The 71,307-nt window shown below is 37.5% G+C and overlaps 5 protein-coding genes and 1 long non-coding RNA gene across 15 annotated transcripts in view; 4 read left to right on the top strand and 2 right to left on the bottom strand.

Annotated features, from left to right (window-relative positions):
* Nucleotides 1-7,596, top strand: part of LOC117281662 (uncharacterized) — an 11,950-nt gene extending 4,354 nt beyond the window's left edge. Inside the window, exons 3-4 of the mRNA XM_070194032.1 lie at nt 7,017-7,327; nt 7,466-7,596. Coding sequence (XP_070050133.1) covers nt 7,017-7,327; nt 7,466-7,596 — 442 coding nt within the window. The remainder of the gene's footprint in view (nt 1-7,016; nt 7,328-7,465) is intronic.
* A 12,479-nt stretch (nt 7,597-20,075) lies between these two features.
* Nucleotides 20,076-25,718, top strand: LOC104116991 (probable inactive leucine-rich repeat receptor-like protein kinase At3g03770). Of its 2 annotated transcripts, XR_004512285.2 has the most exons (8): nt 20,076-21,896; nt 21,972-22,105; nt 22,649-22,892; nt 23,932-24,143; nt 24,230-24,255; nt 24,486-24,597; nt 24,930-25,308; nt 25,519-25,718. XR_004512285.2 is itself a non-coding variant. In XM_009627962.4 (7 exons), the coding sequence occupies exons 1-7, from the start codon at nt 20,543-20,545 to the stop codon at nt 25,152-25,154; spliced, it is 2,307 nt and encodes a 768-aa protein (XP_009626257.1). In that variant the 5' UTR covers nt 20,076-20,542; the 3' UTR covers nt 25,155-25,718. The 2 variants fall into 2 exon arrangements, 1 of the variants encoding a protein (XP_009626257.1); XM_009627962.4 differs by having other exon boundaries at nt 24,930-25,718.
* Nucleotides 25,719-26,171: 453 nt separating this feature from the next.
* On the top strand, nt 26,172-33,078 carry LOC104092216 (triacylglycerol lipase 2-like). Of its 3 annotated transcripts, XM_070196037.1 has the most exons (10): nt 26,172-26,579; nt 26,672-26,782; nt 26,945-26,959; nt 30,887-31,027; nt 31,507-31,617; nt 31,699-31,842; nt 31,953-31,993; nt 32,109-32,188; nt 32,293-32,388; nt 32,574-33,078. In XM_070196037.1, exons 1-10 carry the CDS (start codon nt 26,391-26,393, stop codon nt 32,894-32,896), a joined length of 1,251 nt encoding a protein of 416 aa, XP_070052138.1. In that variant the 5' UTR covers nt 26,172-26,390; the 3' UTR covers nt 32,897-33,078. The 3 variants fall into 3 exon arrangements, with proteins under 3 accessions (XP_070052138.1, XP_070052139.1, XP_009596048.1); XM_070196038.1 differs by lacking the exon at nt 26,945-26,959 and having other exon boundaries at nt 26,175-26,579; XM_009597753.4 differs by lacking the exons at nt 26,172-26,579; nt 26,672-26,782; nt 26,945-26,959 and adding an exon at nt 30,611-30,699.
* A 370-nt stretch (nt 33,079-33,448) lies between these two features.
* On the top strand, nt 33,449-41,551 carry LOC104092214 (uncharacterized). Of its 7 annotated transcripts, none has more exons than XR_011414186.1 (3): nt 33,460-34,593; nt 35,359-35,444; nt 35,538-41,551. It is a non-coding gene; the product is annotated as an uncharacterized lncRNA (long non-coding RNA). The 7 variants fall into 7 exon arrangements; XR_011414184.1 differs by having other exon boundaries at nt 33,462-34,593; nt 35,350-35,444; XR_011414181.1 differs by having other exon boundaries at nt 33,927-34,593; nt 35,230-35,444.
* LOC104092215 (chloride channel protein CLC-b) lies at nt 36,994-40,992 on the bottom strand. The gene is made up of 6 exons (XM_009597751.4): nt 40,802-40,992; nt 40,501-40,701; nt 40,162-40,339; nt 38,898-39,430; nt 37,478-38,627; nt 36,994-37,319 (listed from the first exon to the last, which is right to left on the bottom strand). The coding sequence occupies exons 1-6, from the start codon at nt 40,990-40,992 to the stop codon at nt 37,212-37,214; spliced, it is 2,361 nt and encodes a 786-aa protein (XP_009596046.1). The 3' UTR covers nt 36,994-37,211.
* A 16,773-nt stretch (nt 41,552-58,324) lies between the features above and the next one.
* LOC104092213 (small ribosomal subunit protein bS21c) lies at nt 58,325-60,697 on the bottom strand. The gene is made up of 2 exons (XM_009597750.4): nt 60,233-60,697; nt 58,325-58,650 (listed from the first exon to the last, which is right to left on the bottom strand). The coding sequence occupies exons 1-2, from the start codon at nt 60,640-60,642 to the stop codon at nt 58,539-58,541; spliced, it is 522 nt and encodes a 173-aa protein (XP_009596045.1). The 5' UTR covers nt 60,643-60,697; the 3' UTR covers nt 58,325-58,538.
* Between the last annotated feature and the right edge of the window lie 10,610 nt (nt 60,698-71,307).

The following is a 71,307-nucleotide window of genomic DNA, read 5'->3' as shown; positions in this document are numbered from 1 at the left end:
CAGAGATCTAGGTTCATAGGTTCTATGAGTCACGAACGAGTCTAGTAGAGTCTTGCGGATCGGTACGTAGACGTCTTTACTTATCTTTGAGAGGCTACAGAACTGTTAGGAAATTTCCACTTCTTCCATTCCTGTCATGCGTAATTTGTTGATTTTAGAATTTGAGCCTTTGTATCTCTATTCTCTCACAAATGGTGAGGACACGTGCTACCAGGTTAGCTGAGCAAACAACTGCGCATACTGCTAGAGCCGCAAGAGGTCGGGGCCGAGGAAGGGCACGTGTCGCAGCTAGAGCACCTGTCAGAGTAACAATTAAGTAGTTGCCAATAGCTCCGGTTGGGGGACAGGTACCGGAAGCACCTGTTGTTACCCCAGGATTTCAGGAGACTTTAGTACAGTTCCTGAACATGTTTGGTATATTAACTCAAGCAGGGTTGATCTCCGTTGCACCAAATATTTCACAGATTGGGGGAGGAGCTCAGACTCCTACCGCCCGTACTCCAAAGCAACATGTCTACCTTGGTCAGGTTCTGGTGTGGTGCCAGTACAACATGTTATTCCGGTCATGTTTGAGGTCAGGCCAGAGGCATTAGAAGAACAAAATGGGGCCTGGGAGGTTTAAGAGATATAGTCAACTTACTTTAGTAGCACACCTACCGAGAATGTCCAGGGATTTCTAGGAAAGTGTCACCGTATTCTCCGCACCATGGGTATTGTAGAAGTGAGCGAAGTTTCCTTTACTACATTTCAGTTGTCAGGAGCAGCGTATCAATGGTGGCAAGTTTATGATGAGGATAGACTAGTCGATGCAACACCACCAACTTGGACTTAATTTTCAGAGATGTTTTGAAAGAGTTTGTTCCCTAGACTCCCCGGGATGCATGGCACACATAGTTTGAAGGGTTGCGTCAGGGCACCATGACAGTGTCAGAATATGCCTTCAGGTTCAGTTAGTTAGCCCGTCATACACCTATCTTGGTTTGTACAGTTAGAGAGCGAGTCCGCATATTCATTGAAGGGATCGATTATGATTTTAAAATATGTATGGCTAGAGAGTTGTAGATTAACATTCCATTTCAGCAAGTAGTAGAGATTGCTAGGATGCTAGAACGTGTTCGAAGTGAGGAGAAGGAGGCTAAGGAGGCCAAAAGGTCTCGAAACTCTAGAGGATTTAGTAGATTCTACTATGCAGCTATGACTCATCATTGCGGAGGCTCAGGCAGTCGATCAGCCTAGTCCGCAATTCAGAATACTCGTAGTGCTTCAGTTAATACTTTTAGTGCACCACCAGCACGGGTTCTTACAGTGGTTATTCCAGTTATCCGGCAGAGATTCAGTATGAGAAGCCGCGCCCGCAGAGGGGTTGTTATGAGAATGGTGATACTAGACGCATCAAGAGAAATTGTCCCAGACTTGGGAGGGGTGGATGTCATCAGAACACTCAGGCTACAAGCTTTATTCCAGTTAATATTCCACGTGCATAGCTAGTTAAGGGTGGAGGACAGGCGGGTAGAGGGCGCCTAAGAGGTGGAGGCCCGACCCGTTGATATAATTGCTATGAATTGTCTGAGGCTGATACACCAGATGGTGTAGTTACATGTATGATTTAATTTATAATAAAAGGAGCACCATTTTTATTTTGATTCGATTCCGATTATCGAGGTGAGAACTCCTTTTATGCTCCTTATATATGGTGGATTAGTGAATTTGTACTCCACTCCCTTGTTTATCCTTGTTGGAAGATTTTACGGTGTTAGCCCGTGTGTATCATTTTTGTTTTGTACATTATTGTGGTCTATGAGTCCAAAGGTGACTTTCTATTACTCTCTACAGTTGGTTTCGATGTGATTTCGGATTAATTGAATTCAATTTTATGAATTATATGCCCTACCAGTATGAGGTTCATTATGTGTTGAGAAAAATTATTTACGAAATTTATTGAAAAGAAGAAAGAAAGGAAATTGAAAATTTCAATTGGCACAATGTGCAAAATACTTGTGATTCGGAGTTGAGGACGAGATCCTCGCATTTTATATATGATGTAAAATATTTAAATTGGGCTACAAGCCGCGATGAAAGTTATATAAGGACAAGATCCTTGTGATGAAATTTTATGTGTTTAAATTTTCCCTTTGTGAAATTAATACTTGTACTATAATATTAATAAGGAGTCATGCCTGTTAGGCTTATTTGATAATTCTTTTATATATTTTTGTGCATATTTAGCCATATTTGTGCTGTAAATATTGAGTTTTAGCCTATAAGGTGAGTGCCCAGGTGGTGTTAAATGCAACTCGTTAATTCGGATAAATAATTATGAGGTCTTCATGCCTCGCGTGTTACTGTCAGTGTTGTGAAAAATTTGAAAATAGATTTTGGTTAATATAAGATTAATTGAGGATGCTGGAATTAATTATGAACAGTTATTATGACCAGAGATGTGATTATGGGCATACGTATAATGTGTGTGTAGGCACGAAATTGCTACCGCCGGTTGAGACTAACGCAGTGTGCTAATATGAAAAATCAGGCCTTTTGAAATTAGTTGGAGTGTAAGGAATTGTCTTTAATGTTTATAAAGGAGGGCAAAAAGGAATAATCTTGCCTGAGATAGTGTTGTCGGACCCGTATTAAATTGCGAGAACGTAGAATCACCCGCGAGTATGTGTGTAAGAATACAGTCAGTAATTTAATGTCCTCAAAAAGATTCTCGGCATGTTCGAGGACGAACATATGTTTAAGAGGTGGAGAATGTAATGACCCGACTTATCGTTTTAAGAATTTACGTCCCGTTTAGTGACTTAAGGTCTCGAGCAGCTTCATAATATGTATTATGACCCGCGGGTGTGGTCGAGTTTGATTTTCGGAAGATTCGGGATTAAATTGAAAGAACAATTCTTATTTTTGAAACTTAAATGAAAAGAGTTGACCAGAGTTGGACTTTTAATTAAACGACCCCGGAATAGAGTTTTGATTATTCTAATAGTTTCGTATGGTGATTTTGGACTTAGGAGTGTGTCCGAAAAATTATTTAGAAGCTCGTAGTTAAATTAGGCTTGAAATGGTGAAAATATGAAGTTTAAGTTGGAAGTTTGACCGAGAAGTTGACTTTTTGATATCGGGGTCAGAATTCACTTTTGAAAATTTTTATAGGTCCGTTATGTCATTTATGACTTGTGTGCAAAATTTGAGGTCAATCGGACTTGATTTGGTAGGTTTCAGCGTCGAATGTAGAAGTTGAAATTTCTTAGTTTAATTAAACTTGAATTGGGGTATGGTTCGTGGTTTTAGCGTTGTTTGATGTGATTTGAGGTCTCGACTAAGTCCGTAATATATTTTGAGATTTGTTGGTATGTTCGGACGGGGTCCCGAGTGGCTCGGGTGAGTTTCAGGGTGATTTCAGACCATTTCTAGGCCATTTTTAGTTGCTGGATTTTGGCCACAGAGGTATGCATCGTGATCGCGGACAAACGGTCGCTATCGCGCATAGCAATTTTGCTGTTTGGACACTGTGAATCGCAATCGCGGAAGCCTTTTCGCGATCGCATAGAGGAAAATCCTGCTGCACTGACCCGACTTTGGAAGCTTATATCTCGTAATCTATAAGGAATTTGGAGATGATCAAAAATAAAAGTTGTAGCCCTTGGTGTCTAGTTTTCAGAAAGTTAAACCATTTGCAATTTGGAGTTTGCTACGAAACGTTATGACCATTATACTAGAGGTTGTCTGGAAGAGTTGGGCACTTATTCTTCGCGATCGCAAAAGGCAAATTTTGGGCTAAGAAAAGTTTTGCTTCGCAATCGCGAAGCATTTTCCGCGATCGCGAAGAGTAAATACCTGGGCAGTAGCTATATTTCGAAGTTTCAGCCATTTTTAACATATTTGGAGCTATGGAGCTCGGATTGAAGCGATGTTTGAGGCGATTTTCACCATATAGATTGGTGTAAGTGTTATATATCCGAAAGTGATTATACTTCATGATTCTATGGTTATATTCATCATTTATTTCGGATTTAAATGGAAGAAATCAAGATTTTTGTAAAATGTTTCAAAAACGGAAATTCAAGATTTTGGAGGACGATTTGTTATTGGAATTCGATAAAAATGATATGGTTGAACTCGTATCGGAATGGGTATTCGAATTTCGTGAAAATTATGTCGGGTTCCGAGAGTCGAGCCCCGCATTGACTTTTGTTGACTTTTTAGAATAATTTTTTAAGTCGACGTTTTATTATCCGGAATTATTTCCGATGAATGTTAATGAAGTTGTACAATTAATTTGGATAGATTTGAGCGGTCCGGAGGTCAATTCAAGCAAGAAGGCAATTTTGGAATATCGGCATAACTTCAAAAAGATAAGTATCTTGCCTAACCTTGAGTGGGGGAATTACCCCTTAGGCATCGAGTCTTATGTGCCATTTGTTAAATGTGAAAAGCCGTGAACGCAGGGTGACGAGTACGTACTCGGGCTTATATGTGCAAAGTATATTGGGTTAAGGTCTTAGGCATATTGTGTAGTAAATCGGATAATTGTTGGCATTTATTAAATCATCTATTTTGTCATGCCTCAATTCGTGTTTGTTGAATTTATTTTTATATGACAATTTGATGTGATTATTACTTGTATATTTATGTGGATTCCGTGAATTGATGATTTGATATTTCTTGGAAATTAATTTCATTATAGATTTTTCATCTGCAAATAATTAATTAAATAAGCTTAAGAAGAGGTGCTTATATAATTATTAAGAATTTAGATTAATGAAGGCGTTGCCCTATACTGGGTATTTTCCACCTCTGCTGATTGTTTTGAGGTTTTATATATGTTGCGTGGAGCCTTGGGCTATTTATTGAGAAATTTATTGATTCTGCTACATATTTGGAATTTGGTTGCGGTTAGTGGCAAATTGTGATATGAATTATTGTATTATGTTGTGGTTTAAACACTCTCCTTGATGTTATTTATGCTTCCTACCTTGCTTGTTAATGATATACATGTGCTTGGTAAGGAAGTATGTAAAGCACGAAAGGTGATGCCGTGCCATTTCATTTATATTATCATGTGAGGGAGAGTGTAAAGCACGAAGGGTGATGATGTGCCATTTGAGAGTGTAAAGCACGAAGGGTGATGTCGTGTCATTAAGAGTGTAAAAGCACAAAGGGCGAAGCCGTGCCATTTCATTTATATTATCAGGTGAGGATGAGAGTAATAGCACGAAGGGTGATGTCGTGCCATTATTTTTATATTATCATATATTCATGGCACGAAGGTTGTTTTCGTGCAGGCGAGGACGAGAGACATACATTATATTGTGATTTCGTTTTGTTGTGTATACGTTCATGACTTTATCTTGAGATGTTATTGTGCACCTATGTTTTCTATGTGTCTTGTAGTCGTTGTTGCTTACTGTGTGCCTCCCACTTTATTTCTTTTATTGTTATTGACTTTTCTCCTACCTAGTTGGTATTGTTATATGTATGCATGGGTGTTGCTGTGCCAATTGATTTGGTCTACATATATATATATAGATATATATATATATATATATTGGGTGAGAATGAGACAAGTGCACGAAGGTATTGTCGTGCCATTTGATGTGATATGTTGAATATATTTCTCATACCAGTGAAGTTAAATGAGGTGTCACATGGTGACTTTTATTTAAAAGAATTATATTTGCAAGATATTTACTTGAAAGAATCATATTTGAAAGATATTTATTTGAAAGAATTATATTTGAAAAATATTTACTTGAAAGAATTATATTTGAAATATATTTACTTGAAAGAATTATATTCGAAAGATATTTACTTGAAAGAATTATAATGGAAAGATATTTATTTGGAGGAAGTATATTCGAAATATATTTATTGAAAAAGATTATATTCTAGAGAGTTTTATTGAATAACTTATAGATAAAAGGTGTATATTTTGAAGGACTTGATTAATTTATTGTACCTGTGTTTATTATTCGTTTGAACAATATTTATGGTGTTCCTGTTACCTTGCTGTTTAAATCACTAGTTGATTGGTGTTGCTATCACTGCTATTTATTTTCTATTATTTTTGTATGTTATATTGCACATATTATTTGACTAGTGAGTGTCTTGACTGTACCTCGTTACTACTCCACTGAGGTTAGTCTTGATATTTATTGAGTACCGACTGTGGTGTACTCATACTATACTCCTACATATTTTTGTGCAAAGCCGGGTATTTGAGATATTGGATTCGGACAGGGATTAGAGTATGATCGCAAGGATTCAAGGCGGGATTGCTTGGTCGTCGCAGTCCCTTGGAGTCTTTCCATTTTATTGTACTGTTAATTTCTTATTCGAACAATATTGTATATTAGACCATCGAGACAATTCCATGTGTTCAGTTAGAGTTCGTGACTCAGTATTACCAGTCTTGGGAGGTTGTATTAAATTATAAAAAAAAATAGCTTGAATTATGATTATAATCGGCTTACTTAGTCTTAGAGAGTAAGTGCCATCACGACGCGTGTGGTGGGATTTTTTGGGTCGTGACAAGATAGTACCACCAGATGAGAACGAGGATGAAGAAAGAAAGCTCGAGCGTCTGGTAGCCATCATTAAAGCTGAGAAGGTTGATTGGCGACAAACCATGATCAACTACTTATGTTATGGGATACTTTCCGAAGATCCAAGGAGAAAGACCGAAATTCGTTGGCGTGGCCCTCGCTCCCTTTACTACAAAGACACTTTGTATCGAAGATCATTTAAGGGAGTTCTCTTGCGTTGTTTAGGGAAAGATGAAGCAACTCAAGCTATGTAAGAGGCACACTCTGGAGTTTGTGGATCACATCAATCTGGGCCGAAGCTCCACTTCCACATTAAGAGAATGGGTTACTACTGGCCGACAATGGTGAAAGATTGCTCAGATTATGCTCGAAGAAGCAAGGTTTGCCAGCTTCACGCAAACTTTATACACCAACCACCTGAAATGTTACACCCTACTGTTGCATTTTGGCCATTTGACGCTTGGGGATTAGATGTCGTTGGACCACTTTCAAAATCTTCTGGAAGACATATATACATCTTGGCTGCACTGATTACTTCTCGAAATGGGCCGAGGCCGTCGCTCTTAAGGAAGTGAAGAAGGAGAATATTGCAAAATTCATTCGAGTGAACATCATCTATCGTTTCGGCATTCCTATTTATATAATAACAGATAATGGCAAGTCGTTCGATAACAAATTGATGCGCAAAATCTGTGACCTTTTTGGCTTCAAGCAACGTAATTTGTCAATGTATTATACTGCTGCAAATAGACTAGCCGAAGCATTTAACAAGACACTTTGCAGTTTGTTAAAAAAGGTCGTCTCCAAGTCTATAAGAGATTGTCACGACAAAATAGAAGAAGCTTTGTGGGCATATCGGATGACTCATCATATGTCGACACGAGCAACTCCTTAAACTCTTATTTATGGAGTTGAAACAGTTCTTCCTCTTGAGCGTCAAATACCATCCTTGCGACTCGCTGTCCAAGAACGTCTTATTGAAGAAGAAAATGCTCGTCTGCGCCTTGAAGGACTAGAGTCCCTTGATGAAAAAAGGCTAGAAGCTCAATAAAGTCTTGAATGTTATCAAGCTCGTCTTTCTCGTGCTTTCAACAAAAAAGATTCGCTTGAGGTCCTTCCAAGTTGGCGATCAAGTTCTTGCAGTAAGAAGACCTATTATCGCCTCTCGCAAATCCGGGGGCAAATTCACTTCAAAATGGGATGGTCCATATGTTGTGCAAGAAGCCTATTCAAGTGGACCTTACAAGTTAGTTGATGCAGATGGTATGAGAATTGGCCTAAATCAATGGAAAATTTTTGAAAAGGTATTATCCTTGAAGAAGACACGCTCCTTGACGCAAGAGCCTGAACTACATGTCAAAGCACTCCTCATCGCACGAGCCTAAACTACAAGTTATGATACTCCTTAACACACGAGCCACGAAACTTCTCAAATCCGAGTCAAGTCTTAAAGTTTTAAATCTCCATGAATTCGAGCCAAATCTTCAAATTAAAAAGCTCTTCAAATTCAAGCAAAGTTTTTAAGTGAGAAAGCTCTTTAAATTTGAGCAAAATCTTCAAATTGAAAAGCTCACAAAAATCGAGCAAAATCTTCAAATTAAAAATCTCTTCAAATTTGAGCAAAGTCTTCAAGTTGAAAAACTAACCAAAATCGAGCAAAGTCTTCAAAGTTGCAAAGCTCTTCGAATTCAAGCAAAGTCTTCAAGTATAAAGCTCCTCAAATCTGAGCAAAACTCTTCAAGATGTAAAGCCTCCAAAATTGAGCAAAGTCTTCAAATTTCAATGCTCCACAACACATGAGCCTAAACTGCAAGTTGTGAAGCTCCTCAGAACGTGAGCTAAATCTTCAAACTGACGCTCCTGAATATACAAGCTTACATTGCATGTTACCATGCTCTATATCCCACGAGCTTAAGCTGTGTATTACTTCTTGTTTGCACGAGTATAAACTGCATACAAAAAAGATTCACACTTTTCCTGAACTATGTTATGATTTGGTCCTCTTCACCGAGACTAAGCTCAGTCACATAACTTTTTTTAAAAGAAAGAAAGTCGTGGCATGATGTGATCATCAAAATTAAAGTTGGGGCATCACATTGATTCTTTAAAATACAAAGGCGTACAATAGTATTGGTAAAAGGTCTAACACATGAGGAGTATTCTCCCTTGAAATACCTCTAACTACTGTGGAACCGCTTTGATGAGCTTCAAGAATACGAAAAAAAACTAAGTATGTGCCTCTGATGAATGAGCGATTTCCCTACAATGACTGCCTGAATAAAATTCTTTACAACAGATGGATCTTGGTGCATCAATGGTCAGCTTACTCTGGCTGGGGCATCGTCTACTAGCTCTGCATACTTACCAAGCTGCAAAAAAAAGGGATACCTTAATATGTCTCGCAAGTCATAGGGAGGAGGCACTTCAAGTACGTCTCTAAAATGCAAAAGGAAGTTGTTCGATGTCAAATCTTGAAGGTTGAGGCACTCCATGTAACACGCCGCCACAAGCTTGAAGGATAGGACGCTCTATGGACTTATTCGTTAAGTTGCAAGAAGGGGTTGTTCTACGCTGAAGCTTGAAACATAGGACGCTCCATGGACTTTTTCTCCAAATTGCAAGAGGATATGGTTCCACGCCAAAGATTGCAAGATAGCTGCTTCACATACTTGCTCGCAAAAGATGCAAGAGTAGTACTCCAAGTGTCTTGCCAAGCTACAAAAAGGGGAGATACACCACGTACTTACTCACCAAGGTTGGAAAAGGATACTCCAAATGTGAATCTCGCCAAGTCGCAAAGGTGGGATGCGTCACATGCTTTCTCGCCAAAAGATTATTCCGTCAAAGCCGTGAGAAGGATTCTCCATGAACTTCTTCGCTGAGTTGCAAGAAAAAATCATACACGCCAAGGCTCGATGGATGAGAAGTTCCACGCACCTCCTCACCTGCAAAAGGGAGAGTGTTGATCATTTACTTCTTCGCCTGATCTAGGATGGAGGACTCGCCAAGGACTTCTTCACCAAATTGCAAGAAGAGGACTCCATGAAACTCCTTCAAAGACAGGGACGGAATGCGAGCCGTGATACAGACACACTCGAATGATTGTGTGTTTGCCAAAGCTCGACTGAAAAGGTGAATGCACCAAACTGTTGTCCGCCAAACCCTCGGCCGAAAAGGTGGATGCGCCAAAGTTTTTTTCCTCCAATGCAACAAAGATGAGGATGTGCCAAGCTTCCCCTCGCCAAACCTGAAAAGAAAAAAAAAGTATGCTGCCCAAACAAACAAAAACCTCCTGATTTCAGAGCTTGATTCAAAAAACTTATTATGACCGGATCAAAAGAGGTAGTGCTTCACGTTTCATATGTGTTGTAGCTCTCGTATTATTATTTTCACCGGTATAAACGGCTCGTGATTTGGACCCTCTTATCTCGAGATATGAATTTTTCGGCAAGAGTGCACAAAGCTGAAAGAGCCAGCATGTCGGAACTCGTCGTGTAAATTCTGAATAGTATCTGGGACGATGTAGGAGCAATCTGATTGTGATCTTTACAGAAGTCGTAGTTCGGGGACTCTAGTTTTTATAGCTACAAACGGCTCTTAATTTCGATATTCCTGCACCAAGATATGAATCTTTCAGTGAAGGCACGCAAAGCTGAAAAGTCTGAGCGCGGCAGAATATGAAGCGAAGATTTAGAAATACTCCTAAGACAGTACAAAGCGAATTTGGCTTCAAATTTTTGATATGTTGCAGCACTCCGTGTTTAGTGTCAAGGAAATCAAGCGGACTGCAATTCGTACGCTCGTACACCAGGTTATAAACTTTTCTATGAAGGCGCGCCAATCTGAAAGGTCAAACGCGGTAGCACCTGAAAAGAAAACTCAAAATATTACCTGAGATGGTACAGAAGGATTTTTGCTCCAATTCTTGGATATGTTGCAGTTCTTTGTGTCATGTTTTAGGAGGATCGAGTGGCTCGCATTTGCGACGCTCCTATGGCAAGATATGAATGTTTTCTCGCAGATGCACAAAGTTAATAACTCCAGGCACCTTCTGCAACCAAGGAAAAGAAACGTGACTCACTGATTAAAAATAAAATGGAAAAAGAAGAAGCAAAAATCGTGGAGACGAGTTGCTCACGGGTGAAAACAAAGAGCCGGTGGTGCTTTTCCCCTGGCACAAAGAAATTTCCATATAAGAAAACGAAATTGCCATGTCTAATATGGAATTCTGGATTCGTACCGTTTGCACTCCAAGAAAGAATCCATTTAAAAAAAAGGAAAGAGTATTGGTGAAACCTTTGATTCTCGTAATTGATCATCTCAAATAAGGAAAGCTCTAATGTCAAAGATGATATTCAAGGTTGAAGCAAATCAAGAGTTTCCAATACGTCAAATTGAAGGCATATTTGGCTAGTTCAAAACATTAAAGTTTCGACCACTGTGTTTGACTAGTTAACTGCAATTAGCTCTTAAGTGGGCTATATGGTACTTCAAGTCTCGTCTTCAAGTTTCGTCAAACCTGCACCCAACAAGCCTGACAATAAAATTTTATTAAATTTAAATTCATAAGAAATTTGGGTTTAATCTCAAAATTAAACATATATTAATCCAAATAAATATTATGAACTAGTATAATTATGTTAATTATTTAAATCTAATCAAATTGATTTAAATAAAAGCCCTATACTATTGGACTAGCCCATTAGTTGGCCTTCTCTCAAATGTGTCAACCCATGAGCCCCAAGTCTAATGGCCCAGTAGGATTTTCTTGGAGGCTACTCCACCCCACACCTATATAAAGGGGTCAAAGGACAAGGCTAGAGGACCAAAACAAGTAAGCAGAATGAACGGCTAAAGAAGCTCTGAAGAATAGCATCAAGGTCTCCATCCACATCTGCAATCTTCGTCTGTGGTCAAATCCTAAAGGCGGGCTCAAATCATAGACGGACGGCTTCAAATCTCAAGATCAAGCTCTCAAGCTCTTGAACCATCATTCGTGAGGAGAAAAATCAGAAGACTACATCTCTTTGGATTTAAGATAATTTAGAGATTGACACTCCATCACTTGAAATCGAATAAAATATTTGTCACTATATTTCTTGTCGTGACTAACGAAATTTAGTTGTTACAGTTGTCTTTTAGAAACTAACTGTATTTGGACTTTGCATTAGATGTCCATTGCAAATAGTAAATTAAAGTTACAATCGATTATATTGCAAAACTATGTCGCAAACATCCACATGAGTGTTGAGTCTACCTCCATTATGTAGATTTTTTAATAATTGAGTCAAGCGACTAGCTTTAAACTATTGATGGTACTATATTAATAGTAGTAATAAGAAAAAAGAAAGAGAGTACAAGTATAAGGTGGCATTTGTTTAGAAAGCTGAGTTTTAAACCCACATTTAAAATTTTCCAACCAAACGCCACCGAATTTCTGAAAAAAAGAAAAAATATCTAAAAGTTAACTGAATGTAACAAGGGGGAGGAAAAACCAACAAAGGTAAAATCTTTAAAGTAACATGAAAGAGAAAGATCAGTAACATTTTCATTCTAGTTCTACTCTCAGAGTAAGGTTGGATCTGTTTTTAATATTCTAAAATTCTTCTGGTTTTAGCCTTTGAGGGATTAATTTTGCTTTAGAAACAAATTTTACTACATATACTTTTTAGAACCACTTAATTACTTGTCTCGAATTCACATGCTACAAAAATGTATGCCAAAAAAATGAAACAAAAAAGAGACATTTCAACTTTGCGCATAAAGACATATGTTGATCAACAAGGGTTGAGATGGTAAGTATTTTTTTTTATTCTCAATCAGATGTTTTGAGTCCGAATCCTAAGTATGTAATCGTTTTTGTTAGAGAATATTTTACTCAGAAATATAAAAGTTTTGACGCAAATTCAAATTCAGTCAGCCCCAATACGGATACCGAACACCGAATAAAAAACAAATTAAACAAAATAAAAACATATGTTGTCTGTCATACCATGACTAAAGTTTGAAGAAAAAAAGGGTCACTTCCACAATTATCATAATCAAATGAAATTACAAGTTTACAACATTTTTTGCTTGTCGTTTGTTATTTGCGTTGTAGTTTCTTTTTGTTAACATAGTTAATTAGAGGGTGTTTGGCTAAGCTTATAAACTGGTCAAACTAGCTTATAAGTATTTTTCGGCTTATCTACGCGTTTAGTAAAGTTAAAAGTACTTATAAGCCACGTGCTTATAAGTCAAAAATAAGCCAAAAGCCATAAGTTGGTCACCCCCAACTTATGAATTTTTAGCTTATAACCACTTTAAGTTTGACCAAGATTTTTTATTATTTTATCCTTAAAATATTCTTCTTTAGAAAAAAAATACTTGCATCGATACTCACTGCCTCAAGTATTGTTTCAACCTAAACCCCGCCTCTTAAAGTATTGAATTCTCATTGACTATTTAAGATAAGCAAATTCTCTATTACTTTGCATATTTGTATCTTTGTGATTGTGTATTAATCTTTGAACTTTATGTAATAAATGAGGACATATTAAAATTTTTAGTGTATTGCATTCTAAGTGTTGTGGTGATGAAGATAATGTTTGTTTCTCTTCAAATATTTTGTCCTATTTAGATTTATTTTTTACTGAGAAACTTTTGTCAATGTATTAACTATTATAACTTATAATTATATGCTTATCATAAAATAAATTATATTTATCATAAAAACTATCTTATCTAAGCACATTTGTATTTAAAATAAAATGACAAATAGAATATTTTGTATTTGAATCGATTTGGAATCTAAAATTTTGAAGACATTACGCCCTTATTAGTGTAAACAGTTATAAGGTTATTTAAGTCATTTTAACAGAAAAAGATCTTATCAGCATTTTTTTTATCAAATACTACAATAACTTATTATTAATTTCAGCATTTATATCCAAACACGTAACTGCTAATTTATTAAATCAGTTTCAACACTTAAAAATGCTTTTCAGCACCTAATGCTTATCATCTGATTCAAATCAGCTAATCCAAATAAGCTCTTAATGTGAGACAGAACTCGATCACAGCAACTTTCTGCCACTAAGATTCGAATTCTTAGCATAAATGCGTTCTTTTAAAATAATATTTTATATTACCTATCACATACGACCATATCAGAAAATTATTATATTGATAAATTACCTGTAAGGAATATACTTTTTTTATGGCACAGTTAATAGTTTATCCTAGATTATCATTAGACCGCCAACTGATTTGTGAGGAATCTAAGGCATGTGAAACTCGTAAAAAGACACAAGTAGCAATCAAGTAAATTAGGAGAACAAAGGTCCAAATAGCCAACTTAGAAAAAGTTAAATATTTAATAATGGTAATGATATATAATACTCCTTTCATCACTCAACAAGGGAATAATTAGTTGTCAATAAGGAGTGATTATATTCATTTCTTTTGTTTTGGGTTTTGGAGAAATCTTCTCATTTTTATTCACTAAGCCACTGATTGCAAGATTGAGTCTTAAAATTAAAGTACTCATATTAACATCACCAGCTTCACTCCTTCACTTACTATTCTTTGAAATGAATCGATGGTTCTGCACATTATTCTGAAATAAAATGGACAGAAAAAAAAAAATAGGGCATAAAGTCTCAGCACTTAGAAGAAAGAAAAAAAACTTATTTGTATCCGCCAGTGTCACACAAAATCAGTGAATAAGAAACATAAATGCGTCTTATGTGTGTATATATTTTTTTCCAGAATCATATTAAATATCTACTTTCACTATAGTTTGCAACTCTTAATTAAAATTAAATTATTTAATTTCATACAGACATCAAATAGAGATTTTTTGAAAGTAACAATTCCATTCAGTTCGCTTTCGAAAAATTTGCTAGTCGCAAATTAGTTAGTTCTGCACCGCCAGCAGCCTCAACTCAAAGGCGCAGGTTGATCTTTCTGGTTGCGGCTGCATTCATTTGTTCATATTCAACTTGACACGTGAGCTTACTCAGAGGCGGATGTAGCGTAATTACGACGGGTTCAATTGAACTCATAACTTTTGATGCAATGTATAAATTTATATATAAAAATTTACTAAAATTTCAACCACGAGTGGATATAAACTCATAACTTTAAAAGTATAACAAATTAAATATTAAAAATCTTAAAAATTGAACCAGAAAATTTAAATTCTGGATGACTAACTATTTTTCGGGTAACCATGGTCTATGGAGATTGCAACGCATCGTGGCAAATTGGCAATGCCTGACTTTACTATTGTCTATTTGTATGAAACCTTTAATCCAAACAAGTGGTACCCTTGCTATCACAGCAAATGAGTAAAAGAAAGGTGGCTCGTACTTTCATGTGAAATTTGCATGTAATTTTGAACTTTTATAGAGCACTGAGTCTTATGGATTAAGTGAAAGAATAATTAAAAGATGCGGAATTCACAGAAGTGAATAAAAGAATAACATGATAACTATAGTATAATGTATTATAACAATTAAATTAATTTGAGGTTGTGTATTCTTTAAAAGAATACCCTATAAGGCTATAAAAGCGTATACATAAAAATTTAGGACCTGACATAAGATGCCTCGGCGTGGAAAGACCTGATTTTTTTAATTCCTTTATTTTTTGAGTTTGGTGGGATTAATTTTTTTAAGAGCAGTTTTATGGGATTGGGAAAGTGTTTAGGGTATAATATGTTATGTTAGGTGGTCGCTTCCCGAAAGAGGAACACGTGTAAATTAAGATGAGTGATAGCCAAAATTGGAGCCAACGGTCCTGTCTATCACATGAAAGAATAACACTTATAAAGATGTAATAAATAATCTTCGTCCGATAATATTTAATGGAGAATATTCCATAGCATTAAGTACGTTGCCCGTTATAAGGAATTTGACATTTATGTTCACCGTTATATCTTTATCAATAACCTTCATAATTGACATTAAAGAAGGACACGATCCTAGAACCTCCTTTCCTAGACGTATCAATAAATAGTAAGTTATGTTATCATTGCAAGGACACGAGTTTTCTGGCAAACTAATAGTACAATTTACTCAAAGTTCTAATCAATTTTATCTTATTATTTTCTGATCTTGTTGTTATTACTATTGCGCCCGAAGGCATCACTATCAGAGTCTTTATTTCTGTCATTTTGTCTTTTTATCAATGCTAAGTGTTATATATTTCTTCAATTATTTTGTTATTTCAGAATCAAATTAATTTATTTGTCTAAAAATCACGTATAAATTCAACTATACCGTTTTACGGATACACAGAAAGTTGAATTGGATTGTCTGTAACACGTGGCCTCGTAGTCAGAACAGACTGTAGAGTGGTCCTTTTTCAATCAGCTAAAGTTTTCTCTCTTTCTAGAAGAGCACCCGTGTTATACAATCCCTTTGTCAAATTGACTAAAAATATTTATTATATAAATTTAGATATATTTTTTAAGTTTTTCAAAATTAAATTTATATATTTAGAAATTATATAAAAAAAACACTATAAGATACAATAATAATAATTTAAATATTTAAAATTTATTTGCAAACGTTCATTTCTTTTTGAAACTGAGAAAGTAGTATGCAATTTTTTCTTTTTTGGGTATTTTCCTATAAAAAACGCGTATGATTTACACTGCTTTACCAAGCCCCAAAGTAATATCTTTTGCTAATTTTGAACATCTTTTGCTTAACATCTTGAAGGAGTTACAATTATGAGTCAAAAACCTCAAATGACAAGTGACTTAAGATTAGGGGTCGTTTGGTAGAGTATATAAGAATAATGATAAATATGATGTATTAGTAATGCTGGTATTAGTTATGCTGACATATGTTTTATCCATTATTTGGTTTGATGTATTAAAATATTGCACAATTTCTAAAAGAATTGTTTGTTGATAAAAATACCCTCATAACCCCTCTATCACTTTATCTTTTTAAAAGAAACATATGTTGATGAATGTTTTTATATAAAAAAAGTTTTAAAAAATTATTTGATTTGTCTACCTATATTGTAATAGAGAACTTAATATTTATTTATAAAAAAGAAAATATGCTAAGTATTTATTTATTTACCAGGGATATAATTTTATTTCCCACTTTCTTGGATTATTTCAAACTTGCATTAATATAATAATATATTTTAATCAAGCATGAATTTTGAAGGATAATTTTGTCTTAATTAAGTTAATGCATGCATTAAAACCCAATGCATTGTTAATAAATGATTTCTTATGCATTACTTATGCATATGATAATACCAAATAAGGTGTATAACTAATGCTTGCATAACTAATGCATAAGTTCAAAAAATATATCAAATAAAGTATTACTAATGCACAAAGTTTATGCATTTATTATTTTAACTAATGCATCCTACCAAACTAGGTGGGGAGTTCTTGAAGGGAGGGAACCGATGGTCTATCGGAAACAACCTCTCTACCCCAGGGTAGAGGTAAGGTCTACGCACACACTACCCTCCTCAAACCCCACTATTGGGATTATACTGGGTTGTTGTTGTTGCATCCTACCAAACTACCCCTAAATCTCAAGGACAATTAAGACAAGTGAATTACAAAGTTTTTTTCAAAAAAAATATACGGCAAAGGGCCAAATATACCCTTGTATTTTCGAAAATGGTCTAAGAATACCCCTCGTTATACTATTGGGCTATATATACCCTTCCCGACTTCCCGTCATACTTTGGAACAAATATACCCTTATTTTGGATAGAGTGCCACGTGTCAGCACCAGATGAAAACGACACATTTTTTTTACCCGATCAGTTTTAAAAAACCCACCATCCGACTCGTTTTAAAATTCAATTTTTTTAAAGCATATATTTTGTAAAAAATATTTTTTTTTTGTAAAAACTGGAAAAAAAAGAATTTGCAAAATATATATTTTTAAGTCTTTTAAGTTTTTTTAAAGTATTGTTTTTGTAAAAACTGAAAAAAAATTATTTTTTTAAAATGCTTTAAAAACTGAAAAATATATATTCTGTAAACACTGAAAAAAAAGAATTTGTAAAATATATATTTTTAAGTCTTTTCAGTTTTTTTAAAGTATTTTTTTTGTAAAATGAAAAAAATACATATGCATTAGTTTTAAAAAAATAAAAATATTTTGCAAAATCTTTTTTTTTCAATTTTTACAAAAAAATACTTTAAAAAACTGAAAAATATATATTTTGCAAATTCGTTTTTTTTCAGTTTATACAGAATATATATATACAAAATATTTTTATTTTTTTTAAAACTAATGCATATCTAGTCCACTGCTTTAGGAGAGTCTTTTTTTTAGTTTTACAAAAAAAATATTTTTTTTCCAGTTTTTACAAAAAAATACTTTAAAAAAACTGAAAAGACTTAAAAATATATTTTGCAAATTCCTTATTTTTTTTCCAGTTTTTACAAAAATAAAATTTCAGTTTTTATAAAATATATGCTTAAAAAAAACTGAATTTTAAAACGGATCGGGTAAAAAAAAAGAAATAAGTCGTTTTCATCTGGTGCTGACACGTGGCACTCCATCCAAAATAAGGGTATATTTGTTCCAAAGTATGACGCGAAAGGTATATATAGACCAATAGTATAACGAGGGTATTCTTAGATCATTTTTAAAAATACAAAAGTATATTGGACCCTTTTTGACGAAAAATATATTGGATATGAACAAAGCATCAATAGCTGACAAAGAGGGGAAAACACAGAAGTGAGCTCATTAGATTCAATCTCAACAGTAGTAGTCAAATTATACATAGGCACTAATCATTAACCTTAAATTTAAAAATTAAAGATGATAGGGAAAAGCGCCAACTATGTGAGCAAGTGCAACTAAAGTTTTTTTGTTTTGTTTGGAAAAGCAATTATACCATTTGCATGGAAAGTGGTAATCTATAGGAGTAGCTTTTTATTTAGCTTTGCTTCCAAAGGATCAAATTTGAATATATATTATTCTCTCCGGTCTACTTTAACTGATTTTTTAGTTATTTTTTTGTGGTCTATAATTTTTGATTTTTTCAGATATAAAAAAAAATTAACTTTTTCTTTCCAAAGTTATTCTTGGAGTAAATAGCCTATGAGTAATTTGTTATATTTACAACGAACAAATTAAGGTTAATATACAAAAAAATCACTTAGAGTGGAGCAAAGAACTTGTACTCCACTAACCAAAAGTATTGTCATTAGGTTTTGAACTTCGTTGACTAATTTGTCAAAAACCATGTGGTTAGATTAAATAGATTTGAAACACTAAAATAGCTAGTACACCCTTCTTCTCAATTTGCCTGCATTCATTTATTTTTTTGTCCAACAGACTAGCATTTTTCATATTTACAAATTATCTCGGATTTAAATTTCAATTTCAGCATGAAATGACTTGCTTTTTTAAAAATAAAAAATAAAAAATGGCATCTTCTATGGTTCATTCCGCGCAAAAAATACATTGTTTGATACAAAGGTAATTTTGAATTTATACATTTTTAACTTATGTGACAAAAGATCCTGTAAATTCCTAAATTTTATTGTGTTTAGTCAAACAAAATTATGCGATTAGAAAGAAGGGAGGAGTCTACTTTTGGAAATCGTTTTCATTTGTCTGTTTTGAAAAATGAAATTGAATCTAAACCAACCACGTTAGATTTAATATTTAGAAATGTTCCCAGAAAATTATAAAACCAAACACATCAGAGTAGAAGACATCTAAACCAACAACCTTCTAAAAAAAAATTACTAGTAATAGTAACAATTCTCCGACTCTACTTTTCATTTTTAAGTGTGAAATTCGTGGTAGGTTAATTAATACAAATTTTCAATGCTTATACGAGAAGTGGTGGGATAGATGATTCTCAACTCCCGTATGGCCATAATATTTTTTAAAAACTTATTTTCAAAGAAAATTTTAAAATATTGTTTGGTTAGAAAAAGTGATCAATTTTTGAACGAGATGAATTTTTCAAGTTTCAAAAAGTAGTTTAGATTAGATTTTTTAAGTTTTCTACTTACAAAATTTCAACTTCTTTTCAAGTAAAATTTATATCCAAACTCCAAACGTAATTTCAACCAAATATTTTTTAATTTCTTTTTTAAAGTTTCAACTAAATTTATATTACGCTAGCTTAATTATTTTTTTTTTTAATGAATTTAGAATTGGAGGAATTTCTGATAGATAACATTTTTTCTTGTGGCAGGAATTTGAATTAGTCAAGTTGGAATACGATGATTAAACAAAACCCTCCAACCATAATATAATACTGATTCCTTGTAGTAATATATTAGTATTTCAACAGCTAAGGCCAAACAAACCTTCTTTCTGCTAGCTATTTAAAACTGTCACACAGAGTAAACTATATTAAAGACTGTACTGGAGTGAGGAAGAGTTGAAAATAGTATTCGATCCGTTTTAATTTATATGAATATATATTTTTTTAGTTCGTATTTAAAAAAATAACTATTTTTTCTATTTAAAAATAATTTAAAGTATTTTTTATTTTCTTAAATTCCGTAATCAAATGAATTCACATAAATTGAAACGGAGGGACCAGTAATAAGAGCCATTTTCAGAAAGAACCGAACCGGACGGACGGTCACCACTCACCATTAATGGCAGAGACCTCAGGAAACCCGCGATAGACCACTCACTCATTTTCTGAATTGAATGCATGTTGCAATTAGAGCCTTCTTCTGTCGGGTACTCTTATTCCAACTACTTCTCCATTGTATAACCTTTTTTCTTCTTTTAATTCCACCTTTTTAGCCGTACAAATACCCATTTACATTAGTTTTTCATTATAGAGCTCTCTCTTGACTTGACCCCAGAATGGTTTTATTATTCTTTTTGTTTTCTACTATCTTTTTCTCTTCTCCCAATATATCTCTGCCAGGAAAAAGAAAAACATTCCTTTGATGTTCAGTTTAGCTTGTTTTTTTTCTTTTCTTAATGGGTATTTTTCAAGATTTGCATTTCTAGGCTCCATTTGAAGAAGACTGTTAAATGGGGTGGTTAAAGGTATTTGTCACAGTTTTATTCATGTGGGGTTTCTTGTTCCAAAACACTCATCAGTTAAGGTCCTATGAAAATGAAATTCTCCTTCAGTTAAGAAAGCACTTAGAATATCCAGTGCAGCTAGATGTTTTGGAGAATTACAATGATGAATTTTGCAATTTGGGTTCAACGCTGAATATGAGCATTATTTGCCAGGATAACTCTGTTACTGAGCTCAAAATCAAGGGTAATAAGCTAGTTAAAGTCAACGAATTTCATGGAGTTGCAGTTCCAAACAATACCTTATCTGAACATTTCTCCATTGAATCTTTTGTTACCACTTTGACAAGGTTGAGTAGTTTAAAGGTTTTAACTTTGGTTTCATTAGGCATTTGGGGACCCTTACCTGCTAAAATTCATCGGTTATCGTCCCTTGAAGTTTTGGATATGAGTTCAAATTTTCTTTATGGTTCAATTCCATTTGAGATGTCTACATTGGTGAAGCTTCATACTTTGACATTAGATGGAAATTTTTTCGATGATACGCTCCCTGATTGGTTGGATTTGTTGCCAAATATCACTATTTTAAGCATGAAAAATAACAGGCTGAAGGGTCAAATACCTACTTCAATTACTAAAATTACAAGCCTTGCTGATATTGTTCTGTCTCACAATGCACTTTCTGGTGAATTACCTGATTTAAGTGCTTTGTCTAATTTGCATTTGTTGGATTTAAGAGAAAATCATTTGGATTCTCAACTGCCACCCTTGCCACATGGATTGACAACTATTCTGCTTAGCAATAATGCTTTCTCAGGTGAGATTCCGGAAGAATTTTGCAAATTGAATCAACTTCAACACTTGGATTTGTCGAATAATGCTCTTACTGGAATGCCTCCAGCTGATTTGTTCTCTTTGCCAAGTATTAGTTACATGAATTTAGCATTTAATGTTCTGAGCGGTTCGCTTCCTGAAAATCTCAATTGTGGGGGTGAACTTGGTTTTGTTGATATTTCTGATAATAGACTGGTTGGTGTGGTTCCTTCTTGCTTGAACACCAGTTCAGATAAGCGAATTGTTAAGGTTAGTGGAAATTGCTTGTCTGTTGATACCCAATATCAGCATTCAGAGTCGTATTGCAAAGAAGCAAATTTGGCAAAGAAACACAACACAGGAAAAGAGATAGCGATATTGGTAAGTGTTGTTGGGGGAACTGTGATTTTTGTGGTGTTTTTGGCAGCTGTGTTTCTCATCTTCTGTAGAAGACAGCATGCACGTCGCAATGTGGATCAGCACGTGTTTCCCAAAGTTGTGCATGCTAATGCGCAACCTAATATATCTGCTGAGCTCCTGGCAAATGCTAGTAAGTTGTAGTTTGACTTCATTTTAAACTTCAACTCTAAAAAGGCAGATTTTCTTTTAACTTATTTTACCTCAGGAATCATTTCTCAAGCGGCAGCACTAGGATCACAGGGTGCCCCATCTTATCGGGTGTTCTCCATGGAAGAGTTGGAAGAAGTGACAGAAAACTTTAATAAATCAGCATTACTCGGTGAAGGCTCCATCGGAAAAGTACTTCTCTGTAACTATTTATGCTTCCTAACTAATTGTGGGGAGAGGGCATAGGATATTGTTTCCTTGCATGTATCCTTTCAATAGTCATAGTATGTTTTTCCGGAAAAAAATATATTTTTGCTAAAATAAGTTCTCATCCATATGATGCTTACTAACTCGTATCAGACACTGAAATGGATGCACAAGTCACCAAGATAAGCAGTGGATTAAACAGTTTTTTTTCTTTCTTCCATTTATGATGATTATCTATGTGCATAAATGTAGTACTTCTTTATATATGCATCTTGACTCTGCAACTAAGTACTCCCCATATAATGGTGGTCAAGTAAAGAGTAATGCACATTTTGATTTGACACCCACTGAACTTAATGTCAGTTAATATTAATGAGAACGCCCTTGCATCGCTTTCGTAAAGTGCATGTGCAGTTAGTCGATGCTTCTTCAAGCCCTTTTTTTTGTTGTCCCAAGCCATTTCTTTTTGGGTCTTAAAGGTGGACAATTTTGCTTAGTTAATACCATTAACATTTCTCTCCATCTCAGATTTACAAGGGAAAATTAGAGAATGGAACTCATGTTGCTGTAAGGGAATTGAATGTTTATAGAAGATGCACTAGTTGGAACCTCAAACTTCGAATGGATTTGCTATCAAAGTTTCGCCACCCACATTTAGTTGGCCTTCTGGGTCACTGCATTGATGGTGGAGCGCAAGATGACTCAACTGTCCACAGACTTTTTCTGGTTTATGAATTTATTCCTTGTGGAAATTTGCGTGCTCGTCTTTCAGGTCAGTGGTATAAATGTTTTAGTACGAACATTTGCATAGACATATACAGATATACTTGATTGAATATCAAAAGGTACAGGCATATTGCTGGTAGTTTTTGTTGGAGGAGAAACACGTGAATTCATTGCTTTCTTTTGTAGTTTTTTGCCAGTGAGAATAAATGCAGCGTTATTGGTATTTTATAAACATGCGGCACCAAAAGTTTTCTCACCAGAAATCATCAAGTACCATAAGTAGAGGGGTCAAACAAAGAGAACTGCGAGTCTGGTGATTCTGTTTTGTGCATGAGTTCATCTTGGAGCGCTCATGTTTGATAATTCAGAAAGTTTGTTCATGAATCATGCTTCTGCTGTCCAACGTAACTAGAAAATGAGAAGGAGTACTTTTAGATAAGTAGTCAATAGCAAGGAGAAAGTAACTTGATGGAGTACTTGTTGAAATCCAATATATGAAAATTAACACAACTGTTGCAGTTATTGATATTCATGTTCGTGTCACTTTACATTTACTTCATCTAAGAGTGATTAATGATTGTTGATTTGACTCTTTAAGCCAAATACTAGCTGTTCAAGACTCACTGCCTCAAAACACCTTTTAGTAGGAGGAGGCACATTATGCTAGTCGAGTAAAAAGTATTTTTGATTTTCAGGATCGTCTGGATAGTTTCTTTCCCTCTGTTTATCCGAGCTTTAGATCTGAAACTTTACAACGAAGTGAAACGCATTTACTGTAGTTGAAGAAGCAATCTGTGTTAGCATTTCATTTATCTATAGAGATATAAGCAATCTATGTTAGCATTTCATTAATTTATGGAGATATACATGTATTATTTACCTGTTCAAAGAATTATAGATATATATATGATCATATGTTCTTTGCATGGTCTGTTGGCTGACACTTGCACTGCAAAATGCTTTGATACCTATTTTTTTTATTTTTTTTTATTTTTGTTGTTATTCATTTTTATCTATCCTGATATGTCCAATGAACTATAGGGAATACATGTTGAGCTTGTGTAAATCATCATGTTTACTTGCAGAAACTACTCCAGGAAAGGTCCTCAAGTGGTCAGACAGGTTGGCAATTCTGATTGGTGTTGCCAAGTCTGTTCACTTTCTCCACACGGGCGTAATTCCTCCTTCATATGGAAATAGCTTGAAGACAAACAATATACTGCTTGACGAGCATCAGATTGCAAAACTTAGTGATTATGGAATGTCAATCCTTATGGAAGAAAGTGAAAAAGTTGAGGTATGTTAAAATGATATTCAGATGATCAAGGTTATATGTTTTATGGCGACAGTGTAATATCTGATACTGATAATTTCCTTTTTCAGGCAAAAGGAGATGGCTACAACTCCTGGTATGCAACTCTTTCCTCAAATAGAATTGCAGAGTAGTCTGTTTGCTACTTGTATTCCTAGTACAACTGTGATATATATTTTCCTTTATTGCCTCTTCTGATTATGGCATCCCTTAGAGGATAGATGGAGATGCTTCTCAATGACAGTTCAATCATGTCGAGCAGAGGCATCTATTCTCAACTATAGCTGTTGGTAAGATTCAATTTTGCTGCATTTTTTTCTTATGCAGGCACATGACAAAGAAAGAAGATGATGTGTATAACTTTGGTTTCATATTACTGGAGTCGCTGGTGGGTCCTATAGTTAGTGGAAAAGGAGAAACATTTTTGCTTAATGAAATGGTACGTGACTGCTAATTTTGATATGCAACTCCTTTCTCATTGATAGTAGCATATATTGTGAATCACAAACTTTCTTTCCATCTCTTGCAATATGGAGTAATTTACAAACGTAGTTCCTGTTCAAGACTCGGGTTGCTGTGAATTTAAAATAACAGATCCCGAAATTCACTTAACACTCGTAATTCACTCTGTAGCTGACACAAGATTATGTTTGCGAAAAGATTTAAATTTTCACTGGTTCCAGCATGTCAAAAGTTTGTAGTTTTATCGAGTATGTGACACCTACTTTGAGTTGGAAGGTAAGCAGTCAGAATGTTCATTTTGGATGACAGGCATCCTTTGGTAGCCAAGATGGTCGGCACAGAATTGTAGATCCAGCTGTGCTAATCACTAGCTCGCAAGAGTCTTTGTCAATTGTAATATCCATCACCAACAAATGCATAGCTCCTGAGTCACTGAGCCGCCCCTCGTTTGAGGATGTCCTCTGGAACCTGCAGTATGCAGCTCAAGTCCAGGCTACTGCCGATGCAGATCAAAAATCTGATGCAACTACATAGTCATGAGGTATTCAAGAAATTCAACCGCATCTCATCAGGAATATTTGCTCATGGCATGAGCCCCTCATGCTGCTGTCTCGAGTGGTAGTTGAGTTAGCTGACTTCACTATGGTTGTGGGAGCACAAAATGAATGCGACCCTCAGCTTCATTCATGTACAAGCTTCTTCTCCTCGTTACCTTTTCTTTGTATAAAAGTGTAAATTCGTCGATTCTTTGAATTTTAGAATTTAGAAGTAGGTGATGTTCCAAAACAGACCTAGCCTTCACATGAACTTGTATTACCTTCCTTCAGAATGGATAGAAAAGAAACAGATTTAGCTTAATGGCTATCCAACCTCAAAATTGCCCTTCATTCTTCTGCAGGGCGATACATTGCGATATATCGAAGTCCCAAATGGCAAAAGAGGAAAAATCACGGAAGCAAGATACTGTGATTGTACTACTCTAAGATTTCTGTTTCCTCTTATGTTATTTCATGCTTAATTTGTGTATTTAACTCATAAACTGTCGCTGTTATCAATAAAGGAAAAAAAGGCAGTACAAAGATCTTTATCTGTTCATCATGTTGATGAGAGTGGATTCTGAAATCATTAATCTGATACTGTATTTAAGAAAGTCATTACTGATCCAGTTGATTAATCTTCATCTTCCCTTATAATTAGTCTCCAGAGCGACGAAGTCCCCTCCAATTTACAATCCTATCCTGCTTCTCCTCAATCCCTTCCCCTTCGAAAGACAAAAATTAAGTACTGTACTTTTCTCTAACTACCAAAAAGAATGGCACTATTATTACTTAAAGAGCTAAACATGTATTTTTAACTATGAAATTATTATTATTATTTTTAACTACTCCTATAAAAGATGGTAACTTATTTAAAGGATAGTTGCAATTTCCAATTACTAGGTGAATTTTAAAATTGAAGGATTGGTGGTTGAATTACATCAAATTATTCTGAACTCCTCATTTTTGTCTTGTTTTTGGAGGGAGGGACTAGGGACTAGGGAGTAACAAATTCCAGTTAGTTGGAAAGCCCACAGGAAAAGACCAAAATATATTTCCACCTCTCTATTGCACAAATCCAAGAGACTGTGTGACTGTGTGTCTCCATTTTCCTTCTTTGTTTGGATACCGCTCCCTCTGTTCTGTCCATCTATAATTCTATATCTTCTCCAGTGCACACTGCATACATCCCCCCTTCTCCACTACCGACTCAGCTAATTAAATATATATAAGAATGGCGCCCCAAAACTCGCCGAGTCTAGGTATTTTAAGCTTTGTGGCATTAGTTATATTAGTGGTGGAACCATATCGAGCATTTGGCTCCAGCAGGGGAAATCCTTTCCGCTTCATCACCGATGATAATAGCGCTGGCATGTGCGCCTCTGCCGTCATTGTTCATGGTTATAAGTGCCAGGAATTTGAGGTAATTATCAATTGTTTAATTCACCACTGGCCAGTTAAACGAATGGACTTCTATAAAATGTAGTAATGTGTTTCTTTTTTCGCATATCTCAGGTAACAACTGATGACGGCTACATACTTAGCGTGCAAAGAATTCCCAAAGGGCGTGGAGGTGGTGGTGGGGCGAACCGGCCGCCAGTGTTGTTGCAGCACGGAGTTCTTGTGGTAAGCACCTTACAAATTACAAATGGCGGTAGCTCTACCACTATTTCACTACTGTTACACGCGACTATATTGTCCTTTTCTATTTTCTAAAATAATAGTACGTACAATTCGAGCTTAGGGACGAGAGTGAGACTTGCTTAACCTCTAATACTTATTTTGCAGTCTACCGGATCCAAGGTACTACTTAAAAGATAAGTGAAGAATCCGTATTATTAATCATAAAAAATCGAGGTTAATTCCGAAATTGCCTGACTGGTTAGTCCTCTGGCTAGAAAAATTGATTTTTTTAATTACTATTTTTTTTTTTTTTGGTAAGAGGGGAACCCTCAGCCACTACAACCTCTGTCGTAGCCTCTGCCATTCGGGTGAGCACTCTGTGATGAGCACTTTGTGCGCACTGGGTAAACCTCCCCTGTGTAATAGCCTGCAAACCACATAGGGAATGTAAACTGTATTAGGCAAGCCCTGTGCGACAAGCTCAACCCGCAAGATATTGAGGGGATTCAATCCCACCACCCTCCAAACCAACTGGGCAAACTCGAAGGGATAATTACTAATGTTTCACAATGGCTTCAGCAGGGTTTTTCATAGTTCTCTTAGGGGCGTTTGTTTTGCAAATAAAGTTATATCGGAATTATAATGTGCGAATTAAATAACAACAAAATTATCTACTGAATATATTTTTATTATTAACTTCTTGGTTTATTTGATTAGGAATATGATATATGGGATATCATATAATGAAAAGCTAAATTGTAATGTGAAACAGACAATATAGATTATGGTTGCCTAAACATCAATTACTCCATCGGAAAATAATACAAGGACATGTTTGTCCCCAGTATCTTTATCTTTGTTACACATAGGAGGGCATTAATGGTAATTACTCCTGTTGCAAGGTTAACAAGAACATTCGGATTTCAGTCTCTAGTTTTCAACCTGTACATATTCATAAGGGCCCCTGTCGCGACACGGTGTTTGGGAAATGGAATCTTTCTCGTGAAGTTGAATTTATCGTCTTTCGCAGTCATCGTCCCCACTGCTGATCCAAGAAATATAAATTTTACTTTCGACCACAATTGTCCTATGCGCGAATCTTTTGCCAAAGTGGGCATTTTTATTAGACTTGCGTGATTAAACTTACACAATGTATTCAGTGTACTCACTCGATAAATTACACAATATTCGAAAATTTCGATCCTACCTTTATATTTTCATCAATCAGAAAAATAAAACGAGAGAGCGTAAAAGTTTTAGCTTTGAGTAATGAAAGCATGTCAGAGAGTTCAGTTTCTTACTTTCATTTAATATATCTCCTCAATTTGTAGTATAAGTTTCTTATCTCAAGTTATTTTCTTAATTGTGATTTTTGTGTGCTTTTATTTGTGGAATTGTCTAAGCAATTTAATATCCCATCAATCCCATTTTACGTTTGTTTGATTTTGTACAAAGTTTAAAATGTTAATTTAACTTGTATATTACTCCTATAATAGTGATAGAGGGAACAAAATTATCACATATAGACTATTTAATACTGCTAAATTGAGACGGCCAGGAGAAACGCAGTATTAGTTTCCCAAAATTTTGTGGTCTCAGATATAGTTAAATCTTCTCCAAATCTTACTCCCTGAGGGGAATGTAACTATATTTCTACTCTCCCGCCCCAAAGTTGAGGCTCACAGGCACCGCAGTCTAAAATGTGGTGAATGCAAATATGCAATATTTCCCACCCTCTTCAAATTACATTAAAATTCATGTAGCTTTACCACGTAGAAAAGGCAAGATTCCTGATTTTGTCTCGGACCCAATCTTAAAATGTGCCTAAATACCGCAGATTTTTGTCAACCGCATACTCACATGTTGGCTGGGCCAGTATTGTAGGCTATTACTCAGAGGCGGAGCTAGGTATTTAAACATGAGAGTTCTAAATTTTAAAATAAAACATTACTTTTAGGGGGAATCGAACCTCCATCTTTCCCAGCGAACCCACAACCCTTACCGTTGAATCAAGACCCCTTTTGTTAATGGGTTCGGTAGTATATATTTATATAGATTTAGTAAATATTTCAATACAAATACAGGGTTCCGAAAAAAGTCACTGGGTTCGCCCGAACCCGCACCCACTACTGTAACTCCGCCTCTGCTAGTACTTGTATGGGCCAAAAAACACCTTCGATATAAGCAAGCCGCGTCAGCATCATGATAGCCTTCATCGGTTAGGGGTGTTCAAAACCAAATCGAAACCGAAAACCGAACCGAAACCGAAGCTTAATGGCTTATTGGTATCGGATTAACAGTTTAACGGACGGGGAACAGATTCAATTTTTTTTTATTAACGGCTTATCGGTTTGGGGGCGGATTATTCAATTTTCTTAACGGATAATCCGTTAACCCGTTAAGAATATATATATATATATATATATATATATATATATATATATATATATATATATTAAAGATCAAAAACCCTTCCACTTCTTCTAGTACTCTATCTCTAAGTTCTAACGCTTAATTCCTAAATAATCAGAACCCTTACGTACTATGCATCAGAAGATCCCAGGCTTGGCTTAGCTTAGCTTATTCTCCCACCCTACAACAAGATTGTTTAAGTTGATGTCTATGGTTCACCTCTGCTTTTATTTTTTAAAACTAATGCATGTTGTCTATGTTTAATAGAAGAACAACAGTGTTGTGCCACATCTTTTTTCACTCTACAACACATGACACACTACATCATTCTTATGTAGGCGTTAACAGACATGTATGTCTGGACTCAACGTATAATTTTCTATTTTGAATTTGTATGCTAGGCGGTCAGCAAACAATTAATACACGCAATATAAATTGAATTAGGCCGATAAACCGCCCAATAACCGCCCGATAAGAGCTAAACCGATACCAATCGGCCCGATATCTTATCGGGTGGCTAGCGGATTAATACATTTAAAAGCCGATAACCGTTAAGCCAAACCGTTAAGAGTAATTAACCGCCCGATAAGCGGCCCTATCATCGGCTGCCAGGTGTTATTAGTAAGATTTCAACAAAAAACTGTCCAAGGTCGAAGTAGCCTTTAAGAGATGAGGGGTGCGGTCGAAGAGTTAGTGGAGACCAGGGTCGAGGTCGAGCATCTTAGACAAAGTTATAACGGGCTATTAGGGTTTTTAGGTGTATGTTCTCTATAAATAGAAAGAGACACAATGTTAGAAGGGGATTCACTTGTAAGAAAACATATTTACTTTATTAAGAGAATTTGGCCTTATTGCAAACATACAAAAAAGATTCTTCTTTGACTTTTTCACTTGATCCAAGAACAACTTGAGTGTTCGAAGGCTAATCAATTATTTATCATTGTCAGAAGTAATACTCACAGATCTCACCCTTTTTCGGGTGACTCATATGTTCTTATTTACTTAAAAGACATCCATTGCTATTTATTGTTAGTTAATGCTATCTCACTCCTTTTGAGTCATTAAATATTGTTAACGTTGTCCACATTTATTGCCATCCGACCTAACACACACATATTATTTTATTACAAAATCAGTTATCTTGTCTTTTGGATATTAATATTAGCTAAGATTAACTCTACTTTATTTAAATCTAATTGGTTGAACCCAGATCTAAATTTTGGGTCAAACAGTACTCACGAGAAGTAACTTGCCAAACGCAGATTTGTTTGTTTCTTCACATAGTTATATGCAGTGCCCACTATGCTTGTGAATTCGTACAACTGTCAATTTTCTCGTGACAATTAGCCTCACCTTGATGAGGCAAAGCTTATCACTACTAAACAAATATTTTCTTCCATTTAAATTTGTTTGATACAATATGGACATTTTCATATAATTTGAAACAATTCCAATTTTACCTTCTCATTTTACCCCCACCGAATTCGATGCAAATTGTTGATGGGAGGGTACTTTTATTACTCTATACTACTATTACGTTTATGTGTCGAAATTCTTTCTTTCTAGTTCTTCAATCAAAATATGTCAAGCAATTAAGGTGGAAGAAGTACAACCCATAACAAATTGAAGAATATTTCAATTTTAATTCACTGCAACTGTAGATGAAGGAAGCAAAATTTGGTCACTGTTTTTCAGGATGGAGTAACATGGCTGCAGAATTCACCAGAACAATCACCGGCGATGATCTTGGCGGATAATGGCTTCGATGTTTGGATTTCCAACGTCAGGGGAACCAGATACAGCCGTCGCCATGTAACTCTTGATCCTAACAGCCCGGTATCTCCTTCGATTCTACCTCAATGAACATACATTCTCTTAGTGCTTGCAAAACTGATAAAAAGGAAAGAGGAAAAATGGACAACAAAACAAACAAAAAGAGGAAAAAGGTGTTGTTTGATTAAGTTACTAGTCCGGAATTATAATGCATGACTTATTTATGCGGTAATGAAGGGATTGTCATACATGAATTACTTCCTTTAAAAGAATACATAGTTTAATCGCCACATTGCTAATGCACGTACTTTTATTCCACATTCTACCTCTCATAAAATAATACTGCATAGGTTCCCACATAACTTAATATTGATATTATCTGTTATCGCCAACCAGATGCTACATTAGTCATGCCGTGATTGTTTTTTTTCTTATGCACTAGTCAACCAAACATCGTATTATATGCAGGATGTTAAGAAGGGATTAATTGCTCCAATACCTCAACGAAACACACCCTAAGGTTTTTTCATTCTGGTTTACAGGACTACTGGAACTGGACATGGGATGATCTTGTCGTCCATGACTTACCTACTGTCATTGATCTTGTTGTCCATCAAACTGGGCAGAAAATTCACTATATTGGCCATTCAATGGTAAATTTTGAATATGACACAACAGTAGTTCGATCATAGTGTAATAACTGATCTGATCTGGCTAATATATATAATTAACAGGGAACTTTGATAGCTTTGGCATCTTTCTCAGAAGGGAGAAACCTAGACAAGGTAAAATCAGCAGCCTTGCTCAGCCCAGTTGCTTACTTGAGCCATATGACCACTGCCCTCGGTGTAGTTGCTGCTAGAGCATTTGTTAGCGAGGTCAGTGCAAAATTTTGATTTACTTCTTTTATCTTTACATATTGCAAAGCTTAAGAGGAATTCATACATTTAGATGTTTTGATGATTTTTATGGTTTCTAATGTCGACAGATCACTACAATATTTGGTCTTGCAGAATTTAATCCAAGGGGGTAAAATTACTTCGCCCTTCTACAACTATTGTTCTTTGCTCTTCTTGTTCTTCCTTCTTTTTTTTTTCTCCCATTTTCCCCCTTATTTACCTCAATTGTTGACGGTTTTTGGTAGTGAGCCTGTATCCAATTTTCTCAAGGCCTTATGTGCTCAAGCTGGGGTAGACTGTTATGACTTGATAACTGCACTTACTGGTACTATTCTGCCATAACTAAAATGTTTTCTTAATTTACTGATAGAGTCATCTGTAATGATCACTAATGCAAAGCTAAATAATAACTTCCCCGTATAAATATAGGGAAGAATTGTTGTGTAAATGCCACCACAGTCGAGCATTTCTTGAAGAACGAGCCCCAGTCTACATCAACTAAGAACCTCGTGCATTTGTCTCAGAGTAAGTTCATTTTTTAAGTGCTATATATCAATCAGGCAATCAACTATGCCTTAGTTCTAAACTAGTAATTAGGATCGGCTCCAATATTCAACTATAATATGATAGTACCTACACTCTTCATAACTATTGATACTGCGGAGCATCAAACTTTCCTACAGCTTGTAACTATTGTGAAATTCATGCAGCTGTTAGAGATGGTGTCTTGTCGAAATATGACTATGGGAGCAACGACTTCAATCAGGCGCACTATGGTGAAACCAAACCTCCGAAGTATAATTTGACCAACATCCCTCATGATCTACCCCTCTTTCTTAGCTATGGAGGCCAAGATGCATTGTCCGATGTTCAAGATGTTGAGACATTGCTTGATTATCTTAAGTTCCACGACGTAGACAAGCTGCATATTCAGTATATCAAGGATTTCGCTCATGCAGACTTCATCATTGGGATCACTGCTAAGGATATCGTCTATAACCAGATTATTTCCTTTTTCAGGAATCAAGGATAAACACCCCTGCATGATTGTATTAATAAACGAATCACGAAAGTGGGAAGATAACTCAAGGAATGGTGATAGTGTTTTTTGTCTCTTTTAAAATCTCAGAGGTTTTTGTGTTTGTAAATGATACGAATAGCATGTTTGGCCAAGCTGGAGAAATCAGCTTATTTTGAAAAGTGTTTTTTTCAAAAGTGCTTTTGAAAAAAGTTCTTTTGGACAGAAGCAGTTTGTGTTTGGCTAATCACTCTGAAAAACACTTTTGAGCAATAATTTGTATTTGGCCAAACTTTTCAGAAAGTGCTTTTAAGTATCAAATTACGAATAAGGACATGAATATATTTACTTAATAGTTAATATTATAAGTAAGTAAATAATCTAAAAAATTTGTTATTACAAGCAATAATTAAATCTTTTTATTTTATTTAAGTAAAATATGAAAATAAAATTTAAAAGTACTTAATTCTTTTAATATAAGTTAAATATATTAAAAATCATTCAACAAATATAAAAGTATTCACCCCTAAAGTCGCTATATATTAGAAAGCTATCTTAAAAATAATAAGAAATATGTATACATTAATATCCTAAGTATTAGGTTTAACGGTTATTTTGGTATATACTATATTTTGTTAAGGGTATTCTTGGTAAGAAGAAAAGTCAAAATTGCTTCTGCTTTTGGAGAGAAGTTACTTTTTTGTGCTTCTCCTCAAAAACACTTTTTTCCCCCAAAAAGCTTTGGCCAAACTCAAGTTAGGAAAAAAAAGTGCTTTTGAAAAAAAAAAAAAAAAAACACTTCTAGCATCCGGAGAAGCTTGGCCAAACACGCTAGAACTCTGGTTTCCACCCGCAATCCCCTATTTCTGGAGGAAGATTTATACAAGAAAGATCATATTACTGTAAGCAGAAGAATTTCTATGTGAAATGACTTGATCTACTTAAGTTGATAATGATAAAGCAAATCTCCTTGGTAGACATACGGTATAAAGTACTTTGGGCTCTGAAACAAAGTCCAATTTCATGTACTTCTACGCCTAAAGAAAAAGTGTAGATTTGCCATCTATTTTGAAGTCAATTATAACTTCCTCTTGCATTCCAGGCATTTGGCCTTTCGGGATGTTGAACGATTCTGTACCCCTCTCTCAAAAAAAATTTATGTTGAAAAAATAAAAGTCTTCTTCACTGATATTTTATATGTAGGGATTAAAAAAGAGTCGAGTTTAAGTTGAATCAAATGACAATTTAAATTTTTACAGTGACCTTATAAGGTTTTTACACTGTCAAATGCATTGTCACAACAAGAGGGTCTTTGGTAGTATAAATCCCAACATTTCTCAAGAATTTTATACCAATAAATTCGATGACTGTATTCGACCCGAAAGTAAATACCGGTTCAGGTCCGCGCTGTCCCGATTGCATTACGTGCGAGCAATTTCCTCGGCTGTCCTCTCTTCCAAAGTTACGCAGTACATGACTTCCTTTGTCTTCTAAATTTCATCATATTTTGACACTCCTCTCCATTGATAATATTGCTCTTTGTTTGATCGTTTCTCAAGTGATCTGCTGGCATTCCTTCTAAGTACCTGATTGCTGCAAATCTGTTTGTTTAGTTTGTTGTTGATTCTTTCTCAAGTTTTCCGTCAAGCCCCTGCTCGAGCTTATTAGGATCGGATGAACAACGCACTCAGTTTATATCGCCGACTTTAAAGGTCTGCAACCTGGATTACTATGTTTACTCTGAACTTATTATGCATACACACAGTACCAAATATTATCTGTGGTTCTTAAGGAGGTTTACGCTTTCCAAATTTATGTAATTCAATGCAAGATATATGCACTTTACCTTGCTCATTTCATAAAACGTGGGATATGAAGGTGTAGTGAATAAAGTTACATAGACACGATGATTGAAAATAAAAAATCATTTGGATTGTAGGTCCTGCGGGAACTGATATTTGGGCAAAATTGAACATTGGGGTTATAGTTGGTCAATTAAGTTTTATACTAAGAAATTTGAACCTTTTTATAAGTGATATGAGCCTAAAAAAACATTTTCTTTACTGATGATGGTGAATAGGGGGGTCCAAGGCTTGGTTCAAGTGGCAAAGGTTTAGGGACTTGTGACTTAGGTCACAAGTTCAAGCCCTGTGCCATGCGAACTAATCCTGATATTTAAGCGGAGAATAATAGAGGGACGAGCTCATTATCCCCGAGTTTCACTGGTTGGGATTGGTCCTGAGGACTGGACCCAGATGGATTTCAAGTTCATCAAAAAAAATAATTATCACCTCCCTGTTAAAGTATCATAAGATGAAAACTTATCATTTTGGGGGGATTTCTCGCAGGTAGTAGCTCTCGGCTGTCACTCAAGGGATCTGACAAGGATTGTTGCATTAAATTGTTTTTGTAATCGTAGTTCAAACATATTTATTACATCAAGATGAACTTTGAAGTTAGCTTTCCAGCGAATTCAGATTATGATCGGTGGGGATCATAAGAGATGGTAATGGTATTGTCATGTGGAATCGAATATCTTGCCTTCTATGTTACCATACAATCTGTAAGTGCTGCCATTTAGTTCCATCAAGTTTACTTTAGGTGCTAAAGATGCCTTTATTATCCTGAAGCTTATGACAAACCATTATTCATGCAGGATTTTTCATCTGCTCTAGTTAGGAATGGCATTTGGACAAAGCCTGTCTTTAATTTCTTCCATGGAAGTTGGAACACAAATGTTCTGTCTTTCCTTTCGTTGATCAGGTAGTCCTTGCATCTGTGCCAACTAGAATTTGATTTCATCTCATGTTGGACTTAACTTTGCATCAAAATGAGGAAACTGAGCACTAAGCACTAATAAAACAATTAGGAATGTGCATTCGTTCGTAGAGATTTTCAGTTTAGAGGAGACAAACTGATAAGAAATGGGCTTGACGCCCTGCCATTGAAGAGAATGGGAAGGAGAATTCTTCTAGTTAACTTAGATCTAAGCAATACCTATGTGATACGAAACATACATAAATTTTTGCCTTTGAGTTCCAACCCCGCGCTAACCATTTGAGCTAGCATTTTTCTTTTCTCACTCTTTTGATTGGAGAGAGAGGGGGGGGGAGCTGAAGAAGGATCTCGGTTGCAAGCTATCTTGTGCACGTGATACGTAGCTCAGTAGCTGTACTTGCTCTTTTTCTGCTGAGCAAATTGATTACTTTTCTAATTGTAGTTCCATAAGTTTTTCACGCCTTCAATACTTACATAATATCATATTACTGAAAAATAGACATTGAAACACTTTATAAATTAAGGTCAAATTCATCAAACAGTTAACTTTAAACATTTAGAAACAATTAAACTTCAGTCGTGCCTTTGTCTTGATGTCTCTCCTGGTCAAATTGAATCATGTAATTTGAGATAGACAATGCAAAAAGAAATTGAGAATAGCTATGAAACTAAAGTCACCCATAACAGCGGTAGATATCAATGAAAGGAAAGACATAGCAGAGGACCAAGAGGTTGGAAAGGAGGGAGTGCATCTAGAGCGTGAATTTTACGAAGGGAAGTGAAAAAGAAACACAAATTCCTCCAATTTTATAGGGTGCAACAGATAATATGCTGAAATTTTTAACGTTTCCCCTTTTTTCTAATCTAACATCAAGCTTCTTTCTTATTGTACTTACATATAGACTTGTCTGTTATTGGGGACCTATGCGTTGTATCTTTTGGTGCATAATAAGTAGCTGCTTTGTCTGGGTGCTTCATTAATTAATCTGCTTCTATGATCCTTTTCTGTTTTTGGAGCACACCTACCTAACTGTCGCCCAAATCAAAGAAATCAATGTGGCTGCATGCAGTATTGAGATTCTATGCTTAAAAAAGGTTAGAGGATACAACAGCAAGAAAAAGAAATCTGGCAAGGAGGAGGGAGCTTTTGAGTATTTCATCTTCAAAAATTGTGTATGGTTGAAGTTTATATTCGACTCAGGTAACTTGCAAACAGAACAATACTATGGACAAATCTCTATTCAAGATAGTTTTCATAAATGACACAAGATTATATCACATAATTGTCGTTATTGCGTTATGTGGTTGCATTGTATGAACTATGTTTCTCTGCATTTGTACTGAAAGGATGTATATATAAATGATTTCTTATGTGTGTCAAATAATTCATAAAAAATTTCTCTTCAGGTCTCTCTCTTCCTATAAAAATTGAGAAATGATGGAAACCGGAAACTACAAAAAGAGAAAGTAAAACAGAGAAGGAAAGATCTAAAGGAATCTGGAAAAAAATATTTCATGGAAATTGACTGGTATCTGTTTTTTCTGGAGAGATTCAGTTCCCCTTTTTACCGCTTTTTGACTTCTCCAGATGAGGGAAGACACTCAAAATGTTGTGGGCTCTCAAGTCTTGCCTGGTCAAGATTCCCACCACCGGAGATACCTACAAAAGGAGCACAAGTGTGATGTAAGTAATGCTTTTATCACTTACTAACGTAAAATAACTTTGCCACGATATGACTATTTCTGTGCATCTTTATACTATAATAGGAGGGAGATATTTGCATAAGAATAATAACTGAAATTTGCTTATAATCTCACCCCTGCTGCTTGGTATTTGGGTACAATGAGCATGTGGCGGAGCCCCACCTGCCTGAAAAGCACCATTGCCTTAGCCACTGACAAGCTTTCTACCACAGTATAAGGGGTTGTGTTAGTCAGGGGATGCAAATCGACATACATCTCCATTTCATCCTTCGTAACTACCACATCTTCGATCTTACCGCCCCTCTCAGCTAAATCAATCCAGGTGAATTTCTCTCTCACTTCCCACTCCTCTGTCCTCCGTCTTTCATTAAGGAACCACTTTTTCTTGAGAACCAAAAGAAGGTGAGTTCTTAGGACAAGACCGTGCAATTCAGTTGCCCCAACTGGCAGACCCACCGGTGGCACCACTCCTTCATCGACGACAGGGAATCCGTTATATGTGGTGTTCTTCAAGACATCTACGATACGTCCCACCTTCTCAACTCCACAAAGTGTAACTACTGGTGGCTTTACATCAGCAAGCTCACCAGCAGTGATATTTCTCATCCATGGCTCCGGGTTGGCATCCAGGAAAGGTAGACCTTTCAGTTCCAATATTATTTCATAAATACTTAGGTTAAAGCAGTCTCCTACACTTTTGGCAATTAGAAGAACCAGCATTGTTATTGGCAGAAGGAGAAGATTGTTTGTTAGCTCAAGAAATATGACGCAAAGAGAAACAGTCATTCTCATTGAACCAGCCATAAGGGAAGCTGCTCCGAGAACGGCATACAGCCCTGGATCAATTTTTGTATAAGATCCCATGGCAATTGCAAGCAAGCGACCATAAGCTGAACCCATGAGGATGATTGGAAGGAAGAGACCAGATGGCACAGCAATCCCAAAAGTGATGAGTCCCAAGATACAATACAGAACGAAGTAGATAATAAGAGACGTAACATGGAATTCACCGGGAGTGTTTATGGAGAAAATGTTTCGGACTGCATCATCGTTGGTTGTAAGGAGAAGAGTAGCGAGATCATTGTAATAGCCGTCTGGGCAGTTGAACTGCTTGAAGTTTCCTGTACCTCCAGTGCCAGGACAAGACCCTTGAAGTGATGAATCACAAGGCTTGCATTTAGCCAAAAAAGGAAGTCCATACATGCAAATGGAGGTGAAAAGGGAGACGCTCAGAGCGAGAAGAACCTTATGTAGTTTTCCCTTCCTGCAAGATAAAAAAGGATCAAAGTTTGAAAGTCAGGATTTTACATCTATAGAGTAACATTTTTTGGCAGTTAAATGTGATAAGAAGACCATGTTTGGATAGGAATTGGGATTCAAACTTAAAAAGATGCAAGGCAGTTGGATCAATGTCTCAAGATGATTCTAATCCAAGTAAGCTCATTTGTGTGTGGATATGCATTGCCTTTTAAATCTAGAGAACCAACTGAATGTTTGATGATCCAGTTGGGAATGTGGAAGAGTTGGTGCTTACTCGTTGATGAGATTGTAGAGCCTCAGAACTTTGTGGAGGACACAATTATAGAGGCTTCCCAAAAGTCCGCCTATGATTCCAATTACTACAACAGGGATGATGTCCACAACATGGTAGCTAACACTGACACCACTCACATCAAACATGATAAGCCCTCCTCTTCCAAAAAGTCCACAGTAGCCAGATTTGCAGTATTCTATGAAGGCCCTCAGTATCACCACCACAACTGCCGTGCTGAAGAAAGTTCTCCAGAGGAGTGCACTTCTCCACCATGTTGCCACTTCCTCTAAAGCAAATAGGACACCACCTACTGGAGAACGGAAAGCAGCACACACACCTGATGATGACCCACATGTGATGAGATCTCGCCTGTCCCGATCGTTGTTGAAGTAACGGAGCCAACGCCATTTGAGCCGGTAATTATCTGGACCACCTTGACCTAGTAAGGAAGCAAAACAAGCGCCAATGTGAACCAACGGCCCTTCTTTTCCAAGGTCCAAGCTAGCAGAAACTGCTGCAATGCTTCCAATGATCTGTAAGTGAAGAGATTAAAGATTGTTTAGGGGGAAAAAGGAGTTGGTAAGTATCATAATCTACTTCTGATGAACTTCACTTTCACTTTTACGATTCAATCAAAGGGAAAGCAAACATGTCAGAATCTCTCAAAATTAAGAATTTTATAGTACAATTACAAGTGGAAATTTGTGATCATAATTCTTCATTTGTTCTTCTGGACACAACTGCCTTAAAATTGTGAACCTTTGCCCTTAGTCTGCGTGTCTCTACATATGTGCTTTTAAGTATATGTATTTTTGTCACTTCCATTTATTTTCATGATAGGGCAAATTCATGTTAGTCACCAAATAGCATATTCAATTGAGACATATAAGCTGAGTCTCATGGAAGCTATTGTATTTTAATGGTGGATGAGAAAACAAGTTACAGTGACAGTACCAAAGGATTGAACTACTGAAAGTTCAAGAGTAGATTAGATACCACTGATGGATCTTCCTTGCTGGGTGAGTGCATTCGATAAAATTCTCTTTTTATTCTTAAACAACTTCCTATCTGATTACTGAAAGATAGATATCACTTCCCAAATGAGATTGAATTCCATAAATATGTAGGCTAAAAATGTGTTATTTGCTGCTATTCTTTCTATTTATACATCTAGTTCAACAGGATCTCAATACTATACTGATGGCGTTATAATCTGCCTGCTACCTGAATTGTCAGCACTGATAAAATTGGGTGTGTGACGCACCTTGACAAAAAGTGTGGTTGCTCCGTACATGTTGGGAGTATCTACACCGTTGAGATAAGCTTTGATTTCAGGAATTCCAGGCCCTGCAGCAGTAGGTGCAAAACACACGCAGAGAAGGGCAGCTATCAAAGTGAGCACAAAATTAGCACCCGCAAAATATGCAAATCCCACAAGGTACCTGTAACCATTGTTACAATCTCAATTATGAACAAATCAATAACATAATTCAAGTCAAATAAGTGATCTTTGATCTTGTTCTTAGTCATTAGCTAGTGGAATCGTATTGAAGAATTATAGTAGCCTTTATGAATTGCTGATCATAGGGAAAACATCACCAACCTTCTATTCTCGATATAGTTCACAACAGCTCGAAGTTTGTAGCCAGCAATGTTTTCGATTGCAAGATTGATAAGGGAGGCTGTCACTCCTGTAAGAAGCCCGACCAAAAATGCCAGTGTCCATTTCAAGAATACATACTGTAATACTTGAACTCTGGATCTTCTTCTCCAGTCATGCTTGAAGAGATCATTCTCGTTGATCCTAAACCAGATACACAAAATTAGGACATCCAATTTCTGTTGGCCCATTTATAAAGAAAAGCTATACTTGATCTAAAGATAAGATTATTAGTTGTTCTTACTCATAGTCTAAACTTTCAATATAGGAGACCTTAGCTCCAACCAAGGCAAATGGACTGGATGATAGTGTTCTGTTTCTCTTGAGGAGAGGCTGACGCAGTGAATTGCTCTCTGGATCTCTTTCTTCTTCATTCTGTTGTCCGTCCATGTTATTAATCGTTGCTTCTTCTACTAATCGAGTTGGCTCCTCCATGCTGGATAATATAGAAAGATTGAAGAAAATTGCAGAAGCACCTCTAGTTCTACTGGTTGGTGCAGAAGAGGAAGTAAAGAAAAGAAGAAGATACCAAGTTGTTTTATCTGGTTATTGGGATTCAAAGGCAGAGAGGAACAGGAATCATTTTGGTTGTTTTCATATCTAAGCTTGTCTTCTTCCTGTGGGAATATTGCACATGAGCTGATAGATTATAGACACAACTTGGTGTTTTTTAAATACCAGATAATGGTTACTCCTCTTGGTTGGAACATGAAAGGTATCTTGGTATTATATTAATTTTAGGATGAATAATTGTCGGGTAAAAAATTTGAAGAGGGAGCTTTTCCCAGTTAGGCAGTTACTGTACATGGTCCATTTCCTAATGGGACAAAAACCAGGAGACGTGGAATTTTGCTAATGCTTGATTACAAAGATCCTTGCACTGGGGCCGTGGACGGGAGTTAGGTATGTAATGATGTCTGTTGTAAAGACAATCTAATCACAGTCAACACGATTTTTTCTTTAATTTACACTTACTTTGAGTTACCAGCAGGCATCAGCATCCACCCGAAAGTAAAACTATTTTAACGTGAATCATACGTATAAGTATATGATTAGTTTATTAGTCATGCAACAACTCAACCCTACTAATGATGTTGTTTGATTTTGATCTAAAAATACACGGCTTTAAAATGTGTTACAAGAATTTACAGTGTGCTTCTTATATATTCAAGATTTTTTTGTGTTTTGTTTCACAATTATTTAAGGTTGCAAGTGAAATGCGTACTAGTAATATTTTGAATTGTGATTAAACTCGCACGACTCTAAAACGCATAAGTGGTAACTAAAATCTAGAATTTGCTTTTGTATATATCCAACATCTCTTCGATGTTTTGCAAATATAGAATTTACCTAGGTTGTTACAATTCATTATATTAATGTTGGGTAAATAACATTGAAACTCTGAAGCAGATTTGCGTGCTATTTGGAAAGTTACTTGTTAATGTGTGTCTCAAGTCTCAAGGGATGAGTATATCAATAGCTATAATTCAGTGTTAATTATCGATTTATCATCCTCCTTTATTTTGATCTGATTGAAACGTAGTAGTAGCATATATGATTTTCACATGGACGGAGGAAAATCTCATATCATGAGTAGCAGTAATAAAATCACTTTTGTTGTACGCTAATCAAGTTCAATGATTAACTAGAAGTTGCGAATTTAGCCACTTTTTGACACTCTCAAGCAATTGCATTATTTAAATAAAAGAAAATAAGTGGCTAAATGGTGTACACCCATGGGCCATGTGGTCTCGACCTACATAACATCGGAGCTGTCCAATTTGACAGAGAAGCACCAATCAGTCTCTTAGGCATTTGACATGTGAGGATTAGATCCAATCCAACGATGGAAACAAAAAATGGCCTTTCAGATTACTCAAAAGTCATCTTATCCGAACCTCAGTTCCCATATTTTATTTTCTTTCTCCAAAATATTGGTATTATATGGTACAAAAATGGCCTTTCAGATATCTAATAAGTCATTTATGCAAATTGGTATGGGATAGATGGGGGTGCCAATCAATTCAACAGATGATTGGAGCTCCAGAAACATCTCCCAACTCTTTTACTTTAATCCCTTTGATATAAAATAAATAAAAAAAACTGGATATCACTAATCCATAACATAGCTAAATAGGCACAAAATTAAACAAATAATTCCATAATATAGCTAATTAGTTAAATAAGTTGGTCCAAATTCCAAAATAAGTGTTACTTTAGAAAAAGGAGACATTAATTATTTTTTCCAAGGTACTCTTATTCCAATGAATGATATATGCTTCTATTTTCTATAAAATCTGTCTAACAGTAATTCTTCATTGTGAGTAATATTAGTAATTAATGTTAAATGATTTTCTTGACCATAAATAAAATGAAAAGCAAAACCACAATCACGAGGTCACGAAATGCACGTAGAAACTCGAAATTGCCAGATAAGTTATTGGATCAGAAGCCACGACAAGTGGCGGCCCTGGATCTGTTTTTAAGCATCAGGGGAGCTTTTTCTCATGAGACTCGTCTCCCTCTCTATCTTTACAAAAAAGTAAATTAATTGCCCCCACCTAAAACTGATAAGTTAAACATTTCACTACCTGAAAATTCATGTTTTTTTAAATTGTCTTGTTATGAACTCCAACTCAATATATTTCGACACAATTATTATCCAGTCTTAAAGGTAAAGTGGATAAAATAAATTTTTTGTGAAGTTATGATATTTGTATGGTTATAAAAAAAAATTATTAAAGATAAAGTGAGTAAAATAAAAAATTTAAAATTAAATTATTTTTAAATATAAAAATGTATTATTTCTTTTAGAATAGACTAATAAAAAAGTGTGTAATTAATGACAAGAAAGAACAAAAATGTCATAGTGTTACTCATAGAGAATTAGAAGTTCATTTTCTCCCTACTTTTCGAGTTTTTTCTCCTTTACTCTGTCTGTATTTAAGGACGTCAATCAATATCTCTTCGCCGAAAATTATAATGCGTAACAAGATTAATATTTTTATGTATATATACTATATATAGTAACACTTTCTTAATTTTTTTGTGGGTTTATCTTTTTATATTTTGATAAAAAAATATAGATTTTGCTACTAGCAAAGTATGAAATTTAAGAAAGCAATTATATCTTACTTTATCTTGGTTGGTAATATTCTTTTATCGTCTTTATTAGCAAAGTTTAGTGTAAAGGAAAAATTTAACCAAAGTCTTGTTCGTACTCATATTCTAGTAACTATAGTACCAAGGATAACAAATTTCAACAGCTGTTTGCACAGTACCAAAAGCTTTTACCTTAAAAAAAGTATCTTTGGTCTAACTTAGGCTATCAGTATTTAATCTTTCTTTGTTAGAAAAGCGAAAAAATATAGATGTTATCCAAAGTCCGTCGGCTTGGACGGTTACGTTCGCAATCCCCACCATTTCTAATCTCAGTTTAGGTGGTTGCTTTACTTCCAGTTTATTGTAATAAATACCAGAACGTATTGGGGAAGATATACTTGTATATAAAAGAAACTGATTGAAAAATGTCTATCCATATTATTGGGTGAAGGAAAGAAGAAAAAGAAAAAAAAGCATATCCAAATAATAATAGTGGTTTATGTGGCAACGACCAAAAACAAGGGTTAACAATTCAACTGTCAAGGAAAATAATGCTATAGAGAGCAAATTAAATCACCAAAGAATATTGTTTACCCTTTAAACGGATAACAATTAAATTTGTACGCGGTTTTAAGGATATGTAGATCGATTTAACACAAATAATTAAGAATATTAGATAAATGAGTTAAAGACAAAATGAATAATCAAATCAATTGTAACGTTACGGCCTAGCTCGAACTTAGGTTGAGCAGTAGTTTTGCCCTCGATCGGACCCTTGGTACGAAGCCAATTGTGAATGAAGAACAATAGTAAAATAAGAACTTTGCAATAGTTAGAAAGCAAAAAAAATGAGTTTGTATTGCCTTGGTTTGCGCGTTACAATGTGTGTTGTCAAAGAAAAAGTTCCCATTTATATAGTAGAAGAGTTTCATCCCTAGTACAAGTCTAAAAAAGATAAAAATCTCCCTTTCTCGCAAATTACTGATCCGTAACCGACATTGGGCGAGATCTACGATATGATATCCGGTTAGGTACGGATATCACGGCCCTATGTTAGTTGTACGCAACTATTTGCCATATCTCACGGGGTCCTAGAGCTCGTTTTGGGTCCGGGGAGCGTTGTTTTATCACGCCCGACGATGAGTCCATTGTTCATCTTTCATGGATCTCGGTACGAAACCTCGATTTTAACCTCGTGTGTTCGTGCCCTCCTTCCGTCTTCTTCACCGGGAAATCGGGGTATGCATTGCCCCTGATTTTACCCGTATACAGATAGTCCCCTCGTTTTTCAGAGAGTAGGTTTGCCTGATCGATGGGAAACGAATAGATGAGCACCGATTTCTTCCCTCGTACAGTCGTATGTAGTAACTGAGATGACGGGTAAGTCGAAACGTCCCGTCAATCGCCTCGGTCTGACTTCGAACACGTGTCAGTCATCGGCTGGTTGTCTTCGGAATTGAAACGTTGCGCATTAATTGCATTTTCCCCTATAAAAGCTTCGACCTTTTATACTTCTTTCGCTTTCCGAGCCTAGCTTTTACCTTCGAATTTTCAAATCTTCATACCCTGCTTCTTGGGCCTTCATATCTTCATCTCTCATCTTCAAACCTTCATATTTGTTCTTGGATTTCTAGACCAGATCTTCATATCTTCATCCCACCTTCAAACCTTCATAATCTTTTCTTCAAATCTTCATATTTTTCCTTCAAGCTTCATCCTTTCCCAGATCACGATGGCTAAACTTCCAAGTCAGTGCCCCAGTAGGCTGCCCCTTCATCTTTCCACCCGATCGTAGATGCCAAGGTGGCCACTCCCGGAGGCTGCTCTATTGGGGATGACTTCAAGGTCGAGAAGACCTTTAGCCAACAAGACCGAGGCGAGGGAGCATCAAGATACATATGATGTCACCAAAGAAACCCCACCCGTAGTACGGGCGGACTGTAAGTGTGAGGGTAAGGATGTGGTCGTCCCCGGGCCCAATGCCGGTATAACTACTCACGTGAAGGGGTATCTGAGTGTTTATACTTATCCCTTCACACTCGCACGTGTAGATCCCGTAGTTCTTACTTTCTGCAAGAGGTACGAGGTGTGCCTTGGGCAAATCCACCCATCCTTCTGGAGGATTGTGATCCTCTTGAGCCACTCCGTAAACAATATCGAGTCTCCCTCGTTCACCCTCGACCACCTACTCCGCCTATACAATCCCCGAATCTTCCAAGGGGGACTGATCAAGCTCGTCCACCGAGCAAGCAAGGCTCCTTTCTCGAGCATTGACAAGGACCAGGACCAGGACCGAAGTTGGCAGGGGAGGTTCGTTCGGGTGAAAACTGAATACCTTATTCCCCCCGAGTTTCTTCCATTCCCGGAGGAGTGGAATGCATCCCATAAGTATTGTCTTTCTTGGGTATTTCTTCTTTTATTTCTTTTTCTCATCGTTTGTGTTGTGGTCGTGTAGTTGTTGCCTAAGTTCTAGATGCAATCCCCCGATTCAAGGAGTGGATCGAGGTGATTTGTAAGCAGATGCCATACTCCGAGCGCGCATAGCGCAAACTTTCGAAGGGCAAATGGGAGGTCGTTCTCATGGGGAGGTTCTTTCCTGAAATAGTTACCATCATGCTCCTAACTTATATGGTGCTAACTTTTCCTTTTTCCTTACAGGTCTGCCTAAGACCACTATTCTTAGGCCGCTTGATGAGGACGAGGATCCGCCTTTACCTGCCGAGCCCTTCGGCTCGGGACAGCCCGGGGCTGCCGCAAAGAAGGAGAGAAGAAAAAGAAAAAGTCCTCGAGTTCCCCGGACCCCGAGGGGAAGAGAAAGAAGAGGGCGTCCACCCGGGCCCGGAAGCCCAAGAAGAATACCAAGTCCAGGGCACCGGACCCTGGCTATCTCTACCGGCTTAGGGATAAGCCCGAAGGAGACGACATCTTCGTCGCACATAGATCGAGCCCCACTGGGGAGCAGGTTACGACCAAGAAAAGAGACAAGGAGGTCGATCCCCTTCAGGTTCGAGAACCTAAGGGGGAGATGGAGGTTGTGACCTCCTAGGAAACCGCTCCCGTTCCGAAGGAGGCGACCAGTTTCATTGACATTATAGAGGCGTCCTCCTACACCGAGTCAATGCTCGAAAAGGCCCAAGCGAGCAAAGAAAAGTCAAGTGAGGGAGTGCAGGGTTCGGATGATCCCCTCAACTCCTTTTTCTACGGCATGGACATGCCCACATTGGAGGATTTTTCCGTACTGGGTCACCTGGAGATCCCAAAGAAGGACGTGCCCTTGGAAGCTGGCCGTCCGAGTTCGAGCCCAAAACTGGTGAAACAATTTCCCACATTGATCTTGGACCCCGGGCGCAAGAGAACAGTCGTTCTCATAGTCCCGGAGGATGCTCGGGTCCTATCGGCTCCGGTGAGCATAGCCAGCTACCTCCGATGCCTGGTGACCGAGGAGGACCAGGCAAAGATAAACGAGGTGGGCACGTCAAGTCTTTTTAACGAGGCACATCAGGCGCTGAACCGGGTAAGGTGCCAACACTTTTATACCCCTTTATGAATTCCACTTAAGTTTTGATGTCTCTTGCTACTTTCGTTGTTTTACAGGCCTCAGTGCTTCACCATGAATGCTTCCTCTGGTACCTCTTGGAAATCAGCCAGCTCGGGCTCGAGCTCAAGCTCAAATAGCAGGTCCAGAAGAAGGACATGTAAAGGCTTCTCAATGAAAAACAGGAAGAAGAGCTTAAAGACCTCTCGATTCTCCAGGCCGAGCTGGAAAAAGCTCAGAATGAGGCATCGACCCTGAAGTAGGAACATGCCGACCTGGTTGAAAAGGTAAAGGTCTTTCAAGCTAAAAACGAGGAGCTAGTTGTGGTGACTAACAACACAACTTCGCAAGTCCAACAGAAGATTGACCTAATCGACCAGCTCCGGGCCGAGATGGACGAGGTCAAGGCCATGACCGAAGGGTGGAAGGGCAGGATAGATCTGCTGGCTTCGGAGAAGGAAGTGGCGAAGGCGGAGCTGGCATCGGTCGAGAAGCAACTCTGGGTGGCGAAGGACAAAGCCGATAAATGGTCTCAGCTGAATGAAGATCTATGAGCACAACTGAGCTCGGCTGTCGCAGAATGGTATGCCCTCAGAAGATAATATGCGGCACTGAAGTCCAAATTGGACACAACCTCTACTGATGTCAAGGAAATGGTGGCCCAGTACCAGGTCGATGTTGAGGCAGCTAAGACCCGCCTAAAGACAAAGACTGAATACATGAAGTGGCTGTCCCGAAGAGAGACCATCGAAGAGATCCACGCCTGAGGCTTCGATTTATCGGCTGAGATTGAAGAAGCTAAGAAGCTCGAGGCCAAGGAAAATGAGCTCTACGAGCCTGAGGGTGTCGAAGACTCCGAGGGTTCCGATGCCTTAGTATTTTTTCAGTTTTTTGTTTTTCCTTATGTATTTGTTTTTGTTTATTTTGAGGCCATTTTATTGCGCCTTTGTAAATATATTTTGGAATATATGAAATTTTCCCTTTCTCGCAATATTGCATCTTTATTTTTCCAGCATCTTTTATCCGTGTATTGTTGTTGGTACCTTAGTATAGAATCAGATGTAGTTCTGGGATATTCGTTTTTCAGAAGTTCGAACGAAGCCCGACTTCGATGCAATTTTTTTGCTCGTGGCTTTGGACCCTCGATGAAACTGTAGGTTCCCAAGATGCTTAAGTGTTTTTAGACGATGCTTTGGCCGAGGGTAACCCTTTAGTAGGTTTTGAATTTTTTTTGTAAAGGCTTTACTTTCTGGTTACGGGCTTCAGACATCTCTGAGCCATTTTTAAGGTGGTCATAGCCTTTTGTGTTGGGCACCACCTAATAGGTTTGGTGCCTCCAGGATTCGGTAGCCTGGGTCATTCGAATTTTCTTCGGGCGATAGTCCCCGATTTATAATATGATTAAAGAGTAATTGAGTCTGTACCTTAGCAGTAGTAACACTTTAAGTGTGCCACATTCCAATTGTTCGGTAGTTGTACGCAGTCTCCCACTTCGAGTTTGTACGAACATTTGCCGGTTATTCTGACAAACCCGATATGGTCCTTCCCAGTTCGCTCCTAGCTTTCCCTCGTTTGAGTTCCTAGTGGGTAATGTTACTTTCCTCATCACCAAGTCCCCGACTTCAAAGTGTCGGAGGCTGGCTCTTCGATTGTAATACCTTTCTATTTGCTATTTTTGGGCGGCCAACCGGACCAGGGCGACCTCCTTCCTTTCATCTAATAGTTCCAGGTTCGTGATCATCGCCTCGCCGTTTGGCTATTCTGTCGCATATTGGAACCTGAGGCTTGGTTCTCCCACCTCGGCCGGTATTAAGGTTTCGACTCCATAGACCAATGAAAACAGGGTGACCTCGGTGCTAGATTTTGAAGTCGTATTGTACGCCCATAGGAATTCTGGCAGGATCTCCTTCCTTTTTCCTTTCGCAACGGTCAACCTCTTTTTCAGGTTTTGAAGTATGGTCTTGTTTGTTAATTATGCCTACCCGTTCCCACCAGGATGATAAGGTGTTGATAGTATCTTCTTGATCTTGTGATCTTCAAAAAATTTACTTACCTTGTTGCCGATGAATTTCTTTCCATTATCGCAAACGACCTCGGCCGGTATCCCAAATCGACATATTATGTGAACCCAGATGAAGTCAATGACTTCTTTCTCCCAGACCTTTTCAAATGCCTGAGTCTCGACCCATTTGGAAAAATAATTGGTCATGAATAATATGAATTGAGCTTTACGAGGTGCCCATGGTAGGGAACCGACAATGTCTTTTCCCCACTTCATAAATGGCCTCGGGGACAAAATCGAGTGGAGCATTTCTCCCGGTTGATGGATCATCGGGGCGTGTCTTTGGCAGTCGTCACATTTCTGTACGAAGTCCTTTGCATCTTTCTCCATCTCGGTCCAGTAGTAGTCGGTCCTAATCAATCTCCAAACCAAAGATTTTGCCGCCGAATGGTTCTCGCAAGTGCCTTCGTGAATTTCTCTCAAGGCGTATTCGGTCTCTCCCGGTCCAAAGCATCTGGCTAGCGGGTCGTCAAAGGTTCTCTTGAACAATGCCCCTTCGACCAAGCTAAATATGGTAGCCTTGGTGCGCAGGGCTCTCGATTTTTTGGTATCCGAAGGCAATTTTCTGATCTTCAAGTAGTCTATATACTTGTTTCTCTAGTCCCAAGTTAGACTTGTTGAGTTTACTTCGGCGTGGCCTTCTTCTATCACCGACTTCATGAGCTGTACTACTGTTCCCGAATTGAATTCATCGGCATCGACCGATGACCCCAAGTTAGCCAGAACATCGGCCTCATAGTTCTAATCTCGGGGTACGTGTTACAGCATTCATTCCCTGAATTAATGCAGTGTTACCTGTAATTTGTCCAAGTACCTTCGCATTCGTTCCTCTTTTAATTCGAACGTTCCGTTAACTTGGTTTACCACGAGGAGAGAGTCACACTTGGCTACGATCACCTCGACCCCAAGGCTTTTAGCCAATTCTAGACCTGCAATCATGGCCTCATACTCGGCCTTATTGTAGTCAATTTCATAGTTTTAATAGATTCCCTAATTACATTTTCTGTAGGCGGTTTTAATACGATGTCGAGTCCAGACCCCTTCGTGTTCGAAGCACCATCCGTAAAAAGGGTCCATATTCTCGAGGTGGTCCCCGAGGTCAACTGTAATTCCCTCTCGACTTTGGGTATTAAGGTCGGTGTAAAGTCAGCCACGAAATTTTATAGCGGTTCAGGGTTGATACTCGATATCGTACCCGCTAATTTTGACGGCCCATTTGGCCAACCGGCCCGAGAGCTCGGGTTTGTGCGTGATATTCCTCAGCGTGTAAGAAGTTATGACACATATGGGGTGGCATTGAAAGTATGGCTTTAGCTTTCTGGAGGCGCGTAGCAAAGCTAGCGCCAATTTTTCCAAGTGAGGATACCTTGTTTCGGCCTCGCCTAGAGTTCTGTTGATATAGTAAATACGAAATTGCGCACCTTCTTTTTCCCGAACTAAGATTCCACTTACTTCCACCTCGAAAACTGCCAAGTAAAGGTACCGTTGTTCATCCGCAGGGACTTGACTAACATGTCATCAATATAAACTTCCAATGATTTCCCTATATGTTCTTTGAACATCCGGTTTACTAGGCATTGATAGGTGGCACCGGCGTTCTTTAATCCGAACGGCATTACATTATAACAGTAGGTGCCGAATTTAGTTATAAAAGAAGTCTTTTCTTGATCACCCAAGTCCATCCGGATTCGGTTGTACCCGGAATAGGCATCGAGAAAACTGAGTATCTCATGCCCGGTTGTCGCGTCGATCATCCGATCGATGTTAGGCAAAGGGAAAGAATCCTTGGGGAAAGCCTTGTTTAGATCTTTGCAATCTACACACATTCTTAGCTTATTCCTTTTTTTAGGCACTACTACTACTTTGGCTAACTAGTCTGGGTACTTAACCTCCCGAATAGATCCTATTTTAAGGAGTTTGGATACCTCGTCCTTGATGAATGCATGCTTGACCTCGGACTGCAGCCTCCTCTTCTTCTTAACTGGATGGAAATTCGGGTCTAAACGCAACTTATGAGTGGTTACCTCTGGTGGGATCCCTCTCATGTCAAGATGGGACCAAGCGCAAAACAATCTATTTTAGCTTTAAGAAAATCAATGAGTTTTCGGGGGTTAACCCCGTGCCCAGGTATACCTTTCGGTTCGGTAGGTGTTTGATTAATGACTTACTCCAACTTTTCAATCGTCGATTTGGTGATGTCGGTGTCATCAGGAGTTATGAACGATCTCGAAACTCTGTAATCATCCTCCTCGTCTACTCCTCGTTCCTCCGGTTCAGTCGAGATCGACATCGGTAATTGCTATTTAATTTTTTCCTTTCTAGTTGGCTCTGTGTTCTTTGATGTCGAAACCTCAAGCACCAGGACTACCTCATCGATTGCGAACATTTCCTTTGCGGACGACTACTTTCTGTAGACCGTCTTGACCCCTCCCGGTGTAGGGAACTTCAGTGCCTGATGAAAGGTTAAGGGTATCGCCCTCATGTTGTGAACCCACAACCTTTCGAATAGGGCGTTGTACCTCATGTCCCATTCGATCACGTAGAACTTTATCTCTTGGATCGTTCCGACGGTGTTTACTGGCAGGGTTATCTCCTCTTTAGTGGTTTTACATCCCATGTTAAATCCGTTCAACACCCGGACTGCCGACACTATTTGATTGTGCAACCCAAATTGCTCTACGACCCTCGATTTGATGATGTTGGTTGAGCAGCCTGGATCAATCAACACACATTTAACTCAAGATATATTGATAAGTACGTATATTACTAATGCATTGTTGTGAGCTTGTACAATGCCCTCGGCATCCTCGTCGTTGAATGAAATGGTCCCCTCCGGTACATAATCTCGGGTGCATTTTTTCCTTGTGATAGGTACTTTAGTGCGCTTTATCATTTGCACTGGGGATATCGACCCCTCCAATCAACATGTTGATGACATGATGAGGCTCCTCTTGTTCAGCCTACTTATTAGCGTCCTTGTTTCTAAAGTGGTTTGTGGCTCGATTACTTAGAAATTCTCGAAGGTGCCCGTTATTGATCAACCGGGTAACTTCTTCTCTCAATTGTCGGCAATCCTCGGTCATGTGGCCATGAGTGCCATGATACTTACACATCAAGTTAGGATCTCTTTGGATAGGGTCGAACCGCAATGGTTGGGGCCACTTGGTTTCCTTTATGCGTCTGATGGCTGATATGATGATGGCAACATCAACATTGAAGTTATACTCTGACAATCTTGGAACTTCCCTACCCCCGAGCGGCCTGTCGAAACCATTTTTGCTCATCAGACCACGACTACTTGGTCCTCGATTGCCTCTCTTTTCGTTCCTTGGGGGTTGACGCTCGGACCCATTTTCCTTTCGATCAGCGCTGTATGGTTGGTACCGATCCCAGACAGGCCTTGGCTCATGATCGACAACTCTCTTGGACATGTCATCTGCCCTGATGGGATAAACAGACTCAGAAGGGGCTCCAAGTTGGTCATCCTCGACTCTGAACTTTGACTAGTACCTATTGTGGACGTCGGCCCAAGTTACCGCCTGGCACTCTACCAAATTTTGTTTTAGCTGTTATGAAGCCAAGGAGCTTCATGGATTAAGTCCTTGAGTAAATGCTTGAACGGCTTAATCATCTGCGACCGGAGGCAAGTCCATCCGTTTCATCTGGAACCTCGACACGAACTCCTTGAGCATCTCGTTGTCTCTTTGTTTAACCTTAAAAAGGTCCAACTTTCTGGTCTTGACCTTGATGACCCCGACATGGGCCTTCACGAAAGCATCTACAAGCATAGCAAATGAGTTAATGGAATTTGGGGGTAAGTTATGATACCATATCATTGCTCCTTTGGACAAAGTTTTTCCAAACTTCTTCGGTAACACCGACTCGATTTCATCATCTTCCAAGTCGTTACCTTTGATTGCACATATATAGGAGGTCACTTGCTCATTCGAATTCGTGGTTCCGTTCTATTTTCGGATGTCAGGTATACGAAACCTTTTAGGGATCCGCTTCGGTGCCCTGCTCGAAGGAAAAGGCTTCTAGATAAACTTTTTGGAATTCGGCCCCTTCAATATCGGGGGTGCTCCCGAGATTTGATCGACCCTAGAATTGTATGTTTGCACCTTCTTGTCATTGGTTTCAATTTTCTTTTCACCTGATTCCACCCATTTCGTTAATGCTTCAAGCATTTTAATTATTTCAGGATTGACCCCGAACTCAGTTTCACCCGATCTCTCGGTGATCTGGTCATTCCTTCGGATGTTCTCTCGGGATGGTTCGGGCTCAACTCTGCTGGGGGGCATGGCTTTGATTCTACAACTACGCTATCATTGTATGTTAAGCCTGCAATATTTCGAAGATTAACCGTAGGCTAACCCCATTGCCTTCGCCTTCGGACGCTTCTCAAGCCGTTGGTCGGGGTCCTCCACGAATGTTGTTTCGGTATCAGTTGGCAGGTTGACATCGATGGCCACCTATGAATTAGCATCGACCGTATCATTAACTGGGACTCCGTTGGGATCAGCAGGAGGTACCTCGTTGCTAGGAACCGGATTGTTATTTTCGCCATGATGGACAGACTCATCGTCAACGTTCAAGTGGGCAGACTGAGAATTTGACATTTTTAAACTAACCTGAAATTAAGACTTTAAAGAACAAACGTAAAATAGAGTGTGTTATGGAGATTTGTATCAAAGCACCACTATTATCCTTAGCCCTACGGTGGGCGCCAAACTGTTACCCTTAAAATGGATAACAATTAAATTTATATGCGGATTTAAGGATATGTGTATCGATTCAACACAAATAATCAAGAATATTAGATAAACGAGTTAAAGATGATGGTAAGCTATAATTGTGTGTTTTAGTTACTTATTGCACATTAATTTACTGCACTTTAATTGAGTTTGAGCGTTAATCGCTAGTTCTTTGTATCAATTGTGTGTTTTATGCTTTGTAGGAGTGATCCCGAGCTATGTAGATATTGTGGAATAAATTCAAACTATTATGGAGCTTTGAAGTCTGAGTAAAAGCTCAAGGATTAAATTGGGATCGTGTTCAGGGATCAACGGACAGTCGTGCACTTAATGAGAGAAACAGAGAATCGAGCAGGGTGCCACCCAGGTGCGCGAGCGCGCAGTGGACACGTAAGTGACGCAGAATACCATCCAAAGTGCATGGCTATATGCGCGAGCACACTCCCAGGTGCGCGGCCGTGCACGTCCTATTTCGGAAAGAGTCCTATTTTGCGAAGGAAAAGGTGTGTTCGTTTGGGCCCGACCCTACTTAGTTTATATAAACGGAAAAACGACATTGTTCATCTTTCATGTGTCTCGGTACGAAAGGCACCTAGCCTCGATTTCAACCTCGTGTGTTCGTGCCCTCCTTCCGTCTTCTTCACCGAAAAATCGGGGTATGCATTGCCCCCGATTTTTCCTGTATACAAATACCATGGCATCTTAGAACTTGCTGAAACACGCCAAGCATTAGAATACCCTCCATTTAGTTTAACAACTCACTTCTCATTTCTTAATTGTTAAAACCATTATTTGATTGTTTAAAACTATATCTCTTCCCTTTTAAAAACAATTAAATATATCCCTTTTGTTGTATTTAAATTGGAAACGTGGATGTGCGTAGTGTACTTTTTTGTTGCGATTTCTTTTGTACCCCTTTATTCATTGCAATGACATACAATAAGCCGTCCAAATTAATTCTCGTGAATCGACTTGGAACTGTATAACCCAATATTTAGATCTAAGTTTTTATACGATTAAAGTTATCTAGGTTTTTATACGATTAAAGTTATAGAGAAAGAGGTTAGTCAAAGTCAATATCAATATTCAAATAGCAGATCTTATAATTTTATTGACAAGAGTGACTTGCTCTAGTGGTGAGTACCCTCTATTTTCAACCAAGAGAATGTGAGTTCGAGTCACCCCAAGAGCAAGGTGGGAAGTTCTTGGAGGGAGGAGTCGGGGGTCTATCGGAAACAGGCTCTCTACCATAGGGTAGGGGTAAGGTCTGTGTACAAACTACCCTCCCCAGACCCCACTAGTAGAATTATACTGAGTTGTTGTTATTGTTGTTGTAGATCTAGTAATTTTATGAAAAACATTATGCGTGTGTTGTTAGATAAGAATGTCTTAGAATAATAATTGAGCAATAATGGCTTAAAGAACTTGAAAGATAGCAATAAATGACAATAAATGAAACAAGGTTCGCCCGACAAGGGTGAGATTTTCTACTGAGATTTTTGATAATGATGGATGATGATAAGCAATTGAATATTCTGATTTTTTTTGGATCGGGAGAGAAGGATAGAGGCAAATAAGTATAAAGGTAGAAATTATATGTATTCAATAAAGAGAGAATCTTTATAGAGAATGTCAATGATGTTTTTTACAAACTATCCATTTTCTAGAACTACATCTCTTTCTATTTATAAGGGTACATGAGCCACAAAACCCTAGAAAGTACAACAAAGAGAATATTCACTAAAATATTCTTTTAGGAAATCTAAATCCTTAAACTAGTTGTTACTGCATACTGAGGACATGTGTTCATCCTCGTCCTCGTCTTCTGCCAAGCCAACTCGTCCTGGACTTGCCTTCTTTACATGATCTCGACCTTTTGAAGTCGGGTCGACACATCATGACGCCGATACATCACAACTTTCGAAGGCTTTATCTCTATTGACCAAGTCCAATGTATGACACGAAGTTTTTCGCTTGTACATGAACCACCACACATAAATTCTTTAAGAAAATAGGTTTGATAAAATTAACTTTATTGATTTTTAAATACACTCGACTTGCCTTATTATTTTCTGGACGACCCAAAGGATATTAACACGAAAAACACGTTGTGCATGTCACATCATATGCAACTGCCCTCTTATAATTTGGTCTAGTACTTCTTATATATCCAACTCAGATTTGTACGAGCTTGTATAGGAAGTTAGTATTAGACAATGAAAGTATATATCGAACCATTTTGATAGAATAAGCAGTTCATAATTCACGTATAATAATAGCTCAAAGATATATATAAGTCTCTCTATAAACTTTTCACCGTAGAGTTAATTCTGCTGCAACAGGTTAAAGTGTTCCACTATTGAGTTGTCATACATGCAGTAACCCGCTAACTACAAAAATACAACACTAGGGTAGCGGTAGAGCTATGTGCAATGAAGGGGTTTCAATAAAATTCTTGTCATGATCGAAAAAATCTGCTGAACAAATGGGATAATAAGAATATTTTGTATTTATATAAATTGATTAATCTCCTTTAACACAATGGAAGCTTTTAGTGCAGCGTCAAGGTGGTTTCAAAATTGTTTTAGCACTATATATATATATATATATTTCCCGCTTAAGAATATGAATAAAGAAAGAGAAGGGGCCTTATCATGGTTTGTGAGTTGCGACTTGCAATAATAATGGGAATATTGAACAAAGTCGAGTAGCCAATTATTGATTATTTCCTTTTCACTCGGATCTGGACCTGGATATGTCGGTCTTTTTATCTTTATTTTTTTGATCAATAGAATGATATATGAAGGCTGTATTGACTACCACAAAATTTTATTTTATTTTATTTTCTTTGTTAAAAATAGTAGATGTTATCCGAAGGCTATCCTTTTGGACGGTTACGTTAGCAATCCCCAGTACTATCCTAATCTCAGTTTAGTTTGTGGCTGGAAAATTCCAGTTTCTTGTAATACCACAACAATTAGAGAAGATATACTTGCATATAAAAATAGAAGTTGATTAAAGATGTCTATCCAAAGTCGTTGGAAAAATAAAAAATATGTGAATTAATTGCCAAGGCACTCTCTAGTTTGCCACGTAAATTAAAGTCAGCGACATTGTCTATGGCATCTTAGAACTTGCTGAAACACGCCAATAATTAGAATACCCTATATTTAGTTTAATAACTTATCTAAAACCAGATCTCTCCTCTTTTCAAAACAACTAAATGTATTCCTTTTGTTATTTAAATTGGCAACGTGTTTGTACATGGTCTTTTTCTTTGTTCGTTTTCCCTTATGGTCATTGTAATGGCATATACTAAACCGTCCAGGATCTTGTGAGATTGACTTTGAACCACCACATATAAATACTTTATAAAATAGCTTTGAAACGAAAAGTTGATTTATTTTTCAGATTTATTAGGGTAGCCGTCTAACTAATTTCTGGACGCCCAAAAGGATATTAACACGCAAAAAACACTATGTGCAGTTCACATTCTGTTCAACCGACCACCTAATTTAGTACTATTGTTGTTCTCATTTCTCTGACTAGCAGAACTCTGGTTCATATGAGCATATAGACCTTCTTGTCCTTTCTAAAAGCTCTTATGAACACTTTATGATCTCCTTCTGCTTAGGCAAAAGACCATATCAGCATTGGTACCGAATTCATCCGAACCTAATACTTTCGACGATGAGCATATATTTATGTTTAAATCCAATAAAATTGTGAAAAATAGTAAATATGAACTCATAATTTTAAAGATACAATGGTTCAATACTAATAACCTTCAAGGTTGAAACAATTTTACTTAAATTCTAGATCTGCCTCTGACCACTCCACTGGAAGGCTATAAACGACAGAAGTTCAAAGTAGAACACTTAGCTCAGGCTGTGCAGAGGAACATCACTAACTCCTACTATATCCTTGATGTTAACTGGAACACTAATGTCGTTTAACTTCAACTCAATTTGGACTGTTGTAACAACAGAAAACAAGTATTCTTCTCTCAAATTCATTCTCAGTTTCAATATTCTCATTTTTCAATGATCATTTGCTTGTGCTAAAAAGGGGCAAACAGTATCATATTCGAAAAACCAACTGCGCATGTTATCCAAATAACATGCTGAGAGGATCAAGTAAATATCCCCTAGGATAATTTTGCAGATTTATCATCTCGCTCTGGCCAGGACAGATACTGTTAAGTCCATCATAAATACTGACAACATTGTTAACTTGCAATGATGTTCACTCTAATATGTAATGTGTTCTCTCCTATCAACTAGTAGTTGAAATAGTAGTTGAAGAGATCAAAAATATGAAACAGCAAGCAGAAGCTCGTACACTATGACGCAGGCTTAACAATTACATCTTCATGAGCATATAGTACCAAAGGAATCAGGTAAATGCAGTTGGAAAAATCAAGGAAAATGATTCCCATGGGGAATTACATGAATAGATTCTCTCCAAAGTGGAAATAAACCACATTTCTACAGGACCCAAAAAAAAGGAAAAAGAAACTACAATAAAATTAATAGGGAAGACCTCCATCAGGAAGTTCCCAGTTATCTTCCCCTTCGTCATCCCTCTTGTTTTTAGATGCCTCTTGCTTATCATCTGAGAAATTTCTTGGTGGGCCGCGTCTGTTCCAATAGAAGAGACGTAAGAATGATAGAAAATTATATAGTAATTAAAAATGGATGTTATAAAGTTTACAGTTAAGTTATTTATCAAAACAATTCATAAGTTGGATCATGATCATAATTTATAAATATCTTCTAAACCATAAAACTAGAAATTGTTGATATGAAAGGGCTGATGGATCAGAGTCTCATTCTAAATCACTAGCTTGACAAAGCTCAGCAATTCGACATTTTGTGGATGTCAAAACTAGCAACCAAGGAACCAAAAGCTAATAAATAAAGGATGCATAGCCTACTTCTCTTTCAAGCTTGAAAGCACAGCACTTTATTATCAAGAACCAGGCTTTCGAGCAAAGACACCCTACCACAATTTATATATAACAAGGAGCTAGTAGAATTCGCTTCTACTGCCACAGACATAATATTGAGGCCTTTAATTTGACTGGCAATACCAATTTGAAGCTGTATAACTGCTGAGACTTTTAAGTTACCTTTATAGTTATGACATCATAGACTCCCCATGACAAAGGTAAACTAATGAGGACAGGTCAAAAGTAGGTTGACAGGCCTTACAAAAGGGTTGCATATGATACCTTAGGCAAATCTCACGACGAAAAGAGAGAAAATTAATGTACTGTATAACACAGAGCGCAAGTTCACATGGTAGGCGCGCATTAGGGCTCAATAGCGTAGCCTATAGGACAGATCTGTGAAGTCTATTGACCAAAGCAGACAATATGTGTCATGGGTCTAGGTTGTGATACTTCGATAGAACACAAGACAGCTTGATAAAGAAATGAATTTTGAACCTAACTCAACCCAAAAGCTAGCTCAAGAGATGAGACTGCCCAAGATCATATAAGGAGACCAAAGGACCTACGCCCCACTGATGTGAGATATCCAACATAGAGGACAACATAATATAGGGGCCATACAACAGATGAAACAAGAATTGGGTGAACCTGGCTCTGATACTATAATAAAGAAACGAACTTCGGACATAACTTAATCACAAAAGTTAGCTCACGAGGTGAGGATTGCCTGAGACCATATAAAGAGACCAAAGAACTAACATCTCATCGATGTGGGATATCCAATACCCCTGGCAAGCCCAGGCCTGACAACTGGAGCGTGGACAACATAATATAGGGGCCCAACATCAGGCGAAACAAGAATTGGGTAAACCTAGCACATGTACCATGATAAAGAAATAGAGAGCCTAACGCAACCCCAAAAGCTAGCTCAAGTGAGGATTGCCCGAGACCATATAAGGCCATGAAAGACTCAACACCCCACCGATAACTTAATGATTAGAATTGTGGCCCAAATAGAGGGAACACAACTAGATTCGCACCGAAGCTAGTTGATAGATTTGAATTAATACAAACAGCACATTCAACTAACCAAAAGGACTAAACCTAGTTCAATTACATACCATCCTAGCAAAAATACCCACCTTTGCGATAAAAAGTAGTATCGAACACATTTCTTGTTAATTAACGGAGAAGAAAAGCAAAAGCACAAAGGGGTTCAAACACCGATTTGAAAGGCAAAATGGGAGGAAAGGGTATAAGAGAAGCACCTCTTGCGGTTGCGTTTAGCAGCCTCACGTGACTTGCGCTTCAATTTGTCGTGCTTGTTCTCGAAATATCTCCTGCGCTTGCATTCCTGTATGACTCCAGCTCTCATAACCTCCCTCCGAAACCGGCCGACGAGCTTCTCTTCGTGCTCATTATCATCCACAATTACCTGAACATTGTACCCCGACCTGAAGTAAAGGGTGTTTGCATTAGCAAGTGAGGGGCAAACGACGGTCGTAACATCAGAATTAGAACACGATAATGGTAACGGGTATTTGTGATTGTTGATAGGTGTTGAAGAAGAGAGGGAATCAGCGAAGGGAAGAGAGAATTGGAGGGGGGCAGCTTTAGGGGGTGGGGGTTTGGAGGGGCTGAAGAAGGAGAAGAGATTGGCTATGGATGAGACTGCCATTTGAGAAATTGGAAATGAGGTTGTGGCACTGAGCCAATGTTTCCTTTTGGATAGGATGATGCTCCTTTTTTAACTGTGATAAATTGATAAATTCCGGTGACATCAGCTAAAGTGAAAATATTTTTTCGAGCTTATTTTTATTTTTAAATATTATTATTTGGAGATTTTAATATTTGTTACTATTTAATATTTTTCAGAAACTGAAAATTCCAAAAATCAGTTTTATGTTATGAAAATAATTATTGTGTATGTCCATTTATTACTCCGCTATAGTTAATCTTCCTGAAAAAGATTATGCATTTATTACTGATCATGATATGTTGTGATTGGACTCATCTAAGGCTACAAGATTTAAAATCTATCAGTGAGTATAATTCTGCTATGTTCAGAATTATTTCCCAATTGAAACTATGTGGTGATAATATTACTGATCATGATATGTTGGAGAAAACTTTCACTACTTTTCATGCCTCGAATATGCTCTTGTAGAAGCAATATCGAGAGATGGGATTCAAAAAGTATTCTGAACTTATCTCATATCTTCTTGTAGCCGAGCAACATAATGGGCTATTAATGAAAAACCATGAAAGCCGACCTACTGGTTCTTGTCCATTCCCTGAAGTGAATGAGACGAACTTCCACCAAGCTAAGCGTGGAAGAGGACGTGGCCCTAGCCGTGGTCATGGCCATGGTCAAGGAGAAAACTCTAATCGTGATAATAACAATGCACCAAAGAACCCTCCTCACTACCAGCAGTGGAAAAGGAAGGAACAAAAACATGAAGCGGTGCAAGCAGCAAAGCCAGAAAATGCATGCTATAGATGTGGCGGAAAAGGGAACTGGTCACGTACATGTCGTACGCCAAAGCACCTGGTTGAGCTGTATCAAGCCTCCCTGAAGAAGACAGAGAAAAATGTTGAAGCAAATTTTATTTCTGAAGATAATTTAGACTTCATGCATTTGGATATAGCTGATTACTTTGCACACCTAGAAGGAGAAACAAGTCATGTGATCGGTGATGAATCTGTAGAGATGTAAATATTTTAATTTTTGTTGTTTGTAGTAGATAATATGGTTATGTAATAGTTGTACATAAATAAAAGTTATGCTTTGATAATGATGTTTACTATCATATTTATTTTGTTTATGTCATTTTGAAGAATATGGATAATCCTCAAATTATGTTTGGATCAAAGACCAATCATGAAGATATTTGTGTAATTGATAGTGGAACAACTCATGCCATATTCAAATATCAGAAATACTTTTCTTATTTGCATAAGGAAAAGGCAAATGTTTCTATAATTTCTGGTAATATAAGTTTGATTGAAGGCTCCAGAAGAGCTACTGTATTTCTGCCTAAGGGAACAAAACTTATTATCGACAATGCATTGTTCTCCTCCAAGTCCCGAAGAAACTTGTTGAGTTTTATAGATATCCGCCGAAATGGGTATCATGTTGAGACAATAGATGAAATGAATGTGGAATATCTTTCTATTACAAAGAATATTTCTGGCCAGAAATGTGTGTCTACTATCATCTCACAACCTGACATTTGCAAAGTTATTAGCCCAAATAATTCGATTAAGGGCACAATTCCCAGATTATCTTATAAACGCTATTCGCCTTGATAATGCTGGAGAATTCTCATCTCAAGCTTTTGATAATTACTGTCTATCAGTTGGAATAAAAGTTGAACATCCTATAGCTTATGTTTATACTCAAAATGGCCTTGCAGAGTCATTTATTAAACGGCTGCAATTGATAGCAAGACCACTACTTATAAAAATAAAATTGCCCACTACTATTTGGGGTCATGCTATCTTGCACGCAGCATCACTTATCCGTCTCAGACCAACACATTATAATAAATATTCTCCGTCACAATTAGTTATTGGTCATGAACCAAATATTGCCCATCTACGAATTTTTGGATGTGCTGTATATGTGCCAGTAGCACCACCACAATGTAGTAAGATGGGCCCTCAAAGAAGGTTAGGAATATATATTGGGTTTGAATCACCCTCTATTATTCGCTATCTTGAACCATTGACGGGAGATTTATTTACTGCTCTATTTGTAGATTGTCGATTTGATGAAATAAATTTTCCACAATTAGGGGGAGAGAAAAAGGAAATCAAAAGAGAAATTGTGTGAAAAGTTTCATCATTATCTCACTTTGATCCACGTACCCTTATGTATAATCAGGAGGTCCAGAAGATAATCCATTTACAGAATATAACAATCAAATGTGAGACGCATTTACTGATTTGAAAAGGATAACTAAGTCACATATCCCTACAGAGAATGTGTATATCCGAATTGATGTCCCAGCAGGACCATCTACTAGCATGAGAGCTAGTGAACCTAAAGCACGCCTGAAGTGTGGTAGACCTTTGGATTCTAAGGATCGAAATCCTAGAAAAAGAAAATCGACAAATGATCAAAATAATATTATGAAGGGATCTCCTGAAGAGACCCAAGATCTGATTAGTTCTGAGATTCCTGAAGAAATCAATGAACCCGAGACTCAATGTGATGACCCAAAATGTCATCTTTAAATTAATAAGTAATTCTATATTCTAAGACCTAAAAAAGTACCATGTATTATTCCTCGACTTGCGTGCGCAGTCCGTACAATTTTTCGAAAAGTTTTTATGTGAAAAATATATTAAAATGTGAAATAGAGCTTTAAAACTCAATTGAGTTGACTTTGGTCAATATTTTAAGAAAACAGACCCGGATCAGTATTTTAACTATTCCAGTAGGTCCGTATCGTGATTTGGGACTTGGGCGTATGCCCGGAATCGAATTCCGAGGTCCCTAACCCGAGATATGGAATTTTGATGAAAAATTAAAAGCTTGAAAGCTTAATAATTTTTAAGAAATTACTGATATTAGATTTATTGACCTCGGGTCCGTATTTTGGTTCTGGATCTCGGTGTAGGTCCACTATAATATTTATGACTTGTCTGCCGAATTTGGTGAGAATCAGAGTTGATTTGACGTGATTCGGACGTCCGGTTGTAAAAATATAAGTTTTAAAGTTTTTTTGGAAATTTCCTTTGATTTGGTATCCGATTCGTAGTTCTTGGTGTTATTTTGGCGATTTGATTGCGCGAGCAAGTTCGTATGATATTTTAGGACTTGGGTGCATGTTTGGTTTGGAGCCCCGAGGGCTCGGGTTGGTTTCGGGTGATTAACGGATTATTTTCGGACTTAGGAAATCTGGTTTTCTGCAGACTTCAGGCTTCTGGTGTGTTCGGATTATTGCCTTCGCGTTCGCGAAGGCCGAGTGTCACGACCCAAAATCCAACTAGTCGTTATGACACCTAACCCAACTCGTTAGGTAAGCCAATTACCAACTATCTGATTTTAATGAAATTAACGAGGCAATTAATTAAAAGAAAATATCTAAAACCAATACTTTTTCCTAAGAACTGGTAGTACAAATCATGAGCTTCTAAGAATAGAGTATACAAAGAGGAAATGAAATAAATACATGGTTTGTTTGAATAGTACATAAATAGAGTTTTTATAAATTTAAGGCTACCATGAACAAGGGGCAGCTACAACAGGAACGCAGATACATCTTCAAATCCCGCAACCATCAAGCACATCAACAATAACAGTCAACATCTACACGCAATGTGCAGAAGTATAGTATCAGTACAACCGATCCCATGTACTAAGTAAGTAACAAACCTAGCTTTAGGTTGAAAGTAGTGACGAGCTTCTACCAAGGTCGGGTCCAAATCCACTAATCCACAACAGTTAATAACGACATAAAGCAAATAATACCATAAGTAACTCAGAGATAAAATGCTCAGTCACATCATGATTTCAGCAATAATAGTTATTCCTTTCAAGTACATCAGTGAAAACCCAAATCTTTTGCCAAAGTTACCAAAAATGTGAATAAGTTTGAAAACAGAATTTTTTCCAAAATCCTTTCAATAATAAATAAAAAATCTCATTTTCTTTTCAGATAACCATTGTAAAACAAATGCATCACTATGCCCATATGTCAACATGTGTGAGAAATCATGAATAATGTGATACCGTACAGCATGAGAAAAACACATCTCTATGCATATATGTCATGTGTGCATGTCAATGCAATGTATCTCAGAGATTGTACTCATGTACTCACACTCTCAGAGTACTCAATCTCACTGTCTCGCATTCTCTCTCACTGTGCTCAGCACACTCAATCACTCAGCGTTATACAATACCTGTTGCGGCGTGCAGCCCAATCCCTGTTTATAGTCGACTGCGCTCACTAGGGATGTGTACAGACTCATGAGGGGCTCCTACAGCCCAAGCGCTATAGGCACGGACAACTCACGTACTGCATGGACAACTCACGTGCCATAATATAAATGTCTGGATTCGCACGGCCAACTCACGTGATGCATGGCCAACTCACGTGCAATAATATATATATATATATATATATATATATATATATATATATATATATATATATATATATATATATATATATATATAAGCCAACATGGTCTCTGCGGTGTGCAACCCGATCCCAAAAATATCCTCACAATCAGGCCCTCGGCCTCTCTCAGTCATCAATCTCTCCAGTCTCTCTCATGGGCTCACAATGTCATGAGAACAACCCAAAATGATGATATGATGTATCAATAAATAATAACAGAGACTGAGATATGATATGTAATGACATGAATATGACTGAGTATTAATTTTCAATTTAAAATAAATAATTCACAATAATATGACCTCTGTGGGTCCCAATAATACTGGCACATAACCTCAACATGATTTTTAATATGCTTTTCAGCTCAATTTCATTAACACATAAAATCGCATGGAAAATGCCAAGATTATTTACTACACAATTTCATAGAAACAATTATGTCACAATTTCTATAGTGCACGTCCACACGCCCGTCACCTAGCATGTGCGTCACCTCCCAACAATTCACGAAATACATATAATCAGGGTTCATACCCTCACCTCTAAGATTAGAAGAGTTACTTACCTCGAACAAGCCAAATCCAATATCGAGCAAGCTAAGCAATGCTCCAGAAATTCTATTATGCGCGTATCAACTTCCAAACTGCTCGATTCTAGTCACAATTAATTTGATTCAGCCCACAAAAATTATAGAAATTAATTCCATATCAAAATACTAATATTTTCCAAAAATCAGAAATTACACTCAAATATGCCCGTGGGCCCATATTTTGGAACCCGACAAAAGTTACAAAATATTAACGCCCATCCAACCATGAGTCCAACCATACAAATTTCACCAAATTCCGACATCAACTCGACCCTCAAATCTTCAATTGAAGTCGTTGAAGATTTCTACCATTTTCAACCCAATCTTTACCCATTTTAACTCAACACTCTTTCCATAAACCTTATTGATACGTATAAATAATACTATTACACCCAAGAATCATACTCTTAATAACCCATCATTACCCAAACTCGAAATTGAAGATTAGGGGTTAGAACCTTACCTCTTTGATTAAGAACTTGAGGGATTTCTTGTTGGATTTCAAGGCTTGGACAAGAATTTGATTAACAAGACACTTCATCTACTTCCTCTCTCTAGAACACTCTCACTTCTCTCTAAAATCATCAGATAATTGCCCCAAAATAAGCCTCAAAGCCTATTTATCAAAATGGAGTCGGGTTATAAAAATAGAAAAATTAACCCTCCGAAAGCAGGTCTGCGGTCGCATAATGGACCGCAGAATGGGTATGCGGGCCGCAAAATTGATAGCAAAATCGACGCCCAAAATTAGGCTCTTCTAGTCCATTCTGCGACCAGTTTTGCGATCGCATAACTGTTTTGCGATTGCATAACTGTTTTGCGATTGCATAATTGGTCGCAGAATGGTATGTTTCCAGCCTTTGATAATTTGGTCATAACTTCTTGTAAGAAAGTCCAAATGACAAACGGTTTGAAGCGTTAGAAACTATACTCAAAGATATTTAATTTGATAGGTAATACACTATATAACACTTCGTATCATGAGAGTTATACTCATTTGAAGTTAGGTCTTGTGCGAACTCACTTGAAACTTTAGTCTTATGAAATTTCCAACTTCTACATTCGATGCCGAAACCTACCGAATCAAGTCCGATTGACCTCAAATTTTGCACACAAGTCATAAATGACATAATGAAACTATTACAATTTCCATAATCAGATTCTGACCTCGATATCAAAAAGTCAATTCCCCGGTCAAACTTCCAAAAAATTCAACTTTCGGCATTTCAAGCCCAATTCCACTACGTTCCTCCAAATAATTTTCCGGACACGCTCCTAAGTCCAAAATCATCATACGGGGCTATTGGAATCATCAAAATTAAATTCTGAGGTCGTTTACACATAAGTGAATATCCGATCAACTTTTCCAACTTAAGTTTTCAATTATGAGACTAAGTGTCTCATTTTACTCCGAAATCCTTCCAGACCCGAATCAACTAACCCGATAAGTCATAAATCAACTGTGAGGTATAAATTGAGCAGTAAATGGGGGAACGGGGTTGTGATACTCAAAATGACATGTCGGGTCGTTAAGGCCAAGCTAGGCAAGCTTCGCGTTCGCTAAGTAGCTCTCGCATTCGCGAAGTGTAAAATGGGACAGCACAAATTTGTGCTTCACGAACGCGAGGCACTGACCGCGTTCGCGAAGGGTAAAAGTCCCAGAAATAGAACTTAAGTTCTGAAAAATGGGATTCGGAATCCCATTTTCAACCCTTTTCCCTTTTTGAGCTCGGGTAAGGCGATTTTTGGGCGATTTTCACGGGAAAACATTGGGGTAAGTGTTCCTTATCCTATATTGATTATATTTCATGATTTCATACTCATTTATATCATGAATCCGTGAATTTATGGAAGAAAAATTAGATTTTTATAAAATCTTCCAAAAACAAAAATTTAAGATTTCGGAATTGGATAATTTTTATATTGTTGGACTCGTCTCGGAATAGATGTTCGAATTTCGTAAGTTTTTTTGGGATTTGAGACGTGGGTCCCACTACCGAATATTTTAATAAATTTCGGATTTTTATCCGGAAAATTTATAAATTCATATGGAATTAATTCCTATGATTCGTATTGAGTATATCGAATTGTTTGTGAATAGATTTGCAGCTTTTGGAGATAAATTTAAAAGAAAAAGTTGTGGTCGAGTAATTAATTGGAATTTGCAAAGCGAGGTAAGTGTCGTGGTTAACCTTGACTTGAGGGAATAGAACCCTTAAATTATTTATTATGTGAAATGCATGTGAACGACGTATAGGCGAGGGGACGAGTGTCTATACGTTGTCAAATTAATTGTTTGCCTGCTTACTTGAAAAATCATAATTTGTTTTAAATCATGAATTAATTATTATAAAAATTATTTCTCTCCTATTCTTTGTTAAATATTAATTCTTGAATTCTTGCATTAATTGTTACATGTTATTTGAATTAGGTGCCTTAATTGTTATTTGACATTTAGCATATTAAATATTAAACTGCATATTTTCTCTCTGATTTCCATAATAATTTGCTATTTGCCTTTGTTTGTTTCATAATTAAATCATAATTATTGTATGCTTGTTGTCTTGTAATTTTATATTAATTGTTGTATTTATTGAGAAAATTTCTTCTATAAGAATTGGTAGATGAATATGTTGGAGGAGCGGGTTGCACGCCGCAACAGAATTAATTATAATGAATATATTGGAGGATCGGGTTGCACGCCGCAACAGACTTATGAAAAGTCCATATTGGAGGATCGGGTTACACGCCGCAACAGACTTATTAAAAGTCTATATTGGAGGATCGGGTTGCACGCCACAACAGACTTATTTAAAAGTCGGCATATATATATATATTGGGGGATCGGGTTGCACGCCGCAACATACTTGATTAAAATGAATATATTGAAGGAGCGGGTTGCACGCCGCAACAAAACTGAATGTGAATATATTGTGAGAGTGGGTTGCACGCTGCAACAGAATTGAATGTGAATATATTGTGAGAGCGGGTTGCACGCTACAACAGAATTGATGGAAATGATAATTGGTTATGACTGCTGAGTTGGCTTTAATTATTATAAATGAGTTACCTGATTTGTTTCTATTATCGTTGTTGTTACTAATATTGCGTACAGGTAATGTAAGTGACCCGCCTTAGCCTCGTCACTACTTCGTCGAGGTTAGGCTCAGCACTTACCAGTACATGGGGTCGGTTGTACTGATACTACACTCTGCACTTCTTGTGCAGATTTTGGAGTTGGTCCCAGCGGCGTACCATAGACTTGCTCAGATTTCAGCTACTAGAGGAGATTTGAGGTATAACTGCACGGCGTCTGCAGTTTCTGAAGTTCCTAACTACTTTACTTTAGTTGTGTGTTTATTTTCAGATAGCTTTATCTTATTCAGACCCTTATTTGTATTATTCTAGAAGCTCGTGCACTTGTGACACCAATTCTGGGATGGTATTTAGACACCGTTATTTTTATGGATTATTCACTATATTTTAGACTTTACTTCCACACTTGTTCTTTGTTATTAACAAATTTAAAAATTATTTTAAAAATGGATAATATTATTCTAACGTTGGCTTGCCTAGCAAGTGAAATTTTAGGCGCCATCACGGTCCGAAGAGGGGAATTTCTGGTCGTGACAGTTGGTATCAGAGCACTAGATTACATAGGTCTCACGAGTCACGAGCAAGCTTAGTAGAGTCTGAAGGATCGGTACGGAGACGTCTGTACTTATCACTCATAGGCTATGAGGTTTAGGAACAATATCAGTTCTTTCTTATTCTATCGTGCGATTTTATTCTATCATCGATGATTGAACCATTCTACTATTATTCTCTCATCGATTTTATTCTATCATCGATTTTATTCTACCGATGGACAAGGACAAGAACCCCTGGCAACTATGGCCAGGAGTAGAGGTCGAGACCGAGGACGTGCTAGAGGCTGAGGTAGAGCTCAGTCTAGAGCTCGAGTAGCTGCACCTATTGTAGAACCTCAGGTGGACCTTCAGGAGGAGGTTCCAGTTCAGAATGTACCAGCTGGACCAGTTCAGGTCCCGGAAGGATTCATAGCTACTCCCGTGCTTCAAAACATTCTAGTCCGTTTGGTGAATCTTATGGAGGGCATGTCCCAGAATGGTACATTTCCAATGGCACCAGCTATTTCACAGGCTGGGGGAGGAGCACAAACTCCCACTACTCCCGCTCCGAAGCAGATGGCTCCCCAGAATCAGGCTCCAGCAGCCCCGCCAGTTGGGGTAGTTCAGCTAGTTATTGCTGCACAGACCGGTGATAGGCCCGCCATGTCTTTTGAGGCTTTATTGAGACTGGATAAGTTTACTAAGCTCTTTCCAGTTCACTTTAGTGGTACACCTTCTGAGGACCCACGAGATTATCTTGAACACTGCCACGAGGTGTTGCGGAACATGGGTATAGTTGAGACCAATGGGGTTGATTTTGCTGTATTTCAGATGACGGGTTCCGCCAGGAGGTTGTGGAGGGATTATACATTGACCCGACCAGTCGGATTGCCTGCACTTACCTGGGAGCAGTTCTCTCAGCTATTTCCGGAGAAGTTTCTCCTTATCACACTGAGAGAGGAATTCCGCAAGCAATTTGAGCGTCTACAGCAGGGCAGTATGACTGTTACTCAGTATGAGTTCCGTTTTGTGGATTTGGACCGTCATGCTCTTCTTTTACTATCTACGGAGGGAGAGAGAGTGAGGAGGTTCATTGAGGGACTCACTCACCCTATCAACTTCAGATGGACAAGGAGACCGTAAGTGAGATTTCTTTTCAGGCAGCTCCTAATGTTACAAGGAGGATCGAGATAGTTCTTGCACAGGAGAGAAGGCAGAGGTCTGATAAGAGGCCTCGTCAGTTTGGTGGTTACAGTGGTGCCTTGTCTGGAGGCAGAGGTAATTTTGGTAGGGGTCATCCTCCCAGACCGTTTCATTCAGCACTCAATGCATCTCCCGGTGCTTCAGGGAGTCACGGTCCTGGGCAGCCTGCATTCAGTGCACATTCAGCTCCTATCAGTGCACCACCACTACAAAGTTACTACAGCGGTTATCCGGCCCATTTGGGTCAGCTTCAGCTTCAGCAGCCACGGTATCAGGATGGGTGTTATGAGTGTGGGAACATTGGTCACATCAAGAGGTATTGCCCTAGATTGGCGAGTAATAGATCTCGGCAAGATTCTCGTGCCATCATACCAGCACTGGTTGCTTCACCACCTGCTCAGCCAGCTAGAGGTAGGGGTCAGGCAGCTAGAGGTGGAGGTCAGGCTATTAGAGGTGGAGGTCAGGCCATTAGAGGTGAAGGTCAGACTGTTAGAGGTGGAGGCCAACTAGTTAGAGGCCGTCCTAGAGACGCAGTTCAGAGTGGTGGGGCCCAGCCCTAATTTTATGCATTTCCAGCTAGGCCTGAGGCCGAGTCATCTGATGCTGTGATCATAGGTATTATTCCAGTTTGCCATAGAGATGCTTCAGTTCTATTTGATCCAAGATCTACTTATTCCTATGTGCCCTCCTATTTTGCTTCATATTTGGTTGTGCCTTGTGATTCTTTGAGTGCTTCTATGTGTATCTACACCGGTGGGAGACTTTGTTATAGTAGATCATGTCTATCA

This window comes from Nicotiana tomentosiformis, chromosome 2, assembly GCF_000390325.3.
Source record: "Nicotiana tomentosiformis chromosome 2, ASM39032v3, whole genome shotgun sequence".
In the NCBI taxonomy this organism is placed as follows: Eukaryota; Viridiplantae; Streptophyta; class Magnoliopsida; order Solanales; family Solanaceae; genus Nicotiana; species Nicotiana tomentosiformis.
Note: the sequence above shows the minus strand (reverse complement) of the source record. Positions and strands in the feature narration are given on the sequence as shown.

Bases quoted from the DNA above. Each gene is read 5' to 3' on its own strand.
- LOC104116991 (XM_009627962.4), top strand. From the start codon at position 20,543: ATGGGGTGGTTAAAGGTATTTGTCACAGTTTTATTCATGTGGGGTTTC. The intron at 21,897-21,971 runs GTAAGTTGTAGT...ATTTTACCTCAG, and splicing joins TGAGCTCCTGGCAAATGCTA to GAATCATTTCTCAAGCGGCA. The intron at 22,893-23,931 runs GTCAGTGGTATA...GTTTACTTGCAG, and splicing joins TTTGCGTGCTCGTCTTTCAG to AAACTACTCCAGGAAAGGTC.
- LOC104092216 (XM_070196037.1), top strand. From the start codon at position 26,391: ATGGCGCCCCAAAACTCGCCGAGTCTAGGTATTTTAAGCTTTGTGGCA. The intron at 31,843-31,952 runs GTCAGTGCAAAA...TAATGTCGACAG, and splicing joins CTAGAGCATTTGTTAGCGAG to ATCACTACAATATTTGGTCT. The intron at 32,389-32,573 runs GTAAGTTCATTT...AAATTCATGCAG, and splicing joins CCTCGTGCATTTGTCTCAGA to CTGTTAGAGATGGTGTCTTG.
- LOC104092215 (XM_009597751.4), bottom strand. From the start codon at position 40,992: ATGGAGGAGCCAACTCGATTAGTAGAAGAAGCAACGATTAATAACATG. The intron at 39,431-40,161 runs GTGCGTCACACA...CTTCACTTACAG, and splicing joins CAACCACACTTTTTGTCAAG to ATCATTGGAAGCATTGCAGC. The intron at 38,628-38,897 runs GTAAGCACCAAC...TTTATCTTGCAG, and splicing joins CTCTACAATCTCATCAACGA to GAAGGGAAAACTACATAAGG.
- LOC104092213 (XM_009597750.4), bottom strand. From the start codon at position 60,642: ATGGCAGTCTCATCCATAGCCAATCTCTTCTCCTTCTTCAGCCCCTCC. The intron at 58,651-60,232 runs GTGCTTCTCTTA...CTATTGGAACAG, and splicing joins GCTAAACGCAACCGCAAGAG to ACGCGGCCCACCAAGAAATT.